The following is a 55,419-nucleotide window of genomic DNA, read 5'->3' on the forward strand; positions in this document are numbered from 1 at the left end:
AAGCTTATACAGCCGCAATCTGTTAGTTCAGAGCAGGGCAACTCTAAAAAAGTGCCACTCATGCTACATGTGCAGAATCAGGATAAACTAGATAAGGGGCCTGGTGGGAACATTAGGCAGCAGGCAGAGCTCCCCAAAGGCCTTGAAGGTGGACGTGGGGGACTGAAAGCTTTAATTTGGCAAGAACCCTAGGGATCCAGTAGACAGGGGGAAGGTAGGAGGCTGGACCTTTGGTCCACCCTTGTTTTAACTGGACAGATCCTGTGAGCTCAGAGAAGGGTTCTAAGCTGTTGATGTAAACTTGTTTGGGTAATTAAAAACATGAATAGTGAGCGTGAGCTCACTTTAACAACTGTGAAGGTTCCTACAATCCCATACGACATGTAAAATCCCATAAAGTGTATAAAATTGTTAGATATGTTGTAGATAAGAAAACTGAGTCTTCTCACACAGGGCTTATAAATATGAAATCAGGCAATGGAAAGTTTTGAGGAACACAGTTGGAAATGTAAAGGCCATAGAGAATTAATTGGACCTTAACACAACAGGGAGGCACAGATAACTGAAGCTTAACTTTTTTTTCTTTGGGATTGGTGAGTCAAGCCTCCAGCTCTCTTGGGGAGATGACTGCCCAAGTTTAAATAAATTTAGGCAGTTGCCAAAGAAAATCTACAAAACCCACCAGTCCTTCATACTTATCCTTCCAAATCGGGCACCCAGGAGGATACTGTCAGTACACACACAGAGACATTGCTCACTACAAATCAAAAAGCTTTATTCCTTAAATAAATCAACACTTTAAAAAAAGTTAATAAATAACATGCAACCATTTGGTCTTAGCCACGCCTCCCACTGAGATTCAGGCTAAGAGCTGGTGCTTCCAAAGAAGGGGTATGAGGGGGTGTGGCCATAGCCTGACTCAAGGGCGTGGCCTGAGCTGGAGCCTCGAAGGAGATCAAGGGGAAAGATAAGGTCTGGGTAGAGGCAGGTATGGGGGTAAGAGAACTGGGTGCATTCCCAAGGCGTGCCCAGGCTCTTGCCCGGGAGGCAGGGGTAAGGCAGGGACCTAGATTTTCCTGGGCCTGGGCGATGCGGCGGGCAAAGCGACTCCGATCCCGAGCGAACTGTTCCCAGGGGCCCCGGCGGGCAGCCTGGGCTGGGCCTGCCCAGACAGCCAGGAAATGCACAGTGACCTTCTCAGAGAAGCGCACCTGAGGACAGAGAGACAAAGATACATGGAGACACAAGGTTCCAAACAGAATCAAGGAAAAATCAGCTACACAAAAATGCTTGCTATTTGCCTAGTCACCTGCCTGTCAGACTTCCAAATGACTCACTGGAGAAAGATGGCTTTCTGGGGCAGCCTCCTCCTCCCACTGGGGCCCCAGCCTCTTACAGAGGATTGCAAGATGATGTGCATAGTCCTCCCAGAAGAGTTCCTATGCAATCTGTTGCAATGTACTTGGGACCCAGGAGTCCTAGCCTCCAGCCCTTCCCCACTAGACAAGAGTTCCAGCTCCTAGCCCTCTCCTCCCTCCCAAATCAAAAAAGATCTGGGCCCTCAGCACCCACCTTTCTGGATTTTGGGGGAGTTTCAGGGTCTGGATCCTGGGTGAGGGTCTGTGACAACCTGAGTCGTCTTTGTAGTCTGAGGGGCAGCTTAGGAGCAGTCCAGGGAGGTGGTGGTTTCTCTCCAGGTAAGTAGAAGGCCACTCTGAAGGGGCTGGTCTCGGAGTCTCCCCATTCCTCCTCAGCTTCCCCTTCCTCTGTCTCATTTCCAGGTTGATATAGCCAGCCCCTGAGGTGGGCACTCTGGGCCTGAAGGGAGGGGTGCTGGCCCCAGGCAGCTGCTCCACAGTCCTCTCCTTTGTCCTCATTCTGCTCACACTCATCTTCCTCCTCAGTGTCCTCCCCAGGACGATACACCCAGGCCTTCAGGAGGGCACTGGTAGCAGGGGTGGGAGAGGAAGTCTCAGCGTCTCCTTCCTCCTCAGTTGATTCCCAGTCACTGTCCTCATCTTCCTCCTCAGTGTCCTCCCCAGGACGATACACCCAGGCCTTCAGGAGGGCACTGGTAGCGGGGGTGGGAGAGGAAGCCTCAGCGTCTTCCTCCTCCTCAGTTGATTCCCAGTCACTGTCCTCATCTTCATCTGTGTCCTCTCCAGGATGATACACCCAGGCTTTCAAGAAGGCACTTGTAGGGAGGGTGGGAGAGGAAGCCTCAGTTTCTCCTTCCTCCTCAGCTGATCCTGAATCACTCTTCTCGTCTTCCTCCACATTCTCCCCTGGCTGACACACCCAGGCCCTCCCGGAGGCACTTGAAATGGAAGAAGGACCCTTAGCTCCTCCCTTCTCAGTTGCCCCTAAAGCACTGTCATCCTCCTCTTCCTTTCCGTTCTTACTCGGTTGATTCTCCAAAGCCCCAAGCAGGTGCCTCTGGGCTGGAAGCGAGGACCATGGCTCTGGGTCAGCTTCTTTCCCAGGGGCTTCACAGGCCTTCTTGCCCTTCTCCCTAGGCCTCTCGCCTGGACAATATCCCCAAGCCCTGGAGCTGGAGCCTGCCAATGAGGGGGAAACGGAGGTCTTCCTGGCTTCGTTTTCTGTTCCTTTTTCCTCCGTGGCTTGATCCTCTTCCTCCTCTGGGCAATACACACAAGTGCCAAGTTGGGATCCTGAAGACTCAGGGAAAGTGGAGGCAGTAGGAGCTTCTTTCTTGACATCGCTCCACTCCCAGTGTGATGAAGGATAAGAGAACTTGGTCACTCCCTCTTCTTCAGCTTTCTCCTCCCCAGGACTCTTATCAGAACCTTGCAGGGCTCTTATCTGCAGGCTGGGGGACAGCGGCTGGCCATCTGTAATTTCCCTTCCCTGCTCTCTGGGGACACTGTTTGCATCTTTCTCACTATTTTCTTTACTGCCTAAAAGTCCCCAAACTTCAGGAGGGGAATTACTGGGCTTCAGATCAAGGCAGGACTCCAGGTCTGCTTCTCCATTCTCTTGAGGTACTCCACTGTCTTCAGCTTCCCCTTGAGGATGCCTGGCCCAGGGACCATGGGAGATGGCCAAAGAAGCCTTCACTTCTCCCTGCAGGCCACCTTCTACCAGATTTTCTCCAGTTACTGCTTCTACCAGCCAGGGCTCTGAAGGTCCTGGGCCTCTCAGCCGGCTCCAGGCCCGGCTGAGGAAGCCCATCAGTGGGGACAGGAGGTAGGAGTAGTGGGCTTCCCTCCAGGGTGTGCTGTGATGGGGTACTTGGCCTGGAGCCATCTGTCCCAGATGAAAAAGGGGGAGAAGAAAAGGAAATAAGATTTAGAGGCCATTTAGGAAATGCATCAGGGCATGACCCTGAGTCATAGCAATGAAATAGCAACACAAATGAATAACAACATGAGAATCCCGGCCCCGGATTCCTTTCTCATCCCAGCTACACCCATCTCTGTTCCTTGCTTCCCTTCTTGACACCCAGCAGTCTGGGTCCCCAGCTCTCCATTAGATCCAAGGGTCCAAACCCCTTTTCAGACCCAGAAGTCCCAGTCCCAAGAACAAAGAGCTTTTTACGAGCTTCCCTTGGGGACAAAGTCAGTCTCCAGTTCTCTTACTCTCCTGAGGATTGATAAATCACCTTCATCCCTTGGAGTCTCAGAATATTCTGAACCAGACTGGGGTTGGGGCTCAAGTGGTAGAGCACCTGCCTAGCATGCTGATCCTTAGCACCACATAAAAATAAAATAAAGATATTGTGTCCATCTAAAACTAAAAAATAAAATTTGAAAAAATATTCTGACCCTCAGATTATTCCTTCACTGGGGACTCAAGAATCTGACTCCTGCACCCCTTCTCCCTCAAGCTTAGAGGACTCCGGGCTCCTAACCCCTACCCCTGCCTAAATTCTGGCCTCCAGTCCACTCCTCCAGACCCGGGAGTCGGTTCCCCATCTGGACCCTCACCAGACTCATGAGACCAGGCTGCCAGGCCCTCCCTCCATACGACGCTGGAGTCCAGGCCCCGAACCCTTCAGTCTCGGAACCAAAAGTCCATGGCTTTCCCTCATTATTGGGGCCCCAGGCATTCCGATCCCTTACCGGCTAGGAGCGTCAGTGTCACCCAGGAGGCAGGAGCGCCGGCTCGGGCTGCCAGAAGCGATCGCAGGTTCGGACGGTTCGGACGGCTCGGAAGGCCAGCACGTTCATCTCGCCCTCAGGCGTGGGGCTCGGGGACTCCAAGTATCACGGGCTGCCTCAAGCACTGTCGCGACAAACGGCTGCAGAATCGTGTGGCGTCTCGTTCGTAAACATCCGCAGGCCTGGGAACCGATCCAACTAGCTCTGGCGCAGCCTGCAATGCTTTTATAGGCAGTCGCAGCCGACGTAGTGACATCACGAGAGGCGGGGTTTCGAAACGACAGCGCATTGGGTGGGAAGTGAAAACAACGGGGACCTCTGGCGGAAATTCCAGGCTTTGTGACGTCACGGCGGCATTTCCAAGCATGGCCACGCCCCCGAACAAGCTATCTGTCAATCAAATAAATGCACGTCCCGCCTAAGCTGCAAGCAGGCGATCTGCCTCTGCTTCAGGCACGTGCTTTCCCACCGCAATTTAACCTGCGGGTGTTAGTCTAGAGTTTCCTACCTTCACGTCTAGTCGAATTCCTCCACAGCCTGAAGAATTGGGGACAGGATAGTATTCCCAATTCACAGATAAGGAAACTGAGGGCTGGAAATGAAATCATTTGCTCAAGGTGATCACAGCAGAGTCCAGATTGACTGCAAATGGGAACAAGAATGTAAGCATCATGAAGGCAGGCAACTGTGCTTGGCTCACTGCTTTCTTCTCAGTGGCGACAACAGTGCCTGATACATTGAAAGTGCTCCACAAAGTATGGTGAATGGCTGCTACAGCAAGAGCTCAGGCTCCTTCCCTCACACAGACAGAAGACTACTTTCCTGAGTTTCAATGCTGCAAACTTGGGCAAAAGCTCTGCTTACGAAACTGAAAATTCTACCTGGGTGGCACTCCTTGTGGGAGGGGGAGTTCTGCTACAAGTTCAAGGTTCAGGGCCTCAGTTCCAATCCCCAGCCCTCTTTCCTATCTGATCCATAACCTTTGTGTGTGTGTGTGTGCGCGCGCGCGTGCGTGCATGTGTGTGCACAGACATGTGTGAGTACGCACTAGGGATGGAACCCACCCAGGACCTTGCACATGTTAGGCCAATACTCTACCACTAAGCCACACTCCACCTCTAGTTTATATATATATATATATATATATATATATATATATATTTATATTTAGGTACTGGGGATTGAAACACCCAGGAGTGCTTTATCACTGAGCTATGTTCCAAGCTCTTTTTATTTTATTTTTTTATTATGAGACAGAGTCTCCCTAAGTTGCCTCAACTGGCCTCTCAACTTGCTATCCTCCTGCCTTGGACTCAAGTTGCTAAAAGTATAGTCATATGCCACCACACCCAGCTGTTCTGGTCCACAGTCTTGCTTCTCAAAATGTGCCCAGAACCCATGTCTCCCTCCTGAAGGGGTTGTCCTCGATGAAGAACAGAATTCTCACCTGGATCTGAGGTAGAGGTTTGAAAGTGGCCGCTTGACCCTGCCCTAACCAGAACCCAGGAATCGGGGACTTCCTCCTCTCTGGGGGAATGACCAGCCCAGACCTGGCCAATTCAAAACCCCTGGCTCATCAGAACTCAGAAGTTCTGACTCCTAACACATATTTTCAGGCACCTGGGAGTCTGGATTCCTACTGCAATTCTTCCAGGGTTTCAGGAATCTGAGCCCCCTCCCCTTGCAAGACCCAGGTCCTCTCCCTGAGGGTGCCAGTGGCTCCAGAGTACAACAAACCCACTAGGGTCCCTGAGGTTCAGGTCTTAGCTGCAAACATTTGAGGAGTCCACGTCACAACCCTTAGAGGACCTAGGAGTCCAGGGGGAGCAGCTCCTCCCCTCAGAAGTGGGGGCAGCTGAGCCAGGGGTCAGGCTGTGGTGGGGAGGCCAGAAGGGGCGGGGACAGCCAGGACTGGGAGGGGAGGCAGCAGCGTGGGCGGCTGACAGAGGAAGGGAAAGACCAGCAGAGAGGAAAGAGAAACTGGGAGAGGGAGGAAGAGAGAAAGGAAGGAGGAGAACCCGATAGGGACAAGGAGGAAACAGCAGACGTGGAGGGCGAGAGAGAGAGAGAGGAAGAAAGGAAGAGACTGAGTGAGAGGAAGACAGAGAAAGAGCGAGAAAGGGAAAGAGAGAAAAAAAAATTTAGGAGGAAACAGAAAGAGATTTGGACAGAAACAGAAGGATTGTGGGGGAAACTGAAAGAGTCAGAGACTGGAGAGACAGACAGACGGTAAGACTGTGGGGAGGGTCTAAAAGACGTAGAGGTGTGAGAAGGAGAGAGGAAAAAGAGGGGTATTGATTGAGAGAGAACAAGACAGAAGACAAAGAGACAAAAAAGATTGGCAGCGACCAGGTAAGGAGAGAGAGGAGGTGGGAGACAGTGACTGGGTGCCCCTCGCCTGCACTGTCCTCTCCCCCTGTCACCCGGACCCCAAAGCTGGGTAAGTTTCCTGCCTGGGCTGGGAGGGGCTGCCGGTGTACATTCCTAGTACTGTGCGGCTGGGCTTGGGGAGCTGGTCCGGATGGTTTGGACTGGTGTAGGAGACAGGTAGCGGGAAGGAGGCAGGGAATGGGGTCCCTCAGCACAGAGAGGGTCACATTCCTGGCCAGAGCTCAGTGGGCAGGAATAAAGGAACCCCTATTCTCTGACTGGGCTGCAGACAGCTGCCCCCTCCTCGCAGCTGCCAGTGCCGCCCACCTCTCTTGGCATTGCTCTTGGTATGCAATCCCGGGCCATGGCCTCCCCCAGCCCCCCAATCTCAAAACAACAGGCTCTTTCTCCTCAGCCTCCTCCGACCTCCAAGCCCCTGACCCTGTCTCTGTCCCTAGCTGGGTCAGCTGCCAAGACACAGCCCCTTTCTCTCTCTCCCCAAGTCCTTGATGGAGGAGGGGCGACCTCGGAGCAGCCTCAGCCTGGCCAGCAGCGCCTCTACCATCTCTTCCCGCAGCAGCTTGAGCACCCAGGTCTGAGCTTCCCAGTGGGGATGGGGAAGAAGGTGGGGATCTGGGCTACCTGTCCCCTTTCCTAGCCCTGGGTTCTGTACCACCTTAGGGATTCCAGTGGTTAAGGACAAGGATCCTTAGCCTTGGGGATGCGAGACCTGGAAAGGTCCTACATTGCCCACCAGCTGCAGCTGAGAATGTGAAGATACTTCCAACTCTTGTCCCCACTCCTTCTATTTTTCCTAATTCTAAGCCAGAGAGCAATTTCACTGTTCAGCCCAGGCCCCACTAAGAACTGAGGTATAATAGCTACTCTTGATGAGGACTGGGGATTTCTACCCAATTTACCCATGAAACCCAGTAAGGAAAGACCCTTCTCTGACAATAAGATCCCCTGGGGACACCCAAGATGCTCTCACTCCAAATAATGCCAGCCAGTGAGGACCCCATTTCCTTTTCCTTCTGCCATATCCAGTTTCCCATATTCAGAGCCCAGAGATTTGATCCTAGCCTTGGTCAGCACCACTTCCAGGGAGGGGTGCCCTGCAACAATCTGGCTATAAATGCTTGTGTATCAGGAGAGGTGACCCTCAACTGAGCACACTGGAAGGATTTGGAGCCTCCTCTTTACCTTGGACTTCATTGCTGAGGGATGTCATTCTTTGACATCACAGCATTCTTCCACCTTTAATTCACCAGGGACTCAGCATGGAAATTCCTCCTGCTTATGAGGACCTCATAGTTAATAGTCCCAGTTCAGATCCCAAAGGTTCACATCCCTGACTCTGGTGGCCAAGGGCATGCTCTTTTTGACAGTGGGCCCTTGGTTCCCAAATTCCTGTGCCACAGCCTCTTCCCTCTTCCTTGCCTCTGAACACCTCCCTCCCATCAAGATTGTCTCAACTCTGCACTATGAACACCCGCCAATTCTGACCTCCCAGCTCACCCCTCCTTGAGCTGATTTCTAAGGGCAGTGGAGTGAGGCCCTAGGGTTGCCCATTTCATACCATCCTGAGGCCTATTCATTCTGTCCCTCTTCTCTCCTTAGAAGCCCACTCGGGCAGTAAACAAGGTCCATGCCTTTGGGAAGAGGAACAATGCACTCCGAAGGGATCCCAACCTGCCTGTGCACATCCGGGGCTGGCTTCATAAACAGGTAGCATCAGTGTGTGAAGAAAAAGGATACTGGGGGCTGCGTACCTGGCTACAAATGCAAATGATCAGGTTTCACCCCAGCTCTGCTGAATCAGGATCTGGGGCTGGGACCCAGGAATCTGTGTTTGAACATTCTTTTCTGGTGCTCAGGTTTGAAACTCCCTGAAAACTAGTAAAGTAGGGTAAGGAAAATGAGCTTTATGCTAAGTGGGATGGTAAGTTGATTTTGAAAAGGGAACTCACATGATCTGGTTCAGAATTTTACAAGATCATACTGGAGTCTGTGGAACAGGTTGATGGGGAGAAGGGCCTGAGGTTGGAGCCCGTGGAGTGGTTCAGGGAGAGGCGATGAGAAGACACAGTGCCACCTTCCTAGCCTCTCTGTGTCTTAGGCTTCAAAATAATTGGACCAAGTCTCTAAATATAAAGCCCCTGCCCCCATGAGATGGGGTATACCGTCTCATCCAAACCTCCCTAAAACTTCTCAATCCCCAACTGACAGATGAAAAAACGTGAAGGTCCTGGGGGAAAAGACTAGTGTAAAGGCATAACGTGAAACTGGGGGAGCTTAGAGTCCAACACGGATCCAGCTGTGTGAACACGGTGGCCTCCAGCTCTCCATCTAAATCTATTACATTAAACTTGCATCTCTGTCCCTCCCCTCTCTTTGTGTCTCTGTCCCCTTCTCAGTTCTCTCTGGGTCTCTGTCTCTGTGGTCAGTGTCCACCTACTTTCTCCTTTCTCTCTACCCACGGCCTTTCTCCCATCTCTCTCCGCAGGATAGCTCCGGACTACGGCTTTGGAAACGTCGCTGGTTCGTCCTCTCTGGCCATTGCCTCTTCTATTACAAGGGTCAGTGCGCCAGCTGGAAGGCCCTTTCCCCACCCGTGCTTCCCTCTAGCCTCTTGGCCTCCTGATCCATGTGATCCTTGACTCTGGCCCTCTCATTGCAGACAGCCGCGAGGAGAGTGTCCTGGGAAGTGTCCTGCTCCCCAGCTACAGTATTAGGCCAGATGGGCCCGGAGCACCCCGAGGGCGGCGCTTCACCTTCACGGTGAGTCCGTCCATCCTCCAAGATTACTAGTTGATAGGAACAGGAGGCATGGGGTGGGCGTACACTGGAGCATCCTTACTGGACTTGAAAGGTCCTGCACAGGATCCCTGGCATCCTCCTTTTTTTGAGAGCCCGGGGGTCTGGGTCCTAAGCTTTCTCCTCCCACAGGCAGAGCATCCGGGCATGAGGACCTATGTCCTGGCGGCTGACACATTAGAAGACCTGCGGGGCTGGCTGCGGGCCTTGGGCCGGGCCTCCCGCGCGGAGGGGGAAGATTGGTGAGTGAAGGTCCACCTGTCCCACGAATGTCTAATCACTAGCCTTCCAGCTAAGGCTCCACCTTTCAGGCCCCGCCTCCAGGGCATTTAGGGTTCTTCCAATCAGCAAACGGCTTTTCTCCTAGTCTCCGCCCACAATCTTGCCACGCCCTGCCCCTCCCAGTTGACCCTCCAATTAGGGGATCTAGTAGACATTCTCAGCTCCGCCCCACGAATTATCTGCACCTCTCTCTGAAGGACTCCTTTAGAAGTCTCGGTTCACTGAGGCTAACACCTAAACCACGTCAGCGAAAAGACAAGGCCAGATATTTTTAAAATGTCAGGTTGTCTCTTAGGCCCTGACCCAGCCTGTCCCAACGCTTAGGCCGGACACGTGATTCCCTGGACCTGTTACCTGAATGGGCTCGGCGTCCCGGTACAGGTCACTTCTACTTTAGGGACCTCAGTTTCCTCACCTGCAAAGGGGGACAATGGTTTATAGTGCACAATTCCCGTTTTGGGGTGGGTTGCTGTGAAAAGAGAATTGGGCTGTAATGAGGTTCAAAGAAGTAATGTTTCTTTCTGTGCCCATTCGCCAGTGGGCGACCCAGGACACCCGCAAGTCCCCAGCGTGGGGAGGGCCCTGGCGGTCCCGGGGGTCCCCCGGAGGTGAGCAGAGGGGAAGAGGGACGCATCTCAGAATCACCAGAGATGGCTCGGTTCTCTAGAGGTCATGGCCGACCTGGGCTGCTCACTCCCAGCCCCACAGCCGACCTCCAGTCTGGACCCCGGATTCGGCGGACTAGGAGCCCCGAGTGAGTAGAACTGAGCTACGAGGGGGCGTGGCTTAATGGAAGGGCGGGGCCGGAACAGATTAGGGGCGTGGCTTGTCACTTGGTACTGGATTGGCGGTGAGTTGCTGGGGTTCCTGTCGGGAAGAAGTTCTAAGGAGAAGTTATCAAGGAGAAATTGTTCGGGATCTGCCCAATGCAGGAGGGTTGGACTCTAGTGGGACAGTGAGACAGTGAGGGGCGATGACCTTGAGGCTGTCTTGAAGAGTGGGGCGGACAGGGGAGGGGGTGTAGGTCCAGTAGAGCGCTCCCGCTTTCTCTTCTCCCGACAGCCTGTTCACGCCCCTATCTCGCCCGCCCTCCCCTCTGAGCCTTCCGCGTCCCCGTTCTGCTCCTGCGCGGCGACCCCCTCCCTCCTCGGGAGACGCAGCGCTCCCTGCCCGACCTCACACCCCCTTGAGTCGCATCGATGTCAGGCCTCCTCTGGATTGGGGCCCCCAGCGACAGACTCTATCACGTCCCCCCACTCCTCGCCGAGGACCCTCCTCCGACGCTGGCGGAGGAAAGCCCCCCAGGAGTCCCCAGCACTGGAGTCAAGAACCTAGACCACGGAGAGGAGAGGTGAGGGGTGGGGACTATAACTCCCATCAGGCCTCACAGCCCCTCTTGGACTCCAGGCCATGTCCCTTGGGTATAATGGGAATTGTACTCCATAACAGCAGGACCAAGCTGTGAGGAGGGAGAGTGGACTCCCGTCTCCCATCACACCTCACAAGGGTCCTTCCTCCTGATCTCAGGTCTTTGCTCTTTAAGTACCAGGGAGCTTGTAGTCCAGAATACTCTGCCAGGCCTGTAATCCCAGCGATTTGGGAAGCTGAGGCAGGAGGATCTCAAGTGTGAGGCCAGCCTCAGCAACTTAGTGAGGCCCTAAACAACTTAGGGAGATGCTGTCTCAAAAATAAAAAAATAAAAAAGGCTGGGGTTATAGCTCAGTGAAAATTCTGGACATACCCTCTTGAATTTTGTTGCTAAGATATGCCACTTTTTTTTTTTCTTCCATACTAGTGTTTGAACCCAGGGATGCTCTACCACTGAGCTGCACCTCCAGCCCTTTCAGGCTCCCCCCCCCCCGCTTTTTTAGTTGTAGTTGGGCACAATGCCTTTATTTTATTTATTTATTTTTATGTGGTGCCGAGGATCAAACCCAGGACCTTGCACATGCTAGGTGAGCGCCCTACTGCTCAGCCACAACCCCAGCCCAACCTTCCAGCCCCTTTTATTTTTATTTTAAAATAGGATCTTGATAAATTGCCCAGGCTGACCTGGGATTTTCAGTTCTTATGCCCCAGCCTGTGGAATCACTGGACTGACAAGGAGGTGCCACCAAGCCTGACAGATATGCCAATTTCTAAACATCTCTATTTCAATATTCTTCCCAGGCCCCATCTGGCTCCTCCACCTATCTCCAGCTCCCCCCAAGACCCCCTGGAACCCGGGCCTCTATGGTTTTACTGGTAGGTATCCTGGGGCTCCTGAATCTACCAGAGCCCTGTCCCTTGCCTTCTTTGCCATGAGGAATGTCACCTCCTGAAGCTGTAGCAAGCTGTATGGGAAAACAACTGAATTTGTTTTCTCACTGGTCTGGAGGCAGAAGCCTGAGAAGTCAAGGTGTCCAGCACATTCAGGGCCCTGCTTCCTCTTGCCTCTGTCCTGGCATCTCATGCTGCCCCAAACCCCTTCTGTTCTTGGACTACATCTCCCCAGTGTCTGCCTCCGTCATCACGTGGCTATCTTCCTGTGTGGTAGTCTGCGTTTCTTTTTGAAGTTCTGGGGGTTGAACCCAGGGCCTCCCAGGCAAGGCAAGTGCTTTATCCCCAAGCTACATCTCTAGCCCCTGTCTGTGTCTATCTCCTTGTGTGAGGATACCAGACATCATTGGAACTTACATCAAAGAACAAAATTACAACAGTTTAGCGACCTTAGTGGCTTTATTTGTTTATTTATCATTGGTACCAGGGATTGAACCTATGGGTACTTAACCACTGGGCCACATCCCCAGTCCTTTAAATTTTCTTTTTTGAGACAAGGTCTTATAAGTTGCTGAGGCCAGGCTTTAATTTGTGATTCTCCTGCGTAAGCCTCCAGAGTTGCTGGGATTACTGGCATGTGTCATTTCCCCAAGCCCATGACTTGGAATTTTAATGTGAGAGACTCCATTTTGGTTTCAGCCTCATCTCTTAAGGCTCAGTGGAGGAGCCTTGTGCAAAACAAAGGCCTCCTATAATTTTTATTCAACACTTACATCTGGAAACACCCTATTCACAAATAAGGTCACATTCTCAGGTACCCAGGGTTAGGACTTGTACATATCTTTGGGTCCCCCACACCCTCTGTCCCTGGTACTGCAGATTGAACCCAGAGGTGCTCTACCACTGAGCTACATCCCCAGTCTTTTGGTGTTTTATTTATTTTTTTATTTTGAGACAGAGTCTCCCTGAGTTGTTAGAGCCTCACTAAGTTGCTGAGGCTGGCTTTGAATTCATGATCCTCCTGTCTCAGCCTCCTCAGCCCCTGGGATTCTTAGTCTTTTTTTTTTAACCTTTATTTTATTTACTTATTTTTATGTGGTGCTGAGGATCGAACTTAGTTTCTCACACGTGCTAGGCAAGCACATTACCACTGAGCCACAACTGCAGCCCCTCCCAGTCTTTTTTATTTTATATACATATATATTTTTTAATTTTTTTTGTACCAGTTATTGAACTCAGAGGCATTAAACTACTGAGCCACATCCCCAGCCCTATTTTGTATTTTATTTAGAGACAGGGTCTCACTGAGTTGCTTAGCGCTTTGCTTTTCCTGAGGCTGGTTTTAAACTCTGCCTCAGCCTCCTGATCCTCTAGGATTACAGGCATGTACCACCCCATTAAGAATTTCTTAAGTAACAGGTCCAGACAGAGCAGCGCAGATTTGAGGCACTGCTGTCCCCTTCTTTGCCCCAGTAGCATAGATGACATCTTTTCTGCCAGCAAGACTGAGGTATTGGTGTGGGCATCGTGTCCAGTGGGGAGGACATTTAGCAGTCAAGCTGTAGTTGAGGCCAGCTCTCGTCTGGGTCTGGGTACAGCGGAATCCCTAGCTCTGGGACCTTTGCAAAGCTTCTTGCAGACCATGAGCAGCCCTGCTCCTCGGCCAGGAATGAAGCCTGATGTCTGGTCTTCTGCTCTTCTGTGGCACTTGGGGGCGGGGTTTGGGGATGATTGAGGGCAGTAGCACAGCTCAGGGCCCAAGCCTGTGCCTTATTGTGGCTTTGGGGGACAAACCCTAAAGTGAAATTTAGCAAAGTCAGGGTTCTGGGTTTTTGGGGTCTAGGAGTCACTCCCCAGCAATGAGGCATGTTATGCAGTTGCTCAGGAAGAGCATTCTGGAGTAACAGGCCCTGTTGAGATAGGAGTCCAAGTGCATTCCTGGCCACCAGGAAGCCAGCTTTTGTGGAACCTTGGATCTAAGGATCCATTTTTTTTGTCATTGACTCATGAAGCCACCTTTGTCATGTGTACATGGATTGTCGTCTGTTAATTCTGCCCCATTGGTCCATTTATTTGCTTTTGTGACAACCCCAAATCTCCATCTTCCTCATTAAAAAATACCTTTAGAGCCTTATCATATAGATCACAACCCCAGGAAAGCCCATGTTCATTACTGGGTTTCTCAAAACTCCCAACTGGTATTTTTTTGGGGTTATGCTGAATTTATAAATCGATTAGGGAGGACCCATCTTCTTCATAATAGTGAAGGTCACAGATAAGGGAGTGTTCATTCAGATAATCTGTTCATTCAGATAATCATCAGGATCTTTTATTCAAGTTTTAAAGTGTCCAGCAGAGAGATCCTGTGTCATCTCACTTAGGGTAACTTCTCAATTCTTGGTAATTGTTTTTAAAAAGTCATTTTATTTATATCATTTTTTTATTGTGAGAAAAAAACATGCAAATAAAATTGACCAATTCACTACTTTTGTTTATTTTGAATTTTAATTTTTTTTCAAAGTGCTGGAATTGAACCCAGGGGCAACTAATCACTAAGCCATATCCCCAGTCCTTTTTTTATATTATATTTAGATGCTTAGGGCCTCACTAAGTTGGTGAGGCTGGCTTTGAACTCACAATCTTCCTGCCTCAGCCCCCTGAGCTGCTGGGATTGCTGGCATGCCCCACTGTGCCCAGCCATTCCTTCTTTTTTAAAGTTGAACAATAGTCGATTGCATGTGTATATACACCACATTGTGTCTTTCATCCATCCACTGATGGACACTTGGTTTGCTTCTATCTTTTAGCTGTTATGAGTCATGCTGAAATGAACCTAAGTGTGCAAATATCTCTTCAAGGCCCTGCTTTGAATTCTTCTGGTTATTTTTATACCTATTAAATGATCCCTTATTTTGCTAGACACTTTGTACTTGTTGAGTTACAGCAAATGTTATGTTTTTTTTCAGCTTCGACTCACATCTAGCAGCATTGCTGAGTTCTCTTTCTTTCCCAGTCACGTCTCAATTCTCTTGGTTCCTTTGGGTAAATGAGCATTTCATATGGAGATGATGAAGATTCTTTCTCCTTCCTCTCTTCCTGTCCTCACTTCTCCTTTTATTTCCCTTTCCTTTTCTGATAGCATTAGCCAGGATCTTTGATACTATGTTAAACTGTAGCACTACTAATGAGACCTTTGTTTTATTCTCAGTCATATTGAAAACATCTAAAATTTCTCTATTAAAAGACAAAAAATAGGGCTGGGGTTGTGGCTCAGTGGTAGAGCGCTTGCCTAGCATGCATGAGGCCCTGGGTTCAATCCTCAACATCACATAAAAATGAAAGTATTGTGTCCATCTACAACTTAAAAAGAAATAGCGCCTGTCTTCAAGGTGTCACTTGTAGTCTTGGGGTTGCATAGGAAAAGAACAAGGCAAGGTTGGGACAGTCTCTGTGAGCCAGTGGCCAGTGGTCTGCTTGAAAATGATCTCAGCATCAGCATAGCTCATAGGGAGCTTTGTCAGAGATAAGAAAGTTTAGGGGGGTTAGTTTTGACTCTTATCACAAGATCTTGATCTACTAGACCTGGATTTGGTGGTGACTCAGAGAAAGAAAAAAATCAGAAAGACAAGTTGGAGTTAGTTAGGTTGATAATGGGCCCTCCTTCAGGTTTGGGGCAATGATTGAAGACTCTGAGGTGCCATTTTGGCAGTCTGGAATAGGTAGTTGACAGCCTGTTGATTATGATGTCTCTGTAAATCTTGGAAATATCCAAATTACTCTTACCTTGGTTATGTACAGAGTTCACATTGAAGGTAGTGAAAGGAGGCAGATGCAACATGGAGGCACAGATGCTAAGCTTTTATCCTGTTTTTGGTTACTTCTTGGTCTTTAGGCCCAAGTGAAGAATCAGTGCTTTTAGGAAAAACAGGCTTTAAGCTCCTGTTAAAAGATTTGCTACAGCTTAGCAGCAAGCTAACAGAAGAGGGGTGTCTGTTGGTGGAGACACGTCTCGGCATAGGGTTGAGTTACATTAAGGACTTGCCTTTTCTTTTTTTTTTAAAGAGAGAGAGAGAGAGAGAATTTTTTTTTAATATTTATTTTTTAGTTCTCGGCAGACACAACATCTCTTGTTTGTATGTGGTGCTGAGGATCGAACCCGGGGCCGCATACATGCCAGGCGAGCGCGCCACTGCTTGAGCCACATCCCCAGCCCCAAGGACTTGCCTTTGACCCTTGACTTTTCTTCTTCTTAGCCAGGTCCCCCCCTGGACTCAAACTTCCACCAAAGCCTGGAGACAGACGTAAGTTCTCCTGATCCAACCCCTGCTGAGTTCCTTGAGTTATAAAGAGAATGTTCTAGAAAGTTTGTGGAGCAGGAGAGGCAGACAGGACACATAAAGAGTCTCTTTTCTCTTTTTCCAGACTCTTTTGACCAAGTTGTGTGGGCAGGACCGGCTCCTGAGGAGGCTGCAGGAGGACATAGACCAGAGGCAGGAGGAGAAGGTGCCAGGCGGGGCAGGGGCCTCTGACTGGCCTCTTCAACTGCCCCTACCACTTTCTGACTGGAAGCCAGGATGCTGTTGGATGTCGAGGATTTGGGGGGATGCCTCTCACTCTGGGGCCAGGTGTGGCTTCCCAGGTCTGACCACCTTCCCCTCTCTACAGGAGCAGCTAGAGGCCGCCCTGGAGTTGACCCGGCAGCAGTTGGGTCAGGCAGGCAGGGAGGCTGTGGGTCCTGGGAAGGCCTGGGGTCGCCAGCGCCTGCTGCAGGACCGGCTGGTCAGTGTGAGAGCTGCCCTTTGTCACCTGACCCAGGTGAGCGCGGGGAAAGGGGTACTCCTCCCTCCCAGGAGGCCCAGAACTGTGCAGGCGGTTACCAGAGAATGTGAGGGCTCACAGGCACATAATTCTTGAAAATTCCATCACCCCAACTTTAAACCAGTGATCTTCATCATTGTAAAGGGCAAAGGGCAAGCAGCCAGCAATAGAAGAACTTAATTTAGCAGCTTAAGGGGGTGACTTTTTTTTTTTTTTAAATGTTGGGGATTGAATCTGGAGTCTCAATCACAGAGGCTGATTTTGATATAGTTTCCTGGCATTAGGTGAGCTGCCTCCCACAGGGGTTTTGTGACCTTAGAAAAGCTATGAAACCCTCTGGACTTTAGTTACCTCCTATGTCAACTCTTGAATGATAAAAATATTATTTACTGGGCTGGGGACGTAGCTCAGTAGCAGACCCCTTGCCTAGCCTTGTGAGGCCCTGGGTTCCATCCTCTGTACTTACTTCATAGAGTCATTGTGAGGATTACATTAACTTATGTAAATGAATGCATATTTAACACTTAGTAAAGTACCTGGTACTTGGCAAGCAATATGTAATTGTTAGCTGTAATTATTATTAGTTGTAAACAATAGAGAAACATTTTTAAATATTTAAATATCTCTAAAGTGGAGGCAAAAACAGTACTGCCTCACAGGAATGAAAGGGGTGCATACTGAGCATGCTCAATACATGTTAGCCATTATTATTATTACTATCATTATTATTATTGGCTAGGAGTTTTCTGCTGCCCGGTGAGCATAGGTGTTGTGGTCTTGACTGTCTCAGGAATTCATTAGATCTGTAGATTCCACTATGCTAAGAGAGTGCACTAGTAACTCAGGAATCCAGAGAACACTGGTTTTTGGTCTACACTAGCAGTTCATTGAAATTGCAGGATCCATATAGACTCTGGGGTTCCCGGTAGTCCAAGAGGCAAGGCTCATGGGGATTGTGGTCCTTATGACCCCAGAGGCCCGGGGCCCAGGCCTCCGTTCCTCCTCCTCCTCAACTGGGAAAAAATGGGGAAAGATCTGGCTGATGGGGATGCTAACCTTGTCTCTCCCTTTCTGGAACCTGAGGAGCGAGAGCGGGTTTGGGACACATACAGTGGCCTGGAGCAGGAACTGGGCACCTTAAGAGAGACCCTCGAATACCTGCTGCACCTCGGTTCCCCCCAGGTACCTCCCCTCCTACCCCCTAAACACCACTCTCCCCTCCAAGATTTGCCGGAAACCCTTTCATCATTTAAGTACGCCCCCCAACTCCATCCAGAGTCCAAGCCCCGCCCACTCACCAAGCCCCGCCCCAACCCTCCAGTCTAAGCCCCTTATTGTAGTTAAGACCGGTTTTCAGATTCATATCCAGTCCCCTCTCTGGTTCTAAATCTCTCCTCTCCTGTGGAAGCCCCGCCCCTCTGCCAAAACACCACCCTCAGCCCCGTCTCCCTCTGGCAAGTTCATGTCTGGCACCCTGCTTCTTGAATGTGGCGGTGAAATTTATCCTATGGAGTTTCCAATTCTAAACCCAACCCCTTAATTTAAGCCCTGCTTCTAAAAATATAAGCCCCAGTGCTTCGCCTCAGACTCGCTTCTTTTTTCTCTGTCTATGCACTCAGCTATAATTCATGAATTTTTAGTTAAAAACATCGACTTATTGTATTAAATGCGTTCTCATAGATTTGCTCCACCCTCTTCACGCTAAGCCCCTCCCATCTCATCCTAAAACCCGCCCCTTACCTCTTCTCCTGCCCACTGGAGTTAAATCTGGCTCAGCACCAGCAGTATATAAAAGAACAATACATGACTTCCAAGCTGGATTTATTACAGGAATAGACGGGTAGTTGAACCTTTGAAAATCACTCTGTATATTTTGCCACACTGAACAAAACAAAGGAGAAAAACCACATAATCATCTTCATAAAATCTGGAAAATATTTATCAAAGTTCCCCCCCTACTCATAACAGAAGCTCTCAGTAAAACAGGAACAGAAGTAAACTTATCTAATAAGAGAGATATATGTCGACCTGCATGGCCCACCCTGGGGAGGCAGAGGCAGGAGGATGCCAAATGCAAGGCCAGCCTTGGCAACTTAGTGAGACCCTAAGCAATTTAGCAAGTCCCCTGCCTCAAAATAAAAAAGGCCTGGGGATATGGTTCAGTGGTAAAGTGCCCCTGGGATCGATTCCCAGTATCAAAAAATAAACAGCAGGTGGCTGCTCCAGAGGCTGAGGCAGGAGGATCATAGTTCAAAGCCAGCCTCAGCAACTTAGCCAGGTGCAAAACAACTCAGTGAGACCCTGTCTCAAATAAAATACAAAAAAGGGCTGGGATGTGGCTCAGTGGTTAAGTGCCCCTGAGTTCAAACCCTGGCACCAAAAAATAAATAAATAATGAACAAGAAAAATACAGTAAAGAGTATTTTATTTTCAGATGATATGATATGTCTATAAATAGGTCACTAAAATAAAAGGTTAATGTGCAAAAGTCATTGTCTTTTTATTTACTCATGCCAAACAATTATAAAAGGAATGTTGAAAATAGGAGTTCAAAATAACATGAAAAAATTGAATACCTAAGAATAAATCTAGTGAAAAATATGCAAGGCATCTACTTTGAAAACCACAAAACATAATTAAGAAAAAGCAAAGGTCTATAGAAATAGAGAGATTTACCATGTTCATGGATAGGAAAGACACTAGTGTGAACATGTGGTGTCTCTTTCCCCAGTGGGGATCTGCAATCCTGGTACAAATTTGGAAGGTTTCTCTGTGCAGATTGATAAGCTGGTCCTAAATTGTATCTGAAAGAACAGAAGGCCAGGAATAGCCAAGACAATCTCCAAGAACAAAGCTCAAGGACCAACACAACTATTATGTCAAGTCTGAGGATAAAGCAATAGTTAATAAGATGATTCATGTTGCATCATCATGAGATTAGACAAATACACCAAAGGACTAGAATCAGGTGTTCAGAAACAGACTTCCATATATTTATGGCATCTATTCAGGATAGAAGCACTACTGCAGAGCAGTACAGAAAGACAGTCCTCTCTATTAAATTGGATTTCCATACTGGGAGGAGGGACCTGACTCCATAAACATGGCCAAGCTGCTTTCACACCCTCACATGACCCATCAGCTGTAACCCTCCTTGCATTTTCCCAACTTGGAGTAACTAATCCTTTCCTTCCCCCAGGACAGAGCATCAGCTCAGCAGCAGCTTTGGATGGTAGAAGACACGCTGGCTGGTCTGGGTGGCCCTCAGAAAGCACTCCCCCACACTGAGCCTGACTCCCCATCCCCTGCACTCCAAGGCGAGGAGTCCTCAGAGAGGGAGGTAAGACTCTGCTTCTGTCTCCTATGTCCCTGGTCCAACCTGTTCCCCCAACCACCTCTTTTCTTCTCCTTTGGTCACTTAACCAACTTCAGGCAGGTGTCTTCAACTCTGAGAGCCCTTCTTTCCTTGTTTGTTATATAGATGCCCCTGGGTATCTGCAAGGGTTAGTTCCAGGATCCCTTGTGGAGACCAAAATCTTTCAGTGCTCTAGCCCCTTACAGAAATGATGTGGTGTTTGCATATGATGTATGCACTTCCTCCTATGTAGTTAAAACCATCTCTAGGTGACTTACAATACCTAAGACAAATAAATGCTATGTGAATAGTTGCATATTGTGGCAAAGCATTGCCACTGAGCCACATCCTCAGCCTTTTTTAAAAAATACTTTTTAGTTGTCAATGGACCTTTATTTTATTTATTTGTACATGGTGCTGAGAATCAAACCCAGTGCCTCACACATGCTAGGCAAGTGCTCTACAACTGAGCCACAATACCAGCCCATCCCCAGCCCTTTTATTTTTTATTTTGAAAGAGGGTTCATTAAGTTGCTGAGGCTGTCCTTGGACTTGCAATCCTCCTGTCTTAGCCTCCTGAGTGCCTGGGATTACAGGCATGAGGAAAGGCATTTGTTAAAAAGGATTTACTAGGACTGAGGTTGAGGCTCAGTGGTAGAGCACTTGCCTAGCAAGTGTAAGGCGCTGTGTTGGATCCTCAGTACCACATAAAAATAAATAAATAAAGGTATTGTATTCATTTACAACTTTAAAAAGTAAAATAAAATAAAATAAAAAAGCACTTACTAGACACCACTAATCTTAATCCCCAAGGTGGAGAGACAGACTTGGCCCCCCAGAAGCCGGGACAATTATTGTCATAGCTGGGTTAGAGCTTCTGCTTGCATTGACTTTCAGACCATGAATCCAGAAGACCTGGGTTCAGAACCCAGCTCCACTCTCTTTGAGATACTGGGCATGGTGGCACATGCCTGTAATCCCAGCAGCTCGGGAGGCTGAGGCAGGAGGATTGCGAGTTCAAAGCTGGCCTCAGCAAAAACGAAGCACTAAGTGACTCAGTGAGACCCTGTCTTTTAATAAAATACAAAAAGGGGCTGGGGGTATGGCTCAGTGGTAGAGTACTTGCCTAGCATGTGTGAGGCACTGGGTTCGATTCTCAGCATCACATATAAATAAATAAAGGTCCATAGACAACTTTAAAAAAATACAAAAAAGGGCTGGGGATGTGACTCAGTGGTTGAGTGCCCCTGAATTCAATCCCAGTACCAAAAAATAATAATAATAATAATGATGATGACAATAATAATTATTCTCCTTTTCTGATCCCTCCAGAGTTTGCCTGAGTCCTTGGAACTGAGCTCCCCTCGGTCCCCTGAGGCTGACTGGGGGCGGCCCCCTGGAGGTGACAGAGACTTTGCCAGCCCTCGTTCAGGTGAGCATCCTGCTGGAGTGGGAGTTTCCTTGTGTTCTAACCTCACCAAGTCCCTTGTCCTGCCAGGTCTTGGATCTCCGAGGGTCTCCCGGGCTTCTAGTCCTGAGGGTCGCCGCCCCACTTCTCCGCAACTGGGAACCAAGGTAGGCCATATGTGGGCCCCCCTTAGGTCTGCCTCGTAACCCTATGATCTAACGACCACAGTCCCCCAAAACCTGGGGAAACAGCTGGGAGAGGAGAATTCCAAAGCCACACTCAAAGCAGAAAGCACATGATTTATTCAGAGCATTGGGACCAAATTTATCTCTACCACTCCTAAGCTGTGTGGCTTTAGGTCAGATTAAACTTCTCTGTGCCTCTATTTTTTCATCTGTAAAATGGAGCTAATTGCAATTCCTACCACCTAGAGGATTAAAAGAGATTAATGTCTCTAAAGGGCTGAAAATAGCAAGTTCTTTATTCATTCATCTGTTCGTTCCTTCACCAAATATTTTATATTTGCTGGGATGGAAACCAGGGTGTGTACATGTTTAGCAAAGGCTCTATCACTGAACACAGCCCTTCCCTCTGGTTTTGAGGACAAAAGAAACAGAGAGGTCAAGAAAGCATCATTAAATCCTGAGATTGTCCCAAAATAATCTTGACAATTCAGTTGCCAGAGTTCAGAGAAGCAACTCAAGTCCCATGGACTAGAAAGGGAAGAAGCTTGATGTGTCTGGGACACCCCCTGCTGGGGCTTTGGGCTTCCACAGGGTGAGACCAGAGAGGTAGGTGGGGGCTAGGCCACACAGGGCCTCAAAAGCCTGTGTACCACATAAAATGGGTGCCACAGGAGGCTTGAGCAAGGGAGAGAGAGTGTCATCTCTGGGTGTAGAAAGACCCCTCTAAGTGCTGTGGTGAACTTACTGGCAAAGGTCAGACCACAGGCCAGGAGGTCAGGAAGAAGAAGGAGGAGGCCCAAGGTTGGGGCATAGGGTACTTCTCCTCTCCCCAGGTCCCCACAACCCGGCCTCGGATGAGTGCTCAGGAGCAGCTGGAGCGTATTCGCAGGAACCAGGAGTGTGGACGGCCTCTCCCACGCCCCATCTCCCCCCGGCTGCTCACTCTAGGGAGGACACTGTCCCCAGCCAGACGCCAGGCAGACCTGGAGCAAAAGGTGAGTGGCCTAGGGTTAGGGGGTGAGGGGTGGGATAGTAAAAAGTCTTTTTTTTTTTTTTTTTTTTGAGTACTAGGGATTGAACCCAGGGGCAATTTACCACTGAGCAATATCCCCAGCCCTTTTTAAATATTTTACTTAGAGACACTAAGTTGCTTAGGGCCTTGATAAATTGCTGAGGCTGGCTTTGAACTTGTGATCCTCCTGCCTCAGCCTTTTGAGCTGCTGGGATTACAGGCCAGGCGTGCACCACCACATCCGGCCCATCGGATTTCATAGCCTCTTCCTGCTTCCTCTACTTCAGCCTCAAAATGAGAAGTGGGGTTTCCAGGCCAGGAATCTAATGCCACAATTCCTTTCCAGTCTGTCCTAGGAGCTGCAAAATGGCTCAGAAGCTCAGGGTCCTGGAGTAGGTAAGGAACTAGAGGGTGGATGAAGGGAATGGGGAAATCTGTTCGCAAAAGGGGAGGTGAGTAGCACTGTCATGAGAGTCTTCTGAGTACTGAATTGCAAGTGGCAAAACTTTTAAAGCCTCTTGAGTTTCTGGGGCATCTGAAACAAGACAGGAAGCCCTGGATACACAATGAGAACTGCAGTTTCAAGAAGTCTCTTGGCGGTATCAAACCCAATTCCTGTAAAATTGACTGGACTAAACATCCCATAATACACCGGGTTGTGTGGAAAGTTCTTTGGGGACATGTATTATGGACTGCAACTCCCAGAGCAGGCGCCCCCACCATACCTGCTCCCCATCTTCTCTTTCGTCTAGTCCTAGGAACACTACCCCTTACTTGCTGACTCCCGAAGGCCACCGGGAGCGGGTCCTTAGCCTCTCCCAAGCCCTGGCCACTGAGGCGTCGCAGTGGCACAGAATGATGACAGGTGAGGGATGGCGGATCTGGACTCCTGGGTTTTAGGGAAGCGTGAGCTTGAGGCGCGGACTCTTAGGCTCCGTGAGGAGAGGTGGGGCGGGAGGTCTGGGAATTCTTAGTCGTGGCAAAGAAAGAGCCGGGCAAGAATTGGAAGTTCCAAATCCCAGGCAAGAGGGACCAGGATGGGGGCATTAGGGAGAGGGGGAGAAGGAGGCTGGGGGGATGGCACCTGAAATAGACTGAGGGTCAAACTCCCTGGTCTGAGGGAGGAGGGCTGTGGTGGGGACTCTGGGTTTGAGGGAGGAAAGCTGAGTCCTTGTCTCTTGGGTCTGAGAGAGGAGGGCTGAGTCCCAAAGTTTGCCATGCTCATCCCCGACGCAGCCTCTCCAGATGGAAATGTGGACTCGCGAGGAGAGCCTCTCCCCCCGGCGCCGCCGCCTCCTTCGGACCCCACACTCCAGGTGACCTCTCACCCAAGATGCTCTCCGATGGCTAATTCCGATTCCGCGGGATTCTCGCGCGGTGGTAGTGGGCGTGGTGGAGGCCCCGCCCACTGGGAGCCCACGTGGGACTCCGGGAACGCACCTCCCGCCCAGACTCAAGAGGAGGGGGCGTGGCCACTGAGGGTCACGTTGCTCCAGTCCAGCTTCTGACCCGCTCAAATGCGACAGCCAATCGGAGAGTGGGGGCGTGGCCTTGAGGACCAGCGGGAGAGCTGGACTGTGTCGGGAACCTGGGGGCGTGATCTGGTCCCCACCTGGGAGGGGCGTGGCTTTACGGCCAACCTTTGATTTTCCCCAACAATGTCCAAATTTGCATTAAAACTTTGAACTTTTAGTCAATAGTTTCTGTCTGTCTGTCTGGGGTTGCGACACTGGGCCGTCTGAGGAGCAGGGAGCAGGGAATGAATACATTGCGTCCTGGCTTAGGTGTGCAGCGGCTGAACCTCAGGAATACTGAATTTGGGGCTGGAGGGGCTTGGACCCTGATTCCCGGGTCTGAGGGAGGAGAGTTGGGCTGGGACCAAATTCCTAGGTCTCTGGATTCCCTGGCAACGCCCCCCAGGGTCGGGCTTTAAAGATCTAGCCCCTATTTATGGTTCGATCCCTCGGCCTCCCTGGACTTCAGAGGTGGAAAGTCACTCATTGAGTGACAGAGACTGGCCGGGAATGGCTGCGGGAACGCGCTATGCGGGGAAGGTGGTGATTGTGACCGGGGGCGGGCGCGGCATCGGAGCTGGGATCGCAAGAGCCTTCGGTGAGTGAGGGTCTGGCTGTTCCGCACTTTGGGGTCTAAGAGAGTAGGCATGGAAGGAAAGAGGAAGATAACTGGGGGGTGAGGGAGCAGTGGGAAGAAAAAACTCCGGTTTCTTATAAAAGTCAATTTGTAATTGGTAACGAAGGGTGCCCAGGGATGGCCAAAGACACGAATTGTTGGCAGTGTCTCCAAAAGCAGTTATTTCCCTTTTTCTGGATATGTTACTGTAGCTGCAAAGTGGTGATCCGGGGATATGTCTCTTGCAGGTTTGGGGCGTACTATGGATCCCATAAATAAGGCCCTGGCAGCCCCAGCAGGCACCTAGAGGGGCAAAGGGGAATCTGTGTTAAGGCTCTGCCCTTTGTCCTCGGGCATCATCTGGAGACCGGGGTCAAGAGTGGGGGGCGGGGAGTGACCACGAGAGGGCAGCAGAGGCCCTGACCAAGGTCTATAGGGCCCCCAACCTGATCTCTTCTGTTCTCAGTGGACAGTGGGGCCCAAGTGGTTATCTGCGACAAGGATGGTGAGTGAGGGCCCCTCAGCCCTCCCCCCAGCCCTCCTCCCTCAGACCCAGGGGTCCAGGCCCCAGCCTCCTCCCTCAGACCCCCGCGTCCAGGCCCAGCTTCTCTCTCCCTGCAGTGTCAGGTGGCCAGGCCCTGGAGCAGCAGCTTCCGGGAGCCGTCTTTATCCCTTGTGATGTGACTCAGGAAGAAGACGTGAAGGTGAGAGCATCCTTCTCTCTGGCCCTGTTCTCCTCCCTGGGTTTATGCTACTGTTCCCTCCATCTCTCCTGATCTGGCTAAATCCTTCTGGTCCCAAAGGTGTCAGCCCGGTGCTCTTTCCAGTTGTGCTAGCCATGTCACGTGCTCCTGGATGCTCTTCTTTTATCTCCTGTCAAGCAGGCCTCCTGTGACATTTCCCCTCCCGTTTCTGGGTTCCGCGCCTTTCCTTTAGTCAGCATCTCCCGGTATCAGCTCTCTGAGTCTCTCTCTGCCAACCCCCCCCCCAGCTTCTCTGTCCCCCTCTCTTTCTGTCTGGGTCTCTGGCCCCCCACTGCCCCAGGTTTCTGCACTGACAGCTTCAGTGCAGCTGTGACCAGCCTTGGTTTCTGGTCCCTTGGCCTCCTGTCTCCTGTCTGTCATTCCTGGTAATCCTGGGCACCCCCTTGCTCTGGCTCCTGTCCCCTCAGAAGTGCACCTAGCTCTCTCCCCGCCTTGCTCTGGGGCCCTGGTCCCTCTGAGGTGGACACCATAGCACTCATCACAGGACTTGTCCTTCCTCCTCAGACCCTGATTTCCGAGACCATCCTGCGATTTGGCCACCTGGATTGTGTGGTCAACAATGCTGGCTACCGTGAGTTGCCAGCGTAGGGCCCCTCTGCGCTGTGCCACCCACTTCCTGGCCCTGAACTCCTCCTCCTGTCCCTTAGTTTCCCCTTTCCCCACCCCTGATGTCCCCATCCCCCTTTCTATCTTCTTGGACAGGACAGTTCAGCTATGGTACCCGCAGGCCTTGGCTTAAATCCTAGTCTCTACTGTGTCCCCAGTCCCTAGCCTCCCCCGCCTCAGTTTCCATATGTCTAGAATGGGAGTCATCACCGTTGTCCCACAGAGTGTTGGGATCACTGGTGGAGGGAAACTGCTCAGCCCCATAATCACTGTGACCACCTCAGGCATACAACTGGGACCTGGTAGCCTCACTTTGCTCGTGTCCACTGACCATCTGGCTGATGGTCCTGAGCTCTGCCAGTGACACTGGAGATGTCTTCCTGGTGTACAGTTCCTGGACTCCCTGCGGTGGCTTCCAAGGGAAATATCCATCAGTTTAAGGACCATCCTTCCTGAGAATGCCCCTGGGTGGTAAACCAAGGCTCAGAGACTGCATCCTTTCTCCTGGGGTTGCCCATCGAGGCAATAGCAGAGGAGTTGCCCTTGCCAGGTGGATTCACCCTCTCTTGACTGTTTGTTCCTTCTAGATTATTGTCAGGATTTGAAAAAAAAAATATCAGGTATTAGTTCCTCTATGTCCTTTGTCTGTTCAACAGATGTGTGTTGAGCATCTATGATCAGGCGCCACATCCCATCCTAGGGATTAGGGATTTAGTAGAGAACAAAGCAGAAAATGTCCCTGTGCTCACAGAACTCACATCAGGAAGTAGGAAAAAAAAAAGACACGGGCAGCTCACTCTTTGTGGAATCTCAATTGTGAATTTGCCTACTTGCTAAAATTTATTTGGAACCCAAAATTGGTACTCACAGAACTCTCCTATTAGGTGTGGACAGGCACAGTGTTGTTTGAATCTCTGTGGCTCACATTTCCCACAGAGATCAGACAGGCTGACTCTGCCGACTGTCAATCAGCTGTCAACCGAGAATCCCCTAGATGGAGGCAGGGCTTGGCTGGGCAGGTGGCTCCTGTTCAGGGGCTGGTTGGGCTGGTTTTGATCTTAACTCTGTCACCTTATTATGGAACACCTTCAGGAAAGTCCCCTAACACTTTGGACTCTTTGTTCTGGTTGATAAAATAGAGTCTACCAGCACAGGTGGTTCTCGAGATTTAAGATTATCGTCTGTGCTAGTTAATATCAGTGTACAGATCTGTAGGCTTGCACACATGGATATGTATGCAAATGTTCTGTTATTCTCTCTGTTAGCTCTTCAGGCTTCCTCCAGGAGCCGTGGGTGAATGTTCTCAAACCTAGGGTTTGTGATGATCCCTTAGAATATATCTGTCAAGAATAATGAGAATCTATTATATGATAGTGTGGTCAGGAATTAAAATAAAGCTGGCCAGGTGTGGTGGTGCACACCTGTAATCCCAGTGACTCTGGAGGCTGAGGAAGGAAGATTGCAAATTTGAGACGGGCCACAGGTGCAGTGGCGACTTGGGAGGATGAGGTAGGAGGATGACAAGGGATAACAAGTTCAAGACTAGCCTTAGCAATTTAGTGAGGCCCTAAGCAACTTAGTGAGACCCTCCCTGTCTTAAATAAAAAAATTAAAAAGGGCTGGGATGTGGCTCAGTTTTAAAGCACCTCTGGGTTCAACCCCCACTAACAAAGTGAATAAATAAACAACATTTAAAAATTAAAAGAGAAAGTCCACTGACCACGTGGCAGGCTAGGGGACAGGCTGTTGGGGAGGCTTCTCACAAGATGTTTGTCCAGGTCCCTGGGAGAAGTGAGGCGATCATGTGGCATCTGGGGAGTAAGAGTCAATATTGCCCTCTCTGGTCTGGTTTCCATCTCTGTCCCTTGGTCCATGTGTCTCCCGGAGCCTTGGAGCGTCCAGGGTCCCCTCTTTCCATTCTTATGGGTTCCCGTGGTTCTCACTTGGTGTCTTACCAGCTCCTGACTCTGAAGGTGGATTTTTCTTCCCTCTGCTACTGTCGCCGCTTCCTTCTGTTTGTATAGCCAAAACACTTATGGTGCCACTTGTCAGGGACAAACACTGACTCATGAAATCTGTAGGCCCAAGAACGAGACATCGTCCTTGTTCAGCAGATGAGGAAACTGAGGCACAGAGGGACCAGGGCTTGCCCACGGTCACCCAGCCAGGAAGTGGCAGGACTGAGTTTCAAGGCCAGCCTTCTGCCGCCACAAGCTGCCTTCTCACAAACCCACAAGGCAGCCCTGTCCCTTGTCCCCTTCCCTCCCCATCCCAGGTCCCCTCCCCATCCTCCCAGGCAGGGCTCATTCCTCCTCTCCCCGCAGACCCACCCCCGCAGTGGCTGGAGGAGACCTCAGCCCAGGGATTCCGGCAGCTTTTGGAGCTGAACCTTCTGGGGACTTACACGGTGACCAAGGTGAGCACTGGCCTGGCCACAGTCTGAAGCCGCCTCCTGGCCATCAGACCCAGAGGCTCGTTTTGTCCAAAAGCAAAATCTCTGATTTTTTATTTTGCTCTTCTTATTCCAAAAGGACTCTGTTCTTTGGGGAAAATGAATGGGTGCAAATCTCCATATCTACGTAACTCAGCCTTCTTAGGAACCTTCCAGGACCTTCCAAGTAGCTGTGGTGGTGGTGGGAGGGGTGTTAAGAACACAGTGGGGAACCAGCCTAGCAGCACATGCCTGTAATCCCAGAGACTCAGGAGGCTGAAGCAGGAGGATCGCAAGTTCAAGGCCAGCCTCAGCAACTTAGTGAGACCCTGTCTCAAAATAAAAATAAAAAGGGCTGGGATGTGGCTCAGTGGTTAAGCACTCCTGGGTTCAATCCTCGGCACCAAAAACAAACAAAGACAAATATTTTGCATAAACAACCGAGTTTCTGGTTTCTCTTAAAAAGTTGGCATAGCAGGTTAACTGGACCCGTGGGGGAGGGGCCCCATGTGTTAAGTGCAGCCCAGCCATCTGTGTCACACTAGACCCACCACTCCTTATTGGGCTGCCTGACTCTGTCACCTGCGAGGGATGTGCACAGAAGCCTCACATGGGGTAAGGGTCTAGGTCTCAGGACCAACTAAGTTTCTGTTGCTTCCTACTTACACTATTGTACTGCCGGAGTACGGCTGGCTAGGCAAAATAGCTGGGGGGTGATGAAGAACTTGTGTAGATTGATACAGCAGGAGTAGGAGACATTTATTGCAGGACAGGAGCAGTATTTATATATTCCACACAGCTTATCTAATTAGCATAAACTAGATACATCAGTCAACCAATAAGGAATCTCCACACTTAATGGCTCGCTTTTGTTACTTCTCAAACCACTCCCTCTGGCATTTTGCCAGGTACCATCCAGACTTGTTTACGAACTCTAACATTCCCCTGGCAAAGTGCCAGGTGTTATTTTGACTTGTTTACAGACTCTAACATTGTACAAGCAATAAACCTGTCTGTGCCTCAGTTTCTCATATATAAAATGGGGCTAATAACGGCCTCAAATTCAGACTTCTTCTGGGGATCAAATGAGATGAGGCACTGCCGCAGTCTGGCTGGGCACAAATGCCACAGTCTGGCTGGGCACACAATCACGAGCCACCACACAGCTTGTAGATTCAAACAGCAACTCTTTATTCCAGAACTCACACCAGCCGTCTACAATCACGTTCTGGGGAAATCCACGTTCTCTGCCCAAATCCACCTCCACTGGGCTTCTGTCTCCCAAAAAATACTGTCTAAATCCCGTGAGAACTCAAGGGGAACTCAGGCAGCAGGATACGCCCTGTTCCCAGCAGGAATAATCTTAAACCTTAAACCTGGAACCTAAACTGGGAATGCCCTAAACACGATTATCTTAAAACCGGGAACACCCTAATCTGCCTTGGTCCTTGAGCAAGGTCACCTACATTCAATGTCACTGCAACATGTCAGCAACATGGGGTACGCTGGCAAGGAAATTGTCATACCTACTTGGCTAATGGCTCCCAGCAAGGCACGGTGGCACACACCTGTAATCCCAGCAACTCGGGAGGGTGAGACAGGACGATTGCAGTTTGGAGACCAGCCTCAGCAACTTGAGACCTGTCTCAAATGAAAACTAAAAAAAAAAAAAAAAAAGAACTGGGGATGTACCTCAATGGTACAGCACCCCTGGGTTCAGTCCCTAGTCCTAATAATAATAATAATAATAATAATAATAATAATAATAATAAAGTAAATCAAATACTCATTAAGTTAGAAGACACCTGGCATAGATTTACCCTCTGTAAGTTATTGTGGTTTATCATGAACCTTGTACCTTGTGGCCAATCCACTTCACTCTATGTGAGAACCATGAGACATGTTGGGCAAATGGAGCCTAGGGAAGTAGAAGGGAAAAGGTAAGATCTGAGCCAATCTCTGTGGGTGGGAGGGAAGTGGAGAAGTAGGGCATAGGGTGTTTTACTTCCTGAGAAGAATGTGCAAATGCCCTGGGGCAGGACCACTGGGTATATCTCAGGAGAAACCCCATTTCTTTTTTTTTTTTTAATTATTATTAACTTTGAAACAAGGTCTCGCTAAGTTGTTAGGGCTTTGCTAAATTTCTGAGGCTGGCCTCAAATCCTCCTGCCTCAGCCTTTTGAGTCTCTAGGATTACAGGTATGCCCCACCACTCCCTGTATAGCCCCATTTTTTCTGTTTGTCGACTATCTATCATAGGGCTGGGGATTTAGCAGCATGCAGAGCACTTGCCTAGCATGCATGAGGGTCCTGGGTTCAATCCCCAGCACTAAAAACAAACAAACGAGACTGAATGGTGGAGTGCTTGTCTGTCTTTCTTCCTGAATAACCAGTCTACTTTCCCTGAACTATCTGAGAGTAAGTTGGAGGCATGTTTTTGTTGCAGTGCTGGGGATTGAACTCAGGGCCTTGTGCACACTAGGCAGGAGTTTTCCCAGCCTGGCCTGTGCCCTTTTACCCCTAAGTACTTTGAAGTGAATTTTCAAAATCAAGAGTAATCTCTTATACAATCACAGTAAGACTTTTCAAAATCAGGGTGCACATGCACCTCACAGTTATCCTTCATCTAAGAGGCAAAGAGAAAAGCGTTGTTTTAGTTTAGAATCAGATTTAACTTTATGTTAATTAAAAAAAAAATCCTTGGGGTGGAGGTGCACCCCTGTAACCCTAGCTACTTATGAGGCTGGGACACAAAGATGACAAATCTGAGGCCATCCTGGGCAACTTAGTGAGACTGCCTCAAAATGAGAATACATAAACAAAATGGGTTGGGGATGTGGCACAGTGGAGAGCACCCCTGGGTTCAACCCCCGCTGCCTAAAAAAAAAAAGAAAAAAAAATACTTGAGCACTTGTAAGTTGCTGCCATCACCGTCACCACCAAAGTCCCTCGGAAACTCTACTTTCTTACTTACTTATTTTGTAGCACTGATAAATGATCCAAGGGGCACTCTACCCCTGAACCACACCACCAACTCTTTATTTTTTGAGACAGGACCTCACTAAGTTGCTGAGGCCCTGTCTCAAACTTGTGATCCTTCTGCCTCAGCCTCCTGAGCAGCAGGGATCGCAGGCGTGGGCCTTGTGCCTGGCCCTTGGGGACTCTTTATTTTATTTTTTTATATTTATTTTTTGTATTTGTAGTTGGACACAATACCTTTACTTTATTTATTTACTTTTATGTGGTGCTGAGGATCCAACCCACATGCAAGGTGACTGCTCTATGGCTGAGCCATAAACCCAGCCCCCGTTTGGGGACTCTTAAATTGTTGATTCTGGGGCCCTGGCCAGGAATGGGTGTTGGGAGGGGCCTTGAACCAGAATCTGCGGGTCCTCGGCCTTCCTGGGAGATATGGATATAAGCCCAAGGTTGTGATTCCCTGGGCTGGGAAGAAAGGAGGGCAGGACTAGGGATATTTAACGTGACCAGGGAAGTAGGGAGGCCGCATGGATCCCCAGGAGGCCGCAAGTGAGTACCAGGGTGTCACTTTAGACTCTGGGGCCCCGGCTGGGCTCTGGGCCGGTTCCCATGACCCAACTCCTATGTGTTTACCCACCAACTCCTGACGGGCCAGACACAGTTCCAGGTGCTGTGGACGCACCAGGGAGCAAAGTGCAGCCAGGCGTCCCCATGTAAACACAGGGAGTGTGGAAGGAGGTGGGTGAGGATCTGGGCAGGGGAGTCAGGGAACTGGTTGGGCCTGGGATCAGGCTGGGCATCCAATGCCATGAAGACTGAGTGCCATTAACTGGGCCAGAGGGTGGAGGAGTGAGGACAGGTGTTGTGCCAGGGCCTGGCAGTGAGAGAACATAGGCTGGTGCTGTTGAGGGGCTTCGTGGAGCCAGGGGGATTGAGGCAAGAAGGGACAAGGCCGGGACAGTCGTGCAGAGTCTTGCGGGCCATGCCAGGGGACCTGGTCTTTCATCTTGGAGCAGTAGGGAGCTATGGCAGGTGTTTGTGCAAGGAAGCGCTGAGAGCTTATTATCACTCCTAGCAGCCCCCCTCCCCCTCGCTCGCTCGTGCATGAAGAACACATCAGAGGGCCAAGCATGACGCAGGAAAACCAAAAGCAGGAGAGAGTCACGTTTGTCCAAGTGAGACCCGGTAGGCTTCAAGGTCCCCGTTCTGCTGGGCGCGGTGGCCCCTGCCTGTAATCCTAGTGGCTCAGGAGGCTGAGGCAGGAGGATTGTAAGTTCAAAACCAGCCTCAGCAATTTAGCAAGGCTCTAAGCAACTTAGTGAGACCTTATTTCAAAATAAAAACATAAAAAGGGCTGCGGGTGATGCTCAGGAGTTAAGCACCCCACCCCGGGTTCAATCCCCAGGACCAAAACCAAAACCAAAACAAAACAAGGGGCTGGGGTTGTGGCTCAGTGGCAGAGTGCTTGCCTACCACGTGCCTACGAGGTACTGGATTCGATTCTCAGCAGCCCATATAAATGAATAAAACAAAGGTCCATCAACAACTAAAAGCAAGTACCATGGAGGGGACAGGCATTGGGGGGACAAAGGGGAGACTCTTATTCAGGAGACACTGAGGTAGATGCCCAGGAGAGGGGATCAGGAGCTGTAGACAGGGCTCTGAGGCAGATCTAGAAGATGCTGGTAGAAACCAGCAAAGTGCTCCTCCCAGTCCCTGCCACAGCATTTAGGAGAACCAGGAGGGAGGGGGAAGCCAGCAACTCTGTAGCTACCTAGGGATACCAAGTGACCCTGAGAGACCTGGGGAGAAGGACACTGGCCAAGGAATGTGGGAGGGGGGAGAGCCGGAGTGTGGGACAAATATCTCTGAGCACCAGCTGTGGGCGTGCCCGGTGCAGGGAGGAGGTAATGGCTGGGTCCCCGTGCTCCTGGGCCTTGTTTGCAAGGTTAGGGGTGTGGAGGAAGTTAACAGCAGGTCAGGTTCAAGGTGGGGCTGCCGAAGGAGGGTGTCGAGGCCTGAGGGGGAGAAGGTGCAGGGGGTTCCCTGAGCAGGAGGGCAGAGAATGCCCCTCCCCGAAGCCCAGGCATACTGTTCATGTTCAAATTATATTAGGGTTCCAACAGAGTTGTCAGAAAGTCTCCTTTGTTTATGGGGCTTGGCGCTTTACCTCTGAGTTACATTCACAGCCTTTATTTATTTAAAATTTGAGACAGGGCCTCTTTAAATTGCTGAGGCTGGCCTCCAACCTGTGATCCTTCTGCCTCAACCTCCCAAGTCACTGGGATTGTAGGCGTGTGTGTGCCACTATACCAGGCAACTGTGCCACCTTGCAGGCATGTGCCACTACACCGGGCAACTGTGCCATCTTGCAGGGTAGTTTTGGGGTTAAATGAGCTAAGTGGTGAGAATACCTGAGAACAGGGCAGATATATACCAGATCTGTCCTTCTTTCCTTCCTTCCAAAACATAATAGGTCAGAAACAGGCTTGGCAGGTCCCAGTTTTAAATAGGATGGTCAGGAAAAGCCTCACTAATAGGTGGCACTGGAACAGTGTTTGAAGAAGCTGAGTGGGTGTGATGACCCACCATTGCCCCAGTTTAGCATTGAAAGTGTGGACTGAGGCTGGGCACAGTAGTGCATGCCTGAAATCCCAGAGGCTCAGGAGGCTGAGGCAGGAGGATCACAAGTTCAAGGCCAGCCTTAGCAACTTAGCAAGGCCCTAAGCAACTTAGTGAAACTCTGTCTCAAAATAAAATAAAATGGGCTGGGAATGTGGCTCAATGGTAAAGAGCCCCTGGGTTCAATTATTGGTACCCACCCACCCCCCAAGGAAAGTGTGGACTGGACACCTCATGTTCCCAGAAACCCTTCAGTCCTGGGCTAACTGGGATGGTTAGCAAGGCAGAGAGAACAGCAAGTGCAAAGGCCCTGAGGTTGAGATACGCAAAGTGCATTTGAAGATACAGTACTGAGAAATGGTGGAGGTTTGCAAGAGCTGGAGGGGTGAACCAAGAGGGAGTTTATTTAGATTTCCATTCTGAGAGTCTGGGAGGGAGGTGCTGGCTTGTGTTCATGAATGTTTACAGGCAGGAACAGGCCCTGGATGGCTGGCTCAGCTGCCCAAGGCAGGCAAGAGGAAGGATGGAATTTGAATGTATCCAAGGTCATGTGTAGAGAACCCACCACACTCACCCGAGTGCCAGAATGCGCGGAGGACCTCCAGGGAGCTGCTCAGGGGGAGTTGGCAGAAAGGGGTGCATTTCAGGAAGGCCTCCCACTTCACATCTGACCACAGAGCTCTCTATAGAATTCAGAGAAACGTCTCCCCTCCAGGGGTAAAAGCACTGCCTTCCATTTTTGCAAAACTTACAGCCTTCTGAATCTGTCTCCCATTTTCCTGATTTGATGTGGATGGCGGGTTGTGTAACATAAAGAGACCCAGAGAGAGGGAGGCAGAGACCCAGCAGAAGAGACACAAAGAGAAGAGAAATCCCGTCCAGTCAAGGAGCAACTCTCATGGCTGAGACCCGAGGCACTAGGGCCAAGCCCGGAAAGTGCCCCCAAGATCAACTAGGAACACGGAGGAGATGGCCAGTGTGCCCGAGGTCAGCTTTCCTATGGCTCACCTTCAGCACACTGGGGGAGACCCAGAGACTTGGGGGCTGATTCTGCCTCCTGTTTCTCCAGCTCACCCTCCCCCACCTGAGGAAGACCCAAGGCAACGTCATCAACATCTCCAGTCTGGTCGGGGCCATTGGCCAGTCCCAGGCGGTTCCCTACGTGGCCACGAAGGTACCCCAGTCCTTGCCCCTTCCTTGCCCCCCACCCCACTTTCTGGGAGCCTCAGCTCTAAACCCAGGATCTTAGGAGCAGCTGCCACCCAACTCCCCGATTCAGCTCTGAGACACAACAACCTGTGATCAATGGCTCTTGGCGCGTCTCTCTCAAGAAATGGCATTTTAAGAGGCATATGAGGAGGGGAAGTTCTGATGCCCCTGCTTGATGCCCCCTGGCTAGAAGGAGTGGACGGAAGGGCCCCAACTTCTGGGACTGAACTTTCTCCCTGGCCTGTTTCCTACAGGGGGCAGTAACAGCCATGACCAAAGCCTTGGCCCTGGATGAGAGCCAATATGGCGTCCGAGTCAACTGGTGAGCCCCAAGCAGTAGGCTGTGAGTCTCCTGGGGGAACTGGGAAGACTGGGAGTGAGCCCAAGAGGCAGCAGTTGGGACACACTTCTCTGATCCCCTCTCTCCCTTCCCCCAGTATCTCCCCAGGAAACATCTGGACCCCATTGTGGGAACAGTTGGCAGCCTTAACACCAGACCCCAGGGCCACAATCCAGGAGGGCACCTTGGCCCAGGTAGGAGTTGAGGACCAGATCCAGGTGGAATGGAGGAAACTTGGGGGTGTGGCCATCTGGTGGGGGCTCCCCTTGACCTCCTTTCTCCTCCTCTCTCCCCAGCCCCTGGGCCGCATGGGCCAGCCAGCTGAGGTGGGGGCCGCAGCCCTATTCCTGGCTTCTGAAGCCAGCTTCTGCACAGGCATTGAGCTCCTTGTGACTGGGGGTGCAGAGCTGGGGTATGGGTGTAAGGCTGCTCCGGGCACCCCTGTGGACCTCCCCACTTGCCCTTCTTGATTGCCCACATTTCCACTCGAGCCTCCCTACCCAGCATTTCCCACCCCAAACTCCAGCCTGTCCCATCTACCTCCCAGGTCCAGCCCCCCCCAGACGTTTAACCCACATAGGAATGCACCGGATCACCCCTTAGAGTCCCCAAAAAGCAATCTGCAGTCAGAAGGAGAACAACGTTATATGTATTTCCTGCCCTTTATACAAATGTGAGCACACCAGGGCAGTAGCCCACAAGTTGCCTCCACCCTGAAGGATGACAGTTCCCGGAGGGCTTTGAAGCAGGTGCCCCAGTGGCTCACGGACGCCAGGTAGAGCAGTTCAGCTTCACCTGGGTGCTAATTAGAAGTCACACAGGGGAGAGTAAATTAAACGCTAATTAGGATATATAATGGAGAAGGAGAAGGCCTCTTTATTCTTGACCCTTGGGGAAAGTAGTTTTGACCTCCTGGCCTGTGGAGCAGGAAAGTGACTACCAGGACAAGTCCTGAGGGAAGAGGAAGCGGGGTTGAGACATCGGGGTCAGAGGGAGAAGGTGCTAGGGCCAGGACTCCCGAGTTTTGGCTGAGGGAGGTCTCTTGCGGCGCGGCGCCCAGTTGCAGCAGCGCCCCGCAGGTGAGGGGGTGGGGCTGCAAAGCTGCTGCGGATTGGCCGCCGCGGGGGGTGTGCGGCAGTCGCTGATTGGCTGCGGGGGGCCGGGAGCGGCCTGTGGGCGCCAACCCTACAGCCCCCGCCCGGATGGTGGGGGAGGAGGACCCGGGTGGAGAGAGGAAAAACAGCAACATCTGCAGGGGAGGGACCGTGATGTGGTTCCTCTGTCCAGTAGCTGTTTGAGGTGGGGGTTGGGGGGACTGGGGCTAGGGACAGCATTTGGTGCCATTGAGGGGGTACAACTTGGGGGGAAGTGTCCCAATATTATGGAGGTACATGGCTTAGGGACCGCGTTTTGAGGACGCAGCAGAGATGAGATTTCAGTGTTAGGGTAACGCGGATGCAGGGATTTAGGAGACCACTGATCACGAAAAGTTTGGGGCACACAGTGATGGGGGAGCACAGTCAAGAGGGTCACTGTCTCAGGTCTGAGTTGCTAGGGGGTCGGAGGGATCCTGAAGGACTGCGATTGGCTAACTCTGCCTCTGGAGTCCTGAAGCTGGGGGATGCTCCTGGAGGGGTGTAACCAGGACACCCTGCGCCAGGGGCTCTTCTTTGAGGCTCACTGATGAGTGAGATGTAGGCATGTGTGCAATTTTTCGGGCTTCACTGATTAAAGGGACTGGAAGGAGGCATGGCGAACTCTGTGTGCTTTTAGTTCAGAGTTACAAAGAACACACACATATTTTCTCCTCGTTAAGAAAAAGCCATATTCAAATAGGAAAGTATCCAGAGTGCAGAGTGAAGCTCCTTCTTCATCCTCCTCTGTCCCACTCAGCAGAGCCCTTTTCCAAAAGCCACATTTCTTTATGCCTCCGCTGACATTTACAGTGAGCTTTTCTTTTTCACAAAGAGATGGCGTAACCGACTTTCAGCTCCTTGCTTTGCCTTCTCTTACCTCGGGATGCTTGTCCTGTCCGGCTCTCCAGGAAAAACTCTATGAAAATACATTTTCAAAAATTACTGGGCATATGAAGACGTGTGTGTGTGGGGGGGGAATGAGGGAGGAGTGCATTTCAGTTCCTGCCTCGTACAGCGCATGTACTCCGCAGCAGGGCCTGGCTCACTATTTGGGGAGGCCTGGCCCCAATTGGGGTGGCCCGCGGGCAGGCATCCTGCGGGAGGGGGCGTACGCGGGGCGGGGCCGGAACGACTTTCTCTGGGGCCGCGCCCCGGGCGGGCGCAGTTACGCGCCGCACTGGTCATGGCCGCGCTCGCGCTGGGGCAGGTGGGTTCGCAACGCCAGCTGGGGGTCTGGGGGTCTGGGGGTCTGGGGAACCCGGGGGTGGGGCGCACTTCCGGGAGGATCATGGGCGCGCAAGCTTTCTCGCTCAGCCCGGCTTCTCTGGCCCTGAGATTCCGTGGCGCGGTGCGTAAGAAATGGGGTCCTTTGGACAGGAGCCCTAGGGTTTAAAGGGCTGGGGGTCGGGGGCAGGTAATTGTGGGGAGGGCACCTGGGAGGTTGCCGGGGAACGTGGAGGAGGGGCTCGCCCTGAGGAGGCTGGGGACCAGGGTGGGGCGGAACCGTTGCGATTGGAATAACGTCTTGGGGAGTCGGGAGGGAGCTGCCCGCGGGGGGCGCGGCGGGATCTGGGGCCCTGGACCTCCAGGTGTTGGGGCGGGAGGAAGGCACTGAGCTCAGCCTCAGGTCTCGGCTGGGAATCGGAGCCGAGGTCCTGTTTCTCGGAAGGAAAGGTCGGTAAGACAGATGGGGAAGGTTCATATGAAGTCTGCACCTGGTTAGAGATTGAGGCAGCTTCTCCCTGTGAAGGTCCTCCAGGCAAGAGCGGGATGGTCTGTTCTTACCGATGATACGAGGTCAAACGGCTGAGTTTCCTAGAGCCTATGATTATAGAGAACAGAATTTCTTAGGAAGGAAACCACTGGGTCCATACAACCCTTGACAGCTGCAGCATAACCTTGGGAGAAATGTTTACTCTTAAGTTTGCACCTGACTTTATCTAAGTTTCTATCCCAGGATGATGCATAGCAAGGCAGATTTTTTACTTTTCCCAGGTCTTAGTGACAGGGATAGTTAGTGTTGGGCAGATACTGTGGGACAGGCCTGGGATATGACAGGGGCACCCTGGGCACTGATGGTGACACAGCTGAGCTATGGTGGGACAGTGCTGGGGTCTGACGGGTGTAGTTTGGGGCCATGATGTGGAGAGTCCTGTCATGGCACAGTACTGCCATAGTAGGTGAGTCCTAAACTCTAATGGGACATTCCTGTGCTCTAATGAAGACGGTTTGTCCTGTAATGGAGACAGTCTGGGGCTGAACCTGTGATGGGCACAGTCAGGGACTCCCTGGGAGGTCCTGGGGTGTGAAGTGGACAGTGACCTGCAGGGACTGGCCTAGACTGACATGGGAATAGTTCTTGGATCTGAAAGATACAGCCGCTGGGTCTTGACAGGGACAATCCTGGAATACAGAGGAAGAAGATTTTGGCTTTGGAGGCAGACATTCCTGAGCTGTGTTGAGACACTGCTGGGTTCTGGAGGGGGAAGTCCTGGGAAGTGACTGGAGCCATCTGGGGTTCCGATGTAGAGTCTTGGATGCTCTACAGGACAGCCCTGGGCTGGGATGCAGAGTGAGTCCTGGGCTACAAAGGCAAGTTCTTGACGTGATGGGGTCAGTCCTGGGCTGTGACAAGGACAGTTTGGGGCTATGAGAGGAAAACTCCTGGTGTTTAATGATAAAACTCTTGGGCTCTGTCAGAGACAGATGTCCTGTGCTGTAGGGGACACGGTGGAGGCTCAGTCATATTACCGAGCCTTTCTTGTGCACCTACCCCTCTTCTTCATTTCGTTTTGGTACTGTGGGTTGAATCCAGGGGTAGTTAACCACTGAGCCATATCTCAGTGTCCCCCACCCCACCCCGTTTTAAAATTTTGAGTTAGGGTCTCATTAAGTTGCTTAGGGCCTTGCTAAATTGCTGAGGCTGCCTTTTAACTTGGGATCCCCCTGCTTTAGCCTCCTGAGCAACTGGGATCACAGGAGTGCCCCACCACCACTGGCCCCCTTCTTTCTTAACTCAGCCTCCATCCTTTTACACTCCTGGTGTTTAATGATGAAACTCTTGGGTTCTGTCAGAGACAGAAGTCTCCATTTGCGCATTTCCTCTGGGCTCCACTCCGTAGTTTGGGGTCTGGGATGGCAGGGTGCCCTCCTCACCTTAGAGAAATGCCCAGGAGGAGGAAGGTAACTTTACTCACTGTCACAGGTTTCTGACACCATGCCCTGTGCCTTCTCTGCCCTGCGGGGTGTGCTCTGTTTTTCTGCTTCTCCTGCCTCCAAACACCTCTGAGACAGTGTCTCTCCCTCTCCCTCAGCTCTCCTGCCACCCAGGGCTCTGAGGTCTCACTTTTGTCTGTTCCTCTCCTTTCCCTCACCTTGCCTCTTGGCTTCTCTGTATTCTGCTGTCAGTCACTTCCCTGGTTTCCTCCAGGCTTTGTTACTTTGCCTGAGTTCCTCTCTTTCTTTCTCCCTCTCCTTTTGTCTCTCTCTGTCTCTCATCTTGGTTTTTCTGTGATAGACACATTTTGGCAACTCGGCCTTGATGCCTGTTCTTTTCAGTTTGTTCTCCATTTCTGTTTCTTTTTCTCATTCTTTCACTTTCCTCTCTAAATCTCTTTTATTTATGTGTCCTGGCTTCCTCTGCTATCTTGTCCTTGTGCTGGCTTTCCTGTACTGTGTGTTTGCTCTCCATACTGTGGCTGTCCTGTCCTTTTCTGTGCAGAGCCTTGGCCACAGGGCCAGGCAGGCTCCATGTTACACACAGAGGCCACGTAGGGGAGGGGAGGCACACACTGTAGTCAGCGATCATTCCAGAGGCCCTTGGGCCTACACCAGCAAGGCCGCATCTCAGGCTTCACTGCCCAGAGTCTGTGACACTGCATCCCATAACCCTGTCTCCCCATAACTCACCTGCTGGCCAGTGATCCCTGCCATTCATATCCATTCTTGCCAGTTGGTGACAGCTCTCCTGGCTCATAGGGAGAGTGCAGGCTGCTCTGTGTCCTCAATCCTACAGCCCAGCTGTCTTCCTGCAGGGTTGGGGAAAGAAGCACTGTGAGTGGGAGATCCCCAGGGTGGGCCACCCTGCTAGTCCAACAGACCACTGTGCCCTGCTCTCCTCAGCGAGGTCTGTGAGGGAAGTGTGCACCTGAGCATGGTCTGTTGATGATTTGGGTGGCCCCCAGGGTCCTGTGCTGCCCCTCAGCCTCTGAGATCTGAAGGGCATTGGATTCACTGCTGAGGTGGCACCCATGGTGTGGGGTCAGGCGCTTCAGGTGATCTCGATCTAATACCCAGAAGTAATAAGCATTGAGACTCCTGGTTCCGAGGGCAAGGGCTGGGGGCCTGGATTCCTGAGTTCTCAGGGAACAGGGCCTATAGGTCCCTTGCTCACCTGACTCCTCTTGTGACTTGGGTCCCTTGGGAGGCCTCTGCTTACCTGCACACCTTCCGTCGTCCTCGCCTTGTCTGAGCTGGTCCTAGGCTGAGGTCAAAGTTTCCTGGGGTGGGAGGCGCCTGCTTTTGACTTTGCCCGGGGTGGAGGAGGGGGCCTGGAGCCCATTCAGCTCCCTCTAGGGATGGCCCTAGTAGGACTCTCTGGGAGCACTTGGCTAGAGCCAAATGCCCTGCCTGAATGCACGGGGACTGTGACAGGGACACCAGAGGGTACTCCTAGGTGCAGGAAGTGACAAATGAAATACTGGGACCCTTGCTCTCTCCCACTGCTGGCACGTCACCTTCCTCACTTCTCTTTCTGTCCCAGATCTGGTCCCGGAAACTTCTCCCTGTCCCTTGGCTTCTGTGGGGTCTCAGAGGATGTGCCTCCACCAACTTCAAGGTGAAAGGAGGGACCAGAACACCAGGGAGGAGGCTGGGGCCTGGACTCTTGGGCCTCAGAGAGGGGGACAGGGGCTTGGACCCCTAAGTCTGAGGGAGGAGGGGATTGGCAGCTGGATCTGGGCATCTCCAAAGGTCTGCAGCCTGGAGGTGCAGGTGGGTGGCAGTGGTGTAGCACAACAGCCTGGGGAAAGGCTGCATTTCCCAGAGTCCACTGGGGCAGGCACTCATGAAGAGAATTATAGCTTTTCAGTTGGACACCTGTGACCAGATTCCTGGACGCCTGGGTGTCCCATCTTTTCTCAGGCTGCAGACTTGCAGCTGCAAATAACGAAGGAGCCACGAAAGAAGCCCAGCCCCAGCGACTCCCTGGTGTTTGGGAAGACGTTCACCGACCACATGCTGATGGTGGAATGGAATAGGAAGAAGGGCTGGGGCCAGCCCAGGATCCAGCCCTTCCAGAATCTCACTCTGCACCCAGCCTGCTCGGCCCTCCACTACTCCCTGCAGGTGGCGTGGCCGCTGACCTCTGTCCCTGGTCCCGTGTGCATCCCCTCCTTGCTGTGCCCCTTGCCAGCTCCACCTCCCTGGGTTTGCTTTCCACAGGCGTTTTTCCACTCACTCATCACCAGCTTTCCGGGGCCTCCTGCACTTCACACTGGGGTCCTGGTTCCCTCACTCGAAACTGCACCGTGGTTACAACCTGGTGTTACCTAGACTCCGATGAGGCAGCGGGGGAGGCCAGGGTCTGTCTAGCCTAGCTTGAAGGAAAGTGAGGCCTTTCCTGGCAAAACCTAGGAGGCTTAGGGTGTCAGTGGGGAAGGGGCCAGTCAGTGGGAAGGGGCCAGTCAGTGGGAAAGGGGCCAGTCAATGCAAGGCCCAGACAGGAAGGGCCTGGCATAATAGGGAGGAATTATGGGATTGGAGTGTGTCAGAAGACACTAGGGGTGTTATCAAGGCCACCGGAGGAACTGAGGCACTGGACCTTGTCCAGGGGTGCTGGGAGCCATGGAGGACTCTGAGCAGCGGAGGTGCAGGCCCAACCTGGGTATAGTAGGACCTCCCTCTTGCTGTATAGACTGGAGTTGAGACTGGAGGCCAGGAGGTCAAGGCTGGGGCGATGATTCAGGTAGGAGAGGATAAGTAGGCGTGGAGATCTGAACTGGGGCCACAGCTGTGGGACTTCTCCTATAGCAGCCCTAAGGAGCTTTCCGTTTTTTGCAGCAGCAGCAGCAGCATAGTATTCCATCCTAACAATGTCCTGCATTAGGCAGTCCCCTATTTTGGGGCACTTGGGTTGTTTCCAGCCTTGCCCTCTTATAAACACAGTTGCAATAAACAACGAAGTGCACCTGTCACTTCCTCTAAGTGCAGGTGTATCTCTCCACTCAATTTCTACAACTATTGGGTGAAAGTGCAGGTACACTCATAATTTTGAAAGGTATTGCCACATTGTCTGCTACCGAAGTTGTATCAGTTTCTACACTCAGCAGCCAAGCCTGTTTCCCAAAACCTTAGATAAGCCTTGTCCAACTTTTAGATCTTTTCCCTTCTCCCAAGTGGTTTTAAATTATTATTTATTTTTGCAGTACTGGGGACTGAACTCAGAGACTTGCACATGCTAACCATGCAGTCTACCATTGAGCTATACCCTAAACTCCAGGAGGTTTTTTTTTTTTTTAATGGAATCAAATATAGTCACTCTTATTTTTTGGCTTTGTGATTTGTCGAATTTAGAAAGACCCTCCCCAATTTAAGGTAGAAAGCAGTTAGCTTGTGTTTTCTTCTATAGCTTTTATGGTTTAATATGCATTTTTTTTCCACTCAAAATTGCACTCTCTGGAATTTTGTCTGGTGTGAGGCAGGGGTTCAATTTCATTTTTTCCTCTGTGGGTGTTTGGTCTTCTTTCCCACTGTGAGTCAGTCCCCTCATACACCACTGCTCCCAGCCACAGCTCTGTTTTTTCTTACAGTGCTGGGGACTGAACCCTGGGGGTGCTCTACCACTGAGCCACAACCCAGCTCTTGTTACTTTTTATTTTGAGATAGGGTCTCACTAAGTTGCCAAGTCTGGCCTCAAACTTTGTATCTTCGTATCTGAGCCTGGGGTTCCAGGCGCGGGCCACTGTACCCCCCCATCCCCACCCCTCTTAACCCTTATTAGTTGTATTTCCCCCCAAAATATCCTGCCTAATTTTACTTCATTCATTTCATATTCATATTAATTAAATCCACAAAACCCACGCTGTGCCAAGTGGGGTCCTGGATGCCAGGGGCTGTGGGGTCTCTGATGAACATGTCCAGTGCCCTAGGGCTCTCTCAGCCTGGGTGGACACTGAACAGGCACCCTACGGAGCCAGGGGCAGTGGCCAGGCCCCTGATGTGCGTGGGGGCGAGGCTACACCATGAAGGTTATGATACTTGCTTTTTCCTGGCTGTGTTTTGCTGTCTGTTTTTGTTTTTACTGGTGCTGGGGATGGAACCCGGGCCTTGTACCCGTAGGCGGGCACTCCACGCTGAGCCACCCCAGCCCTCGGAGGTGCCTGGGGCTGAACCCCATGAGATGAGCTGGAGGACATGGGTGAAGGGAGGGAGGACCAAGCCACTGCAGACCCTGGGAGCAGGAGAAGGCCAAGGTGGCCACCTGTGGGGAGAGTGGGCAGGAGTTAGTCTAGGAGCCTGCAGGTAAGAGGCCAGGTCCAGGACCTCAGAGGGCACGGTGGGGACTTGAGCTTTCTCCTGAGAGTAGCATGGTGGGGGTGGGGATCAACTTTTTTTAAGTTAAAAAAAAGTTTTTATGCGACATTCGAAACACAGAAGTAGGTAATAGGAGGCACATGCTTCCTCTGTTAGCTCCTTTTGGCCCAGAACCTTGTCTCCGCTGGACTTACTTCCATTGCCTTCCACTTTGTGATGAGAAGCAAATCCCAGACAGTGGGTTATTCCATCCATAACCGTTTCAGTATTTCTCTAAAATACCAGGGCTCTTTCAAAACTTTCACAGGTTTATCATGCCTGAAAAATATGAGCAGTAGTTGGAGGGGCTCCTGTGGGGGGTTCTCTCTGGCTCCCTGTGGTCCGCAGTATCCACAGAAGTCCACTGCCACCTTAAGTCTACCTCTGTCTGTCTGCCTCTCTGTCTGCCTGCCTCTCCCCATCTCTGACTCCATCTCTGTGTTTGTGTCTTGGTCTGTCAGTCTCTTGCTGTCCCTCTGTCTGTGATGACCCAGGGGCTCTGAGCCTCCGCACACCTGTCCCCACAGCTCTTTGAGGGCTTGAAGGCGTACAGAGGCCAGGACCAGCAGGTGCGCCTCTTCCGGCCCTGGCTCAACATGGACCGCATGCTGCGCACAGCCCTGCGCCTCTGCCTGCCGGTGAGCAGCCTGGCCTGCCTGTGGGGGGACGGGGAGGGCCAGAGCTGCGGGCCTCCTGACCCGTGTGGGGCCTGCCCAGAGTTTCGACAAGGTGGAGCTGCTGGAGTGCATCCGTCGGCTCATCGAGGTGGATAAGGCCTGGGTTCCCAGGGGCACCGGCACCAGCCTCTACGTGCGGCCCGTGCTCATAGGCACCGAGGTGAGCCCCCCCTCAGGGCTGGGGACTCCTGGGGACCCCTGGGCTAGGGGAGGGAAAGGGGCTGGGCCTGGACTCCTGGTCTGAGAGAGGAGGCTGGGCGACTCCAGCTCCTGAGGCTGCCCCTCTGCCCTCCCAGGACTCGCTGGGTGTCAGCAGCGCCAGTCAAGCCCTCCTGTTTGTCATCCTCTGTCCTGTGGGCTCCTACTTTCCTGGAGACTCGGTGACCCCTGTCTCTCTCCTGGCCGACCCGACGTTCATCCGCGCCTGGATGGGTGGCGTTGGTGACTACAAGGTGGGAGGGTAAGTAGCCCCTGCACCCCTAGAATGTACCATGCACTGGAGACCAGAGGCCAGGGTGCAGTGCCCAAATTTGGGGGTGTTTCTGGATGTCAGTTTTCCTCACTGTCCTGTTTTACATGTTGGGGCAGCTCTGCCCACGGACTGGGATATGATGTCCACTCCGTGTGCGGGGCTCAGGGCTGATGGCCAACGTTGGGACAAGGATGAGAGCATCGCGCAGATGGACAGATGAACTCAGAGATGGGAGGGCCTGCGTGGAGGTCAGTGGGGAGGCCAGGCTGCTCCCCTGGAGACCTCCGGAGAGGAATCTGCGTCTGGCTCATTGGTCTCTCCTCCGGGATCACTTGCCCTTGCTCACCCAGTCTAGGCTGTGTTTCCCGAGCCTGGCTCCCATAGTCACGTGGACTTCCTGCGCCATCCTTTCTCCAATAGCCTGGCTCATCAGGGCAGGGGAGAGGCGATGGGGCCTCCTGAGTGAGGTGGAGGATGGTCACTGGTCACATCGGACAGAAAGTGGCACTGGGGGTTCATTTGAGTTCCTTCAACACACATCTCATGAGGTCTCCTTAGGCCAGGCCCTGTGGTGGCTGAAGCTGGGGACACAGATGAGTCAGAGCCAGCCTGTCCTCTGGGGCTTCTGGCTGGTGGAAACTCCAGGGTCCAGAGCCGCATGGGCTCTGATGGGGGTGACATAGGGCACTATGATCAGCTTCACAGATGAGGAGGAAGGATGTTTCTTGGGTTCAAAGGTAGTAAACAAAGCCAGTGCTACTGTGGGCACATGTAGTCCCAGCTGCTCAGGAGGCTGAGGCAGGAGGATCACTCGAGTCAAGGATTTGAGACCAGCCAGGGCAACAGAGGGAGACCCTTTCTCAAAAACAAAAGGTAGTCGGTGTTTTCTAGTTGTGGGGCCACATGTGTGGGGGTGAAGGGGATAGATGGGGTCACAGTGAATGTCCAGGGAAGTAAACAAGATCAGTTTTTGTGAAAGGCTCAGAACACCAGGCGTGGGCTGGGATCGTGTCCTGGGGCAGTGGGGAGTCAGGAGTGGCTGGCTAGTAGGTGAAGGTTGAGGCCGACTCTGAGTAACAGATAAAGGTATTAAAACAGGGTGACACAGGGAGGGAGCCCAAAGAAGGCCAGAACCCCACATGGAGGTCTGGAAATACCTCTCGTAGGGTGTCACATGGGAAATGGTTATGGAGGACATTTGGGGATTTGGTTTGGTGAAAGGGTGAGGAAGATGGTCCCAGCAGAGCAAATGGCCGTGCACTTGTGATCTGGAGAACAGGAAGAGGCAGGAATGGGCAGACGCAGCCCCAGGTCTGGACACCAAGGGAATGGCTGGGGATTGTGTGTTGGGGGGGCACTCTGGACTGGGGAGGAGCAGGGTCAGCCCTGGATGGCAACACTCTTCCAGGGCCACGGTGGGGGAAGGATGGGCGTCCCCTACCCAGTCCGACCAGGCAGCCTTCCACCAGGAATTACGGGCCCACCGTGTTACTGCAACAGGAGGCACAAAAGAAGGGCTGCGAGCAGGTCCTCTGGCTGTACGGGCCTGACCACCAGCTCACTGAGGTGGGCACCATGAACATCTTCATCTACTGGACCCATGAGGACGGGGGTGAGCCCACCATGACACAGCCCCACCCTGGATGGAATCCCTAGCAGGTTGCAAGGGCCAGGGATTCTGGGAGAGGGGGAGGCTCCTAGGAGGATGGGCAGTGCTAGAAGGTTGTAGTAATGCCCTGTCCCTCACGCCTGTCCTAGTGCTAGAACTGGTGACCCCCCCACTGGATGGCATCATCCTGCCTGGAGTAGTCAGACAGAGTCTGCTGGACCTGGCTCAGACCTGGGTGAGGGCGGGTGGCGTACCTGTGACGGGTCCCTGTGTGTTGGGGCTGGGGCACCAGGGGCTGGGGTAACATGTCATGTCTCGATCCCTTCACTCTGGGTCTGTCACCCTCCTTGGGCCTCTTTCTCACCACCCTGCAGCAGGGAATTCTCTGGTGGACTCCTTTGTCTCTGCCCCTTGCCCGCAGGGTGAGTTCCGGGTGGTGGAGCGCAAGATCACCATGAAGGAGTTGCTGCGGGCGCTGGAGGAGGGCCGGGTGCGGGAAGTCTTTGGCTCAGGCACCGCTTGCCAGGTCTGCCCTGTGCATCGAATTCTGTATAAAGACAAGGTGAGGTGCAACCCCGCTGGGGGCGGGAGAAAAGGGGGAGCCTAGTGCTCATGGCACCTTCTTCCCCAGCACCTCCACATTCCCACCATGGAAAATGGGCCTGAGCTTATCCTCCGCTTCCAGAAGGAGCTGAAGGCGATTCAGGTGGGTTGGACTCACTGGGGAAATGGGCTAAATGTTTGTTCCCAGAGAAGTTCATGTACCTTGAGCATCTGGACTAGGAGCCCACCTCCCCCTCAACACTCCCAGGAATGATAGCGGTACCACCTCTTATCGGCCTCTGGATCAGAAGCCTCCTGGCTGAGTAGGTGGCCTGGACCACCACCTCTTGGGGCTGAGTAACGCTGTCCTGCAAGCTTCAGGAGCCCCAGGGTAACACTGTGGTGTGAGAAGCCCCTTTCCCATGAGTCCCTGTGGCCCCTGGGTCTCCTGGTGGGAGAACTCCCCTTTCCAGGAGCTTGTGGGACCAAGGCCTGCCCTCTAGCCACAGGATTCTGCCTCCTGAGATTCCCTGGAGCCCTAGGCTTTCCCTCTGGCCTAGGAAGTTTTCTTCTGAGCTTCTGGCCCTTGGCCCCCTCTCTGGCCCAAGAATGCTTCCTCCCATAAGCCTCTGGAGCATTTCTGTTCTTCTGAGCCAAGAGAGCTTTCTGGGAACCTCTGGGCTCCTTTCCTTGGCTCTCTACCTAGAGCTGCTGGGTTTCCTGGCTGCCTTTCCTGAGGACTTGGGACTACACTTCTGGCTCGACCAGGCTTTCTAAGTTGAAAACGACTTTTCCAAAATCCTTTCCGGGTCTTCAGTAACTCCTCTCTTTGCAACTACTTCTCCTTTAAGCCTTTGTGTCATTGCCTTGATTTTCCCTCCCCGGGATTGTTGGTGGGCCTCCTGGGAGGTGGACTACATTTCCCATGAGGTTTCAGGGTACAGTTCCAAAGGCACTCTGCTTGGGACGCCCCAGGGCCTGCTGGGAGTTGCAGTGCAGCTCCCCCTCATGCTCCTCCGTTGTCCTTCAGTATGGAACAAAAGCCCACAAGTGGATGCTCCCAGTGTGACGCTGGGCCGCGCCGACCCCTTCAGATCAGCTTCCAGCCCGGCCCCGCCTCCGTACCGCTGACTCTCCTGAAGTGCAATAAGAGGAGGCCCGGGCCGACGCCTGGCTCTCTGACGCCCCCACGTGGCCGCTACACTCCCAAAGTCACACAGGCCAGAACCAGGCATTTTGGACCCTCGCTCCGCATCTTGGGCTCCAGGAATCAGGTACCCCTGGCTGCGGCGTGTCGTGGGGGTCAGGGAAGTGCCTTGGCCACGGCTCCACATCTTTCCGTTCTCAGGCCGGACCCGGTGCTGCCGTTGGTTATTTTTCTCTCTGTTCTTGCTGCAATTTTGAAATAAAATGCCAAAGAACAAGACATTGGGTGTCATCTGCAGCGACGCAGCTGTGGGATTCTTGGGGTCTTAAAACAGGAAACTGGTTCTCAGCCCATTTTCTTCTTATTCTTGTACTGAGAATTGAACCCAGCAGCGTTTGAACACTGAGCTACATCCCAGCCCTTTTTCACTTTTTTTTTTTTAGTTGTAGGTGGACACACAATATCTATTTATTTATTTATTTTATGTGGTGCTGAGGCTCGAACCCAGGGCCGCACGTGTGCACGGCAAACGCTCTACCCCTGAGCCGCAGTCCCAGCCCTCCTTTTTCACTTTTTGATTTTGAGACAGGGTCTCACTAAGTTGCTTGGGGCCTTGCTAAGTTGCTGAGGCTGGCTTTGATGGTGAGGTCCTCCTGTCTCAGCCTCCCAGTTACTGGGATTACAGGGCATGCTGGGATTCCACTGCATCTGCCTCAGCCCATTTTAATTTCAAGGACCCAATAATCCAGGCTCCAGTGTACTGAGGGATGCCCCAGTTAGGGAATGCTTTCTACTTCCATACTGAGCAGCATCTTCTCGTCCTCATCTGGGCCTCCCCTTCCTCCCTGGCTTGGCAACAGCTCCATTGTTCACCCACGGGCTCTGATGGGCGTGACATAGGGCACTATGATCAGCTCACTAGGCCAGAGCCATCAGGACTGTAGCCCTCTCAAAACCCATCCGTCCCCAAGCCCTAGTCCTTCTGCCCCCAACTGCCGTGTCCCTTCCTCTTTGTACCCTAGGCCCTGGCTCTGGCTCAAGCCTGTGTTCTTCCTGCACCCTCGTCCCAGCCTCTTCTCTGACCTCCTGGCCTCCAGTCCACTCCCTACCTGGCCCCACAGGATATTTCTACTCTCTGACTGTCCCTGCTGCTCAGGAGTCCCCAGTGCCCTCAGCCAGTTCTGAGTGAGCAACCGTGCGCTGGCTCTGTGCTGTGGAGGGAGATCACCCCCACAGTCCCTGTTCTACCCCTGTGTGACTCTGCCCTCATCCTGGCCACCTCGTACACGTACTCCAGTCACGAGAGTCGGAACCAGGATGTCCCATTGCTGATCTGTACTCAGAACCACGTGACCCTGGGCATGTCACTTTCTCTTTGACCCACATCGCTGGAGGGAGACTCTGTGGGACGACTTCCCACGTATGCTCTGCGGCCTGGCCAGCAGCCCTGGAGCTGGAGCTCCGACTTCTTAGGGCAGCAGCTGTCCCAAGGCCATATCCTCTCACTCCTCTGCCAGCCATTGCTCAAGGGCAGTTGATGGGCCTCAGGGCCCAAGGAGAAGTCTGGAATCTGCAAGTGCTGGCTCTTCTTCCTTCCATCTTTTCTTTTCTTTTCTGACTTTTTTGTTGCTGGGGACTGAACCCAGCAGCACTCAACCGCAGAGCACATCCCTAGCCCCTTTTTTTTCTTTTTTCTTTTTCTTTCTTTCTTTCTTTTTTTTTAAATTTTGAGGCAAGGTCTCGATAAATTGCTCACTAAATTGCTCAGGGCCTCTCTAAATAACTGAGGCTGGCCTTGAATTTAGGATCCTCTTGCACAGCCTCCCAAGCCCTTGGGATTACAGGCATGGACCACCATACCTGGCCCCTCCCTCCTTTGACTATTGATGGTTGGAGCTGTTGCAGCCATTTTGTGCCCATGGAGTGTGGCTGCTCTCACCCTGAACATGGCAGAGCACTAAGGTGAGAAATTTCCAGTCCTCCTATGAAAACTCTGTTTCTAGATTCCTTTGTTTTGTTTTCAAAAAAATCAAAAGAAGACAAAAACCTGCCTAAGCCACTTTTGTCATATCATGTGTTCTTTGTGACTTGCAGTTTGGTTGTGGGGTGATTTGCTGCTAAAGTCCCTTTGCTTTTTTGTATTTCTCTATGGCCTTAGCTGGTGGCCAACTGAAGATATAGGACAGATTTTTTGTGTGTGTGTGTGGGGGTGGGGGTACTGGGGATTGAACCCAGGGGTGCTTAATCACTGAGCCACATCCCCAGTCCTATTTTGTATTTTATTTAAAGACAGAGTCTCATTGAGTTGCTAAGTGCCTCCCTAAATTGCTGAGGCTGGCTTTGAACTCACGATCCTCCTGCCTTAGCCTTCCAAATTGCTGGGATTACAGATGTGTACCACCACGCCTGGTTTATAGGACAGAGTTTTAAACTAAAAGACCTGAAGAGGTTTGTCAGGAGAGGGTAAGTAGCCATTGTTATGAGATGAAGAGGGTCAAAGGCCCTCCTGGGGACACTGAGGATCTGAGAGGGACAGCAGTGTTTTGAAGATCACTGACTTGCAACAGCAACTAAGATTAAGAGCTGGGTGCAGGGGGCCGTGTGTGTGTGTGTGTGTGTGTGTGTGTGTGTGTGTGTAATCCCAGCAGCTCAGGAGCCTGAGAAGCAGGAGGATCGAGAGTTCAAGGCCAGCCTCAGCAACCTAGCAAGCCACTTAGCAACTCAGTGAGATCCTGTCTCTAAATAAAATACAAAATAGGGCTGGGAATGTGGCTCTGTGGTCGAGTGACCCTGAGTACAATCCCTGGTACCAAAAAAAAACATTGATTAGGTAGGGAAATGTGAACATGCCCTAGGTTATTAATTAATGAGTAAATATTTTCTTAATTTTGGTTTTACCTTTGAACTTAGTAAACATCGATAGATGTTACCTACATAAACTGAAGCTCTCAAGACTTCTCAATATTTTGTATCGGGGGTCTCAGGACCAAAATGTTTGAGAACTGCTGTCTGTGAGCCCTGCCTGGCACACAGCAAGCTCATGTGTGGGTTAAATAATAGAATACACGGCAGATCTGAGACTGTGGCAGTTTTTCTCAAAGGAACATTGTTTCTTGTTTTGCATTTGCAGATATTTAAAAAGGGTCCAAGTTTTTTCTGTGTGAGATGGACATTCTGGGAAGGTTGAGTGTTTGCTTGGCATTATTGCTTCATTTGTTCAATTTGCATTGTAAATGTGATTCTTAGAGTGAAGAATTATTGGGGTACACACATTCAAATTTCAGATAACTCTCTTACACTGCCTAATGGGACATGAAGGTTTTTTTTTTTTTCCATAGCAGCTATTAAACCCAGGGCTCTTAAACACTGAGCCACATTCCCAGCCTTTTCTTTTTTATTTTTATGTGGTGCTGAGGATCAAACCCAGTGCCTCATCAGTGCTAGGCAATCGCTTCATTTTATTTTTTTGTGCTGGGAATTAAACCCAGCAGCACTTAACCACTAAGTCACATCCCTAGCCCTTTTATTTTTTATTTAGAGACAAGGCCTTGCTAAGTTGCTGAGGCTGGCTTTGAACTTTCGATCCCCTAGCCTCAACTTCCCAAGTCATGGGGATTACAGACGGCACGTGCCCAACCTCCCTCCCTCCCTCCTTCCATCTCTTTTTCTTTCTCTTTCTTTTTTGGTACCGGGATTGAACATGGGGCACTTTAACACAAAGCTGCGTCCCCAGTCCTATTTTTTAAAAAATGTTTTTAAATTAAATTTTGAAATAAAGTCTTGCTAAATTGCCCTAGCTGGCCTCAAACTCGCAGTTCTGCCACAATCTACCTGGTGCTTGGGACTACAGGCATGCACCAGCTTGGCCAGTGTTCAGGAGGCCCTGTGGAGACCTTTGATCTGATCCCCAGCACTGTCTCACCCCCTCAAAAAACTATCTTTCTGTAATTGTCTCAGTGTCACTAATCATGTTTAACAGTCATGCCTTTTAGACATAAGTATTTTTATTGATTTCCAAAAAGAAACAACAATTTATAATGAATCAAAGAAATCTGAAGTAGTTTAACTGCTAACACTGTCAGTTCAAAGGTAATGAACTGGTCAAGAAAGAAAACATTTATTTTATGTAGGACCATCCAGTACCTTAAAATATCAATCGTTATAATAAAAATGACAATATATTTTCAGTGCCACAAAAAAAAGATAATATCTATGCATACCTTCTATGTTAGGAGGAAGAAATGGGAGTAAGATAACATTGAATGACAGCAATGTGAATAAAGTTAACACTATTAAATTGTACGCTTAAAAATGGTTAAGATTGTACATTTTCTGTTATGTGGTTTTGCTACAATTAAAAACTTCAAAAAATATTTTTAAATTGAGGGAAAGAAAAACCAATGGTTTAAATAAATCAGATAAGGAAATCTCAACTAAATCTTGCAACCACAGCCAGCGCTGGAGTCAGAAGCCGCTTCGGGGTGCCTGCAGTGCTATGTGGAGGCCAAGTGTTGGCACAAAGTCTCAGAATATAGAGAGGGGAAAGGCAATTTTATAGTCCAAACACAGTTTCAGCAGTTTGCAGTGTCTCTAAATAAAACACAAAGTAGTGGTTGAGTGCCCCTGAGTTCAATCCCAAGTAACCCCCCCCAAAAAAAAAAAAGAAGTTGGACACTACCTCACACCAGGAGGGATTCATCTGGATGTGGCTACAGCCATCCTGGTGGTCATTACCGTCCCTCCTGCCAGGTGACTCTGGCATGCCTTAGAGGGTAAACACAGTCATTAAGACACTCAGGTGAGCATTTAGAGCCAGCTGCTGTCGAGGCATTTGGTTTATTAATAGTTTGACATGTTAATAGTATTTTCCTTTATAATTTTTATTTATGATTTATTATTATTATTATTATTATTATTTTGGTACTGGGGATTGAACTCAGGGGCCCTCCACCACTGAGCCACATCCCCAGCCCTATTTTGAATTTTATTTAGAGGCAGGGTCTCACTGAGTTGCTTAGCGCCTTGCTTTTGTTGAGGTTGGCTTTGAATTCACAATCCTCCTGCCTCAGCCTCCCTAGCCGCTGGAATTACAGGTGTGCACCACCATGCCCAGCTGTATTATGATTATTTTTTAAATTATTTTTTTCAATTGTAGTTGGACACAGTAACTTTATCTATTTATTTTTATGTGGTGCTGAGGATCGAACCCAGCGCCTTGCACTTGCTAGGTGAGCACTCTACCGCTGAGCCACAACCCCAGCCCCTTATGCATTATTATTACTGTTAATTGTTATTATTTTTTAATTTTTATATATATCTTTAGTTGTAGATGGACATTATACTTTTATTTTGTTTTTGTGTTGTGCTGAGGATCAAACCCAGTGCCTGACACATGCAAGCGCTCTACCACTGAGCCCCAGCCCTATTATTATTATTATTATTATTATCATCATCATTATTATTATACCAGGGATTGAACCCAGGGGTGCTTAGCCACTGAGCCACATCACCAGCCCTTTTTGTTTTTATTTTGAGATGGGGTCTTGCTAAGTTTAGGGTTTCATTAAGTTGCTGAGGCTGGCTTTGAACTTATAACCCTCCTACCTCAGCCTTCCAAGGCACGGGGATTACAGGCATGTGCCACCACACCTGTCTTAAGTATTATTTTTTGTTAATTTTTGATGGCGATGTTTTCTAGTAAGCCAGGTCCATCCAGTTGCATGGCTGGCCTTTGTTGAGCTTAGCACATCAGCCGCTTTTTCGGCCTCAGGGCACAGGAATCTTCCTGTCTGGCTGCTGCCCAAGACATGCTTCTGTCTCACCACATGCTTCTGTCTCCAAGTCGCTAATAAATTGCCTTCTGTGCAATTCTGACTTGTCACCTCTCTCTCCTGTCGCTCATCTTCCTCCTTTGGCACTCATTCTCATACAACAGGTTGTCCCGAAACACATCATATATAAAAATTAACTCAAAACAGATTAAGACTTAAAACTGTTACTTTCTTAGAAAATAAAAACAAAATAGGAATAAGTCTTCAGGATCTAGGATTTTTAAATGTGTGTTTGTTTTTCCTTTTCGTAGTACTGGGGATTAAACCCAGGGGTGCTTTACCCCTGGGCCACACCCCCAGTCCTATTAGCCCTTTTTAATTTTTGTTTTGAGACTGGGTCTCTCAAATTGCATTGCCCAGGCTGGCCTTGAACCCCGGGCCTCCCACACGCTCGGCAGTGCTCTTCCACAGATCCTCCTGCCTCAGGCTCCCAGGGATTACAGGAGAGTGCCACCATGCCTGGCTTGAAATGGTTTCTTAGATATGATACCAGAAGCACAAAGAGCAGAAGAAAAATAGGGAAATTCGAATTTACGAAAATCAAAAATCTGTGCATTTCAGGGCACTACCAAGAGAACGAAAAACCCACACAACGGGAGAAAAGCATGCATCTGGTAAGGGTCAATCCAGAATAACAAAGATTCCCACAGCTCAGTGATAGAGCCTGGCATATGGTGATGCTGGATCCCAGAGGCTCAGGAGCCTGAGCAGGAGGGTCACAAGT

General features: G+C 51.0%; 4 protein-coding genes and 1 long non-coding RNA gene across 12 annotated transcripts; 3 read left to right on the plus strand and 2 right to left on the minus strand.

Moving 5' to 3' along the window:
• Positions 1-754: 754 nt before the first annotated feature.
• Positions 755-4,332, minus strand: Ppp1r15a (protein phosphatase 1 regulatory subunit 15A). Its single transcript, XM_046466050.2, has 3 exons — positions 4,083-4,332; positions 1,573-3,267; positions 755-1,211 (listed from the first exon to the last, which is right to left on the minus strand). The coding sequence occupies exons 2-3, from the start codon at positions 3,265-3,267 to the stop codon at positions 837-839; spliced, it is 2,070 nt and encodes a 689-aa protein (XP_046322006.1). The 5' UTR covers positions 4,083-4,332; the 3' UTR covers positions 755-836.
• A 1,718-nt stretch (positions 4,333-6,050) lies between these two features.
• Positions 6,051-24,319, plus strand: Plekha4 (pleckstrin homology domain containing A4). 4 transcript variants are annotated; one of them, XM_046466278.2, is made up of 20 exons: positions 6,052-6,561; positions 6,995-7,084; positions 8,112-8,219; positions 8,998-9,070; positions 9,172-9,272; positions 9,441-9,550; positions 10,129-10,344; positions 10,653-10,941; positions 11,760-11,834; positions 16,103-16,150; positions 16,272-16,352; positions 16,515-16,664; positions 17,751-17,849; positions 19,867-20,007; positions 21,355-21,454; positions 21,521-21,597; positions 22,449-22,610; positions 22,974-23,023; positions 23,380-23,492; positions 23,864-24,319. In XM_046466278.2, the coding sequence occupies exons 2-20, from the start codon at positions 7,001-7,003 to the stop codon at positions 24,133-24,135; spliced, it is 2,349 nt and encodes a 782-aa protein (XP_046322234.1). In that variant the 5' UTR covers positions 6,052-6,561; positions 6,995-7,000; the 3' UTR covers positions 24,136-24,319. The 4 variants fall into 4 exon arrangements, with proteins under 4 accessions (XP_058442053.1, XP_046322234.1, XP_046322235.1 ...); XM_046466279.2 differs by having other exon boundaries at positions 6,052-6,473; XM_058586070.1 differs by lacking the exon at positions 11,760-11,834 and having other exon boundaries at positions 6,051-6,473.
• On the plus strand, positions 24,314-36,564 carry Hsd17b14 (hydroxysteroid 17-beta dehydrogenase 14). Of its 4 annotated transcripts, XM_046466285.1 has the most exons (10): positions 24,314-24,411; positions 24,611-24,739; positions 25,224-25,262; positions 25,379-25,461; positions 26,026-26,092; positions 28,452-28,543; positions 35,229-35,333; positions 35,623-35,690; positions 35,806-35,902; positions 36,005-36,564. In XM_046466285.1, exons 1-10 carry the CDS (start codon positions 24,387-24,389, stop codon positions 36,176-36,178), a joined length of 879 nt encoding a protein of 292 aa, XP_046322241.1. In that variant the 5' UTR covers positions 24,314-24,386; the 3' UTR covers positions 36,179-36,564. The 4 variants fall into 4 exon arrangements, with proteins under 4 accessions (XP_046322241.1, XP_046322242.1, XP_046322243.1 ...); XM_046466286.1 differs by lacking the exon at positions 25,224-25,262; XM_046466287.2 differs by lacking the exon at positions 24,314-24,411 and having other exon boundaries at positions 24,418-24,739.
• Positions 36,565-37,462: 898 nt separating this feature from the next.
• LOC124107943 (uncharacterized) lies at positions 37,463-41,362 on the minus strand. The gene is made up of 4 exons (XR_006856567.2): positions 41,283-41,362; positions 40,754-40,872; positions 38,560-38,666; positions 37,463-37,760 (listed from the first exon to the last, which is right to left on the minus strand). It is a non-coding gene; the product is annotated as an uncharacterized LOC124107943 (long non-coding RNA).
• Positions 37,943-49,143, plus strand: Bcat2 (branched chain amino acid transaminase 2). Of its 2 annotated transcripts, none has more exons than XM_046466283.2 (11): positions 37,943-38,051; positions 41,607-41,681; positions 41,987-42,190; positions 44,944-45,054; positions 45,134-45,253; positions 45,390-45,553; positions 47,035-47,177; positions 47,324-47,409; positions 47,596-47,736; positions 47,806-47,880; positions 48,748-49,143. In XM_046466283.2, the coding sequence occupies exons 1-11, from the start codon at positions 38,028-38,030 to the stop codon at positions 48,784-48,786; spliced, it is 1,182 nt and encodes a 393-aa protein (XP_046322239.1). In that variant the 5' UTR covers positions 37,943-38,027; the 3' UTR covers positions 48,787-49,143. The 2 variants fall into 2 exon arrangements, with proteins under 2 accessions (XP_046322239.1, XP_046322240.1); XM_046466284.1 differs by lacking the exon at positions 37,943-38,051 and adding an exon at positions 38,130-38,192.
• Positions 49,144-55,419: the final 6,276 nt, after the last annotated feature.

This window comes from Marmota monax, unplaced genomic scaffold (assembly GCF_021218885.2).
Source record: "Marmota monax isolate L192 unplaced genomic scaffold, Marmota_monax_Labrador192_F-V1.1 WCK01_AAM20220418_F8-fsc00160, whole genome shotgun sequence".
In the NCBI taxonomy this organism is placed as follows: Eukaryota; Metazoa; Chordata; class Mammalia; order Rodentia; family Sciuridae; genus Marmota; species Marmota monax.

Excerpts from the sequence above, each read along its gene's own strand:
- Ppp1r15a (XM_046466050.2), bottom strand. The coding sequence starts at position 3,267 with ATGGCTCCAGGCCAAGTACCCCATCACAGCACACCCTGGAGGGAAGCC. Across the intron at positions 1,212-1,572 it reads CTCCCCCAAAATCCAGAAAG|GTGCGCTTCTCTGAGAAGGT; the intron begins GTGGGTGCTGAG and ends CTCTGTCCTCAG.
- Plekha4 (XM_046466278.2), top strand. The coding sequence starts at position 7,001 with ATGGAGGAGGGGCGACCTCGGAGCAGCCTCAGCCTGGCCAGCAGCGCC. Across the intron at positions 11,835-16,102 it reads GGGCCTCTATGGTTTTACTG|CCAGGTCCCCCCCTGGACTC; the intron begins GTAGGTATCCTG and ends TCTTCTTCTTAG. Across the intron at positions 21,455-21,520 it reads CTTTGCCAGCCCTCGTTCAG|GTCTTGGATCTCCGAGGGTC; the intron begins GTGAGCATCCTG and ends TTGTCCTGCCAG.
- Hsd17b14 (XM_046466285.1), top strand. The coding sequence starts at position 24,387 with ATGAATACATTGCGTCCTGGCTTAG. Across the intron at positions 35,691-35,805 it reads TATGGCGTCCGAGTCAACTG|TATCTCCCCAGGAAACATCT; the intron begins GTGAGCCCCAAG and ends CCCTTCCCCCAG. Across the intron at positions 35,903-36,004 it reads AGGAGGGCACCTTGGCCCAG|CCCCTGGGCCGCATGGGCCA; the intron begins GTAGGAGTTGAG and ends CTCTCTCCCCAG.
- Bcat2 (XM_046466284.1), top strand. The coding sequence starts at position 38,133 with ATGGGCGCGCAAGCTTTCTCGCTCAGCCCGGCTTCTCTGGCCCTGAGA. Across the intron at positions 45,554-47,034 it reads GGTGACTACAAGGTGGGAGG|GAATTACGGGCCCACCGTGT; the intron begins GTAAGTAGCCCC and ends GCCTTCCACCAG. Across the intron at positions 47,178-47,323 it reads CTGGACCCATGAGGACGGGG|TGCTAGAACTGGTGACCCCC; the intron begins GTGAGCCCACCA and ends CGCCTGTCCTAG.